The following is a 59,302-nucleotide window of genomic DNA, read 5'->3' on the forward strand; positions in this document are numbered from 1 at the left end:
CTTGCTGCACCCTGTCCTCAAGCCTCACCCCAGGCTGACTGGCAAGGGAGACCAGCCAAGGAGCTGGAAAGAGAGCCCTAGAGTCCTGGAAGCCTTGTGACTTTGGACCAGTGCAGCCACACACATGAACACACCTGCATACGCATGCATGCACATGTATGCATATGTGTGTGCATAGTGTGCATGCATATGCACAATGCAAACACATGCATAATATACACAATATATATACACACTACATACTATGTGTAAATGGGGACACACAAATACAGGTATACACACATTCCACTCATAGAAACACACACCCTACACAAACACACATATGTAACAAACATATGTACATTCACATGCATACACACACTCGACACATGCTACACACAGCCCCATTTCCTCGATAGAGCTGACAGCATGTGCCGTGGCCCAGCGTCCCTGAGCCTCAGGCCCACCTGGGGCCGGGGTCCAGAGCAGCAAACAGGAAGGATGCTCAGCAGGTGCTTCTGGGCCCCAGAGCGTGGGGGAGGCCGTGTTTACTGTCTACACCTAGCGAGTGTGCGCTGAAAACATCCGCTTCCTGCTCCTTGGGGAGTCGGGGGAGACCCAGCTGCAGCAGGAAAGGCTGACACAGACCCCACTGCCCCAGCTGCATGGGGGTGGGGGGCAGGAAGGGCCGATGCCGCCGCCCTGGAGAGCAGCCCAAGTGCCTCTCCACCAGAAACCAAAACCACTGTCCCTACTCACACGCAGGGCCCAGAGAGGTCAGGGGCCCGCTCAGAGTCACACAGCTGCTGCTCTGACACCACAGGACATGCACAAGATTTGTAGGAAGGAGCAAGAAGGAGTCCAAGTACCTGGTGATTCGGGGCTGGCCCTGTGGTCCTCAGGGAGCCGTGTGTATGTCCTCGGAAAAGATGGGGTGAACTCCATGAAGATCCTCCAAGCTCCGAGTTCCTGAGGCCCCGAGGACAGAAGCTTCCCAGAGATGACAAATCTGAACATCCTCACCCCCAACTGTGACCATGACCAAGGCCATCATTTGTGATACGGGAGCCACGGCCAGGCTCACCACGCCTCCCAAACAACCGGGCTCCCATGCATCCTGGAGGAGGCTCCCAGGAACACCGGGCAAAGTCCTTCACACGCCACCAAACGTGCAGCCCGCACACAGCAATGGAGCCTGCGTGCCAGCGCTTTCCCCTGCAAGAGGCAAGGCCTGGTGCTTCTGGGGCAGGTAAGCAGCAGGGCTCAGAGCCGGGGTGCCTGGCCTTATCTCACATCCAGAGTTACAGCCCTGATGCGGGCCCCTTGTCTGGTCAGAGGTTGCCTCACCGTGGAGGGCAGGGGCCACAAGTGTCCATGACACACTGACTGGTCAGAGCCCCTGGAGACTCAGCAGAGGGGCTGCCTCCGGCTTCCAGGAGGCACAGGCTCTTCGCTCCAGCCTCGCCTCTTGCTGGCGCCGCATAAAACAATTTTTTAAAACGATGACAAGCCGGTGCAAATTCAAAGAAAGGAAATCGCCATCTGCAAATGGAGGCTGGGCCACGATAGCGCCACGTGTGAAAGGCTGCTGGCGAGACAATGGCTTTAGCTATTCCTCGGGTTTAAAAGATGTAGCAACGCAAATTCTATAGCATCTCCGTCTGCTGCCAATTTTAACGTTAATTTTTGTACTAAAGCTTTAATCTCTGCACGTCCTCAGAGAGCTTATCTGGGATCCTGGGGTGAGTTTTTAAAAAGCGGATAACATGGTAAACAATGAAAAATGTGACTTTTAAGAAACCGAGCGATGATGAAAAATGTAGGAAGCAAGCATGTTTTCCCCAGCTCAACAAAGGTCCAGAAAAGGACGTGGTCACCCTAATATGTCCGGAGACCAGACACTCAGAGGAGAAACTGGAGGAGAGGCCACCTGTTTAACCACTGGACACCCCACCTCAGCCCCGTCCACAGCCACTGTGCCCTGCAGGCCTGGCTGGGCATCGTGTACACTCCAGGCTTCAATTGAGTGTCCCCATGTGAGCTTCATCATAGAAGAGACCCAGGAAGCTAAAGGGGATCCCTAATAACCCCCTACATTCTGGCCCAGCTCCCTACCCCACAATCTGGATGGTGCCAATTACACATCCTCTGCATAGATGCCCGAAAGTGGCCCATCTGGGTCAAAGTTCACGCACGCAGAAAGTGGAGTGGCGGGTGAAAGTCATACACTCCCGGGCCATGGCATCCATGAGGGGGCATTGTCATGAACACCCGCAGCAGATTTCTGCCATCACAGAAGCTGGCTGGGGCAGGTGGCTGCACACGGGGACAGCGGAAACTCCTTGGAGACATTCTCTGACAGGGGATCATATGGGTCCTAATTCTGAGCCCAGGTCTGCTTAACCGCAACCATCTCCTTCTGCCCTCAGCCCTCACGCCTGCAGGACCCTGTGCAGTGGGAAGATTTGATGCAGAGCAAGGCCACGTGAAGACATGGGACCAGAAGGATGGGATGATGGAGGGCCAGCCGGGAGGTGGGGGCGCCAGACAGGACCCCACCTCCACCCCCCACTCTGAAGTCTGCGATAGGGACAAAGCTGTGGCCCCAGTCTCCAGGCAGTCCCTTCACCCACCGTGATTTCCCAGAACCACCCCTTGCAACAATGGTCCGCTGGGTGTGGGGCGGAAGGGCCACCTCCAGTGCCATCCTCCAGGGGCATGTGGCACGTTACCGTGTAAACGGGGCTCAGAGGGCAGGGACACCTCACTGTGTGGTGGGCGCTCCAGCAGGACTGACCTGAGCAGACACTGATAGTAACCCGGATCTAGAGCGCCCTGGCTCACAGCGGGGCTGTGCTCAGCGGCCCCGACCTCAGGGGCCCAGGCTCCCCTGGCTCACGGAGCACGCACGGGAGCGGGGCGCCTGCCTCCACAGCCAAAGCAGGACGCATCCCCCCTCTTGAAGGACAGATTTTACACCAAGTGGAAATTAATTGATTCTGCCTCAGCGACTTTCCCAATTTGCGAGAATCCTACCACTGACAGACCAGCTGATGGGGAGTGTTCCCTTTATTATCAGACAGTTAGCCGCAGACTTCAAAGGCTCCTCGAAGGCAAATTTAATTACATCCTCCCCAACAAGACATCCCAAACACCCGTACTTAGCTTTTGTGTGTGTATTTATACGAAGCACAATGCCCACGTCCTGTGACATTAGTATTTCTCTTCACATCATGGAAAATATGAGTACTTGGCAACTGGTTGGAGCAAATTATAATGAACCCAGCCGGGGCCCTTTGTTCAGGGGTCCTTCAAAGGGGGTGCCTGCCTGGCCCTCTGAAAGCCGTGGGACGACTGGGGTTCATTGGAGAACACTCTACCCCAAGTTGGTCTTGCAAATTATTTCTGCCCTATGCAGAGAGCCTTTTTATTTTCCTCACGCATCCAGTGACTTTGAATCTTGCATAATGCGTACTCACGCGCACGCGGGGACGGATTACCGTGGCGCTAGGATGAAATGACGCTCACGATAACGAGCGATGGAAAATGGAATGGCCGAGGTTTTGTGTCTGTCCCTGGAGCCCGGTGGTGCCATGTCCCCCCAGGGGAAAGAAGCGTCCCTCGGGACTGCCAGGGCTCGGCCTGCACCTGCAGAAACCGGGCTGTGCCGCCCTCCAAACGCCCGGCCTGGGTTGGGCTGCCTTTGGCCTCGGTGACGCCCATTCCTGCCTTGTCTCCCGGGCGGGGAAAGGGAGGCATGGTAAGTATTTCAGAGGTCAGCCAAGGCTAAGGTGATGACCAGACCACACAGGTGTCTGCTGCTACCCTGTGGGTCTGGCTTCCACAGGCCAACGCCAAGGCACACCTCTCCCCGCTCCCCCAAGACTCTGGGCTCTGTGAGGAAGGGAGAGCCAGCCTCTCTCCCACCGGTCACTGATCATACTGGGGATCGGCACCGTATGGGCAGCCCCAGAGACTCACCACGCCTGCGGAGATCCGCACCCACGCTTCTCACTAGTGGCCAACGCCATCAATGCAAAGACATGCCAGTCCCGAGCTCCTGGCTTCCATTCTTAAGGAGCATGGGAACGCCTCTCATGGAGCACATTGAGAGAGAGTGCCAAAGAGGTGGACGGGCCAGGCACCTGCCCAGGGGGTCCAGTTGAAAGGGACGCCAGAACAACGTTGAGATCACAGTGCCCTCAAGTGGACATCTGAGAGCACTGCTCTTTGTTAATTTCCAGATTAGGAACTTGGAAAGTTCTTACTAAACAAAGATGGCGGTGTGTCATTTGATGAGTAAGTATATTTATTATTAGAAATAAGCTATTCACCTTCTCTAATAAGTAAGTGATGTCCAGATGTTTACAGAATGTCTGCATTTAGCCTGTGTGGGGTGCACCCACGTCTCACCTGTCCCTGCCTTCATACCTGTTCTGCGTGTGCGCACAGGAATGTCTCCTCCTGGGACCCTGGGACATCTGGGAGGTGGCAGGTATAGGCAGAGGAGGGAGGGAAGGTGACCAAGAATGATACGGGACTCCTTGAACAAGCAATTCTTTTAGAACTATTCTATACAAGACACAGGTGTCTCTCAACCTCATGATGGCGTGTGTGTGAGCCATGAGAACCAATGGCGTTGGCCCAGGGAAAGGCCACAGGGAGAGGCTGTGGAAGGGAAGGTTTCAGCCAACTGCTCAGCTGCTGCCGTCCGAGCCCCGCCCTCGCCTGTCTGATCGGAACACCTGTCCTGCTGCATGTTTCATGTGGTCATGCGCCAGTGACATCTTCCATCGGATGGCTGTCACCGGCCAGGGGCTGCCCGGGAGGAGCATGACCTTGGTTTGAAAGACGGATCCCCCTGTGGCTTCTGCCGGCTGTTCCCTTTGCGACTGGAGGACACATTCTTTCCCAAAGGAAGATCCAGCTGAGCGCCACAGCGGCCTCGGGGTTCTTGACCTCACAGCAGTATTAGCATGAGCTGACCAGCTGGGCCACGACCCATTACACCACAACAAATAGCCTTTCATGCTTAGCTTCGTTCACCTATATCTGCTAGATGCCTGAAAGTGGCCCATCTGGGTCAAAGTTCATGCACGCACAAAGTGGAGTTGGGGGTGAAAGTCATACACTATCGGGCCATGGCCTCCAGAGGGGGGTTGTCATGAACACTAGCAGCAGAGAATGCCTGTCAATCATTTCTGCCATCACGAAGCTGGCTGAGGCAGGTGGCTGGCTGCACACGGGGACAGCGGGACCTCCTTGGAGACATTCTCTGGATCACCGAAGTCTCAGATGCCCTCATTCCCAATGCTGCCGGTGGTTCTACTGCCTCCAGGACCTCTTTTCAATGGGCACAGCAGACCAGCCATGATGTTCGTTTTGCTGTGTGTCTAAAAGGCCAGGATCTGCAGGCATGAGAGGGAAGGAGGAGGGACAAGGAATGTCCTGGTGGAATGAACCTGTCTGAGAAGCAGCTCCCTGGAAGGTTGCAAAAGGGAGCTGGCACGTGTGCACGCCTCAAGCCTGCTCCTGACAGTCACAGAGGACAGCCCTGCCCCGTCAGCCCATCATGCTGTGGGATGCTGAGCTGGATTGCTGGCAAACATCCAAGTTTATGGAAATGAGGCAATGGGTGGAGAGAGGGGGACTGGGCTTTTCGTCAGGATCATGAAGTTTCATTGAAGCAAGGCAAATCGGAGATCCACTATACAACGCGGGGCCTGTGGTCAGCAAGACACTAATGAACACATGTGTCAAGAGGGTGGATCTCATGTTGTTCTTGCAACAATAAAATATTTTTTAAATTCTCACCAAGAATATCTTTTCCACTGACTTTTAGAGAGAATAAAAGGGAGGGGGGTTGGGAGGGAGAGAGAGAGACATAAATGTGAGAAAGACACATCAATTGGTTGCCTCCTGCATGTGCCACCCTTGACCCTCAACCTTTGGGTGCTTGGGCCAATGCTCTAACCTCTTAGCAACATAGGCCAAGGCTAAAATACAGTTTTTAAAATGAGGTGATGGTAAAGAGAACATTTCAACTACAAGAGCTAGAAAGGTACCATCTTGAGAATTCACTGTGAGGCTTAAAAATACAATCTACTAATGGCATTTTAAAGGGAAGTCCCTCAAACAATTGGAGAGTGCTATACAGGGCAGCTAGCTCAAGGGGCAGAGACCGGCAGTGACTGGCCCCTGCCTGTACCCCCTACCATCCCCAGGATGGGACTGCACACCCAGGATAGAGAGGAGATGCTTGATGGAGCTCTATGGGGCTCTTCTCCTGCTAGAAGCTGAAGAGGCAAACCCTAGCCCTGAGAATCCAGAAATAGACAAATCCATCTAGAGCCATCCTCCTGAGGCCTGACCCCCTAGGGACTGCATAGCACATGCATCATTGGAAGAAGACAACACCCAACTCTGAGGACAAACACTGCTGACAGTCAAGGGAAAATGGATGCAAGCACGCTCCCCTGCCCTCCTAAAGACACTCCACTTTATTCCAGGCTGTGGGTTGTGATGGTGGAGAGAAAGAGCTGCAGTGAAGAGAAAGAGCTGCAATGCAAAGTTATTTAGGAGGAGAGAATGTAAGCTACTTTAACCCTTGTGACAATTTACACCCAGTAATATTAGCGAATGAAGACTTCAAACACAAATTCTTAAAAATACATTTTTATCAGTTTCAGAGAGGAAGGGAGAGGGAGGGAGAGAAACATCAATGATGAGAGAGAGTCATTGATCAGCTGCCTCCTGCATGTCCCACACTGGGAATTGAGCCTGCAACCTGGGCATGTGCCCTGACCTCCTGGTTCATAGGTTGACACTCAACCACTGAGCCACGCTGGTTGAGCCAAACACCAGATGTTTTAGAAGGCGTAATGCTAACCAGACAGGCTTAATATTCAAATGATTTGCAGGAAATGAAAGAGAGTAGAAAATTTGACATCTATCCCTTCTCCTCTCCTCGTCAGAACAAGGGATCTGACATGCCTTCCCTGAAGCTAAATAAATCTGCAATGCCAGTGATTCTCTTTCTGTCTTGGCCAATTATGTTACAATATGACTGCTATGCTCACCTTACCAAACCATCTCACTGCCATCTCCAGGCCCATGCGTGTGCACATGTACACACACACACACACACACACACACACACACACACAGGCACGCACACATGCATCTCAGCTGACAGATATAATTTGGAAACATTACATCCTAATGACGCCCACTGACTGTGGGAGGAAGAGCTGGGCCCCTTGAATAGCCTGCGCTTTTCAAAGCCTTCCTCCTGGTTGCCGTGGTGAAGCCTCTGGAATGGAGAGTGTCTTGGTGATGAGGGGAAGCCAAACCAGGAGAATGGAGGAGAAATGCGTATATTGGGGCCAATAAATCCTCTTGAAGGTTGGTTTCTTAGAGACAAGCTGAGGACACCACCATGCTTTCGCCCAGGTGTCCTGCTGGCATTATTAGGTCAATAAACTCTGCTCAGATTCTAAGGGCCAAATGGCCTCTCCCTGCACATCACCCGGGAGCCCAGAGTGGGTTTCCGTGAAGGGGAGGGGTGCCGGCAGCTGAAACCGATGCAGTGGGTGTTACGTGGCCACCTCCAGAATGCCCCCGGGCAGTGGGAGGTCAATGAAATGTCCTCAGACCCTTCCTGCCCCCGCAGACCTCCTCTCTGCCTGCGGTCCCTGGAACTTGGGAGAGGACAGAGCTCACAAGGCGGGGAGATGGGCCACTGCACACAGATGCCTTTTAGCAGGGAAGAGTTCACAGGGGACCACAGCAGAGTGCCAAGTGTTTATGCAGCCAGGAAACCGACCACCAGGGAGGGGAGGGAGAAGAAAGGAGGGGTAGAGCATCAGGGTGGCCTGAAGGAAAAAGAATGAAGGATTCAGATGGGTCTGGAAGCACCTGCATGAGCACCGGTGCACTTGAGGGCTCCTGGCAGAATCTGGTGTCTGCAGGATGGTCACCTGCAGCTCTGGGCACCTGCAGGGGGCACACTGCTGCCTCCCTGAACATGGCCTCCTTGTGGGGTGTGCCCTTAAACCTCCTGAGGATCCTGCAGACATGCACACTCTTCATCAGTCGGTTGGTCAGTCAGGGTTGGGCCTGAGATTCCACATTTCTGACAAGCCCTCAGACAATGCTGTGCAGCTGGACCTGAAAACACTATCAGAAATACAGTAGCTCAGGCTCCAGCCCAGACCTACCGAATCAGAATCTGCAGCTCATTTCACCCACAGGCAATTCTCGAGCACATAAAATTTCACAAGTTCTGTTCTAGGCACCACTGATGCTCTGGCAATCAGAGAGAGGGCGAAGGCATTGCATCTGTCCACAGCTGGACCCTCTTCATTGCTGAGCAGCATCCCACGGCATGGACATACCACAATTTGTTCACCACTTCCCTGTTGAAGGACGTTTGGGTTCTTTTCAGTCAGGGGTTGTTACAAGTGAGCTACTGGGAATATTCGCATACAGGTTTCTGTGGACCTATTTTCATTTTTCTGGGATAAATATCCAGAGTAAACTGTCTGGGTCCACAGATGGAGCCCATTTACTGTTATAAGAAACTAGTGGCCTGGTGCATGGATTTGTGCACATTGAAAGGAAATCTGGTGTCAGTGAACCAGATTCTGGGCGAACAGGGCCCCAGCAGCAACCTAACCTACTGGCTGGAGCATCTGCTCCTAGTGGCCATTGCGCATTATAGCTACCAGTTGAACAGTCAAATGGTCAAATGGGCTTTTATATATATAGATTGCAAAACTGTTTTCCAGAATGGCGGCACTATCTTACATTCTCAGCAGCAGTGGGGTTCTCTGCATCCTCATCAGCATTTGGTGGTGTCAGTATTTCTTTCTTTCTTTCTTTTAGGATTAATTTTTTTAATTTCTTTATTGTTTAAGGTATTACATATGTGTCCTTATTCCCCCATTACCACCCACCTCCCATTCATGCCCCCACCCCCCTGTTATCTATGTCCATTGATTAGGCTTATGTGCATGCATATAAGTCCTTTGGTTGATCTCTCTCCCTTACCCCCACCCTTCCCTACTTTACCTCTGAGGTTTGATATTCTGATTGATGTTTCTCTGTCTCTGGATCTATTTTTGTTCATCAGTTTATGTTGGTCATTATATTCCACAAATGAGTGAGATCATGTGATATTTACCTTTCTCTGCCTGGCTTATTTCACTTAGCATAATGCTCTCCATCTCCATTCATGTTGTTGCAAATGGTAAGAACTCCTTTTTTTAATATATTTTATTAATTTTTTACAGAAAGGAAGAGAGAGGGATAGAGAGTAAGAAACATTGATGAGAGAGAATCATCGATCAGCTGCCTCTTGCACTCCCCTACTGGGGATGTGCCCACAACCAAGGTATATGCCCTTGACCGGAATCAAACCCAGGACCTTTCAGTCCACAGGCCGACACTCTGTCCACTGAGCCAAACCGGTTTTGGCAGAACTTCTTTTTTTAACGCAGAGTATTTCTTATTTTAACCAGTCTGATGAATGTGCAGTGGTTTCTCAATGCCACTTGAATTTGCATTTTTCTAATGGTTCATGATGTTGAACATATTTTTATGTGGTTATTCACCATCTGTGTCTCCTCTTTGGTGAAAAAGCTGTTCCTATCTTTTGCCCACTTTCCCTTTTTTCTTTTTTCTTTTTTTTTTTTTTCTTTTTTAACTGAATTTAATTCGCTAAAAAATTCAGTGCTGCTTCCAGAGAAATAGTCAGTCTGTATATCTGCCAGGGAGAGAGGAATTCACCAACATCTGTGAAATGATCTACAGAAATAGCCACAAAAATCAGCTAAACTTATTGAACAATGATTGCCAACACAGCATCCAAACACAGCAGCCAAAGCCTCCACTGTTTACCAGATCTCTGAAGGCTGTGGACGAATACTAGTATTTGTCTATATTGCTCTTCAGCGGGTTAATATCTGTATGTCTTTGGAGGGGTTGGTGTGTTCACTTCATGGCTGTGTGTCCTAGAGGCTGCATTAGGATGGCGTCCTAGTCCTAATGACCAGTGCTGACTCCAGTACCTAGTGCTGCGAGCCACACAGTGCTTCTATTTGGGTAGAAATGGACACTAAGGAACTGCGGGCTTACAGTTTCCAACCGAAGTAATTTCTGTTCAGCAAGACACCTGGGTGTTTGAGAAAGTGCCCTGAGTGAGTTGCTTTGTTCCAGAGAAGTCCCAGCTCTGGGAAGAGGCACTTGTGTGGCCCCTCTGAGCAGGGGGGAGGGGTCCACAGGGAAGGGAAGGCAGTGGACACCCGTATCCCCAGCAGCATTATTCACAGTGGCCCAGAGGAGAGGCAATCCAATTGATGAACAAAATGTACTGCACCCATACAGTGGAATATATTCATCTTTAAAAAGGAAGGAAATTCTGACACCTGCTACCACACGCATGAACCTTGAGGACATGATGCTGAGTGAAACTAGCCAGCCATGAAAGGACAGAGACTGTATGATCCCACAAACTAGCCAGCCATGAAAGGACAGAGACTGTATGATCCCTAAAGTAGGCAGAGTGAGAGACAGAAAGTATAAGGGTGGGGGCAGGGAGTTAGGGTTTGACAGGGAAGGAGTGACAGTTTGGGAAGATGAAAGAGTTCTGGGGATGACTGTGGGTGATGGTTGCACACCAATGTCAATGTATTTGCAGCTGCTGAGCTGAACACTGAAAGGTGGTTTAAATGGCACATTGTATGTTACGTATATTTCTCTCTTTTAAATATATTTTTTACTGATTTTTTACAGAGAGAGAGAGAGAGAGAGAGAGAGAGAGAGAGAGAGAGAGAGAGAGAGAGAGAGAGGCATAGAGAGTTAGAAACATCGATGAGAGAGAATCATCGATCAGCTGCCACTTGTACACCCCCTACTGAGGATGTGCCCGCAACCAAGGTACATGCCCTTGACCGGAATCGAACCTGGGACCTTTCAGTCCGCAAGCCGACGCTCTATCCACTGAGCCAAACTGGTTTCAGCTATTTCTCTCATTTTTAATGGTTCTTTTACTTTCAGACATGCTTTGACATGGTCTTGCAGGTCTCTGCTCAGAAGCAGCCCTGCCTTCACCCCCAAACCTTCAGGAAAGAGCAAACCTGGCAACTGGTTCTTGTGACCTTGTGCGTAGACTGTTTTGTTTGCCAGCAGCTCAGTTGGGTGCCCCCAGCTATGCTACTGGCCATGGGCCAGCAGTGCTCTCATATCAATCACAAGAAAGTGCCAGGTTCCTCCCATTTTATGGATGAGACAACTGAGTCACCTGAATTACTGCAATAACCTCATGTCTCCCAGATTCTCTCTTCTCCTCTGCAGCCCACCCTGAGCTCAGCAACTAAGCCATGTGAGTCACCTCTCTGCTTCAGACCCTCCATACCTTCTCATCCCCCTGGCAGGAAAGCCAAGGTACTTACGATGACCAGTGAGCCCTCCATGACCTGCCCCACTCTCTCCCTGGCTCACGGCTCTCAGTGGTAGCATGGCTATCCCCCAGGCACACCTGGTGTGCTCTCTGCTCAGGGGCCTTTGCACCTGCTGTTCCGTTAGCCGAGGATGCTCCTCCCTGATATCTGCATGGCCCTCTCCTGCCCTTCTCTCAGTGTTTGCTCACCTTGCCTTTGACCTGCTGTGTCAAAAGCATTGTCTAAGTGTATGACCAGTTGTCTGGTTGCCTTGTCAATCACATGATAATGCCTCAGGAGCTGGGATTGCGTGGTGTTACAGTCTTCACTCTCCACCTTCTTATAGTGCTGGGCACAGAGAAGGCACTGAGCAGATTGTTCAATGTGATAATGCTCTGTTTTGCCCTGACCTCCACCCTTGAGTGGTCCCAAATTCTGGGATAGTAGACTACCCTCAGGCATGTGGTCCAGGTCCCTGCAACTCCAGGTCATCCGGCAAGGTACCAGGAGAGTGACCTTCCCCCCCTTTTCCTCCCAGGCACACCGCCCTTCCTCAACAAAGGTGGTGGGTGGCTGGTAGAGGGAGGCAATGGCCCATGACCCTCTGGGCCCGTCAGTCTAAGGGAGGCTAGGTTCTCAAACACATGCTGCTCTTACATGTCTGTATGAATCCAGCGCCCCCTCCTGTCTGTATTCCCTCTTCTGATTCCTCCCAACTCCCCCTGGGCAGTCTGGACCACCCCGGAGGTGGCCTGCCCGCCTCACTTCTAAGATGACTTTGTCTGAAGATGGGAAATGCTTGGTGCTGTGAGCTTCAGATTCACTCTACACACAGAGGCCTCCGCAGCCTTCCGCACTGTGCTCCGCAGGCCCCTGCCTGCTCCGTGCTCGCTGTCCCCGCAGGCTGACAAGCTCCCTCCCAAAGGTCAGCCTCCCGAAGAGCCATGAAGCAGTCAGGGGGGTGGATGAGAAGCGCCAAGGGAAGAGGAGCCACCTGGGAACCTCTGGGCCCTCGGGACCCTCCGGGGAAGCCACGGAGAATTCCGATTGCTGATTTGCGGATCCTTCCCTTCCGCCCTCCTCCCCTCTCACCACCAGCGGAGAGGGAGCTTCAAGCCAGAATACATTTGAATGACAAAATAATTTATGCTTAATTAGGGTGCTGGATTTAAAATTAGACGTTTAAATGCATAATCACATACACGTTGAATCCCGTTGTTTTGCCATCATTAGTCACCCCTTAGAGATGTCTGTGACCCCGGAGCCTTCTCTTTGTCCCAGGCTCCCCTTCCTTGCCTTCCTATAAATTACGCCAAATTAATCTTTCTAAAACACCACCCTGATCATTTCACACGTTTCCTCTAAAAAAAAAAAAATTGGACAGTGGCTCATCAACATCCAATTCCTGGCATGTTGGACCCTGCATGCTAGCCCATGCCCCCTTCCCGGGGCACCTACTGGCCTGGTGGTACCTCCTGTGGCACTTATGCACCTGCTGGTCCCTCCTCATCCTTTTGCTCACTCTCTTCTCTCTGTCTGAGGGGGAACCTTTCTACCAACCCAAATTCTGCCCATTCCTTAAGACTCCATTCGAAAGCACCGCCCATGAATTCTCTGGTTACCATAATGGTCATCTCCCCACCCCCTCCACCACGTCTGTCCTGGCTGATCAACTTCTGATTGTGCATCCTTAGCTCCTTCGCCCTGGAACCAGAATCCTTGATCTACTGGCCCTCCCAGCCTACACTAGGGGCTTCCTAAGACGATCCTGTGGATTTAGGGTAACCAAAAGATAGGCCAGGTCTCTCCTTCAACCTTTGTGAATGATCCCAGAATAGCAGGCAGGCGATAGGCTTGAAGCAGGCAGCTTCCTCTAGGTGGGTGATCAGAGCTCTCAGGCTCTCACCGCCACACACCAGTCTTCTCTTTGCTCCTAATCAGCTCCCTGTCCCATGACCCACACAGGTCTTTCTCATTTTCACTCCCACGTTCAAGCTCTCCACCCAGTCTCTCCCCCCATCTCTCAGCAAAGGGCTTTGATGTTGTTTCACCCAAACAAAAGACTGCATCGGACCTCCTCCACCACCACGCTGGGCCTGGGACAAGCCACCCTCCATCCTGAGGGCACTGGCCCTTCTCCTCCCTCCAGCACCAGGCAGGGTCCTGCTCTCCGGCCCTTCTGCTCCAGGTCCATTCCCCTCTCTGTAGTCCTTTCAATATCTCTCTGTACCTGTTTACCTCCTAAAATAGGCATGTGCTCAACTCTGCGGCCCAGATATCCGGTTAAACACAACTTCTGGGTGTATCTGTGAGGGAGTTTCCAGGTGAGATTAGCGTTTGACCAGAAACCCATCTCCCTCTCCCCCACCCCCAAACCCCAATTGTGTGTGGCCTCATCCAGACCACTGAGAACCTGAAAGGGATGGGAAGGCCCAGGAGGGGGAATTCATCTCTCTGCCTGGTTGGTGAAGCTGGGACATCAGCTTTCTTTCCTCTCTGACTGAAACTTACACCATCCCTTCTCCTGATTCCCAGACCTTTGGACTCAGACAGAAATTACACCACCAGCTCTCGGGGGCCTCCACGTGTGGACAGCCGATGGTGGGACCTCAGCCTCCACAGTCACGTGAGCCGTCCCCAAATAATCACTCTAGAGGGCCAGGGAGCTTCTTCATGTGTCCAGTGGCACCTGGCTAGGGTGGCCTCAAGCTTCCATCTCACAAAATAGCCTGTGTTGCCAGCGGGCCTTCCCTGCTGGGCGGCAGAGGTCTTCCTCCTGGGCGGGGTTAGGAGGCCCCATTAGCATCTTGCCTCTCTTGTGTTTTGCTGACCAACCCCCTGCTCATTGACTCTTTCTTGTACCTATAGATTCATTCAGTCATTTTAGAGCTGAGTCTTGCTGACCTGAAAGCCATTCTCCTCTTGTTTACTTCTTTCTATAAACTGTCTGTGAACTATATCTATTATGTGTTCTCCATGCTCATTGTAGAAAAAAATATCATGCAGGTAAACGAACAGAATAAAATAAAACCCTTCATACATTTTTTTTTTTTTACAAATATTGGCTCACAACATGCAGTTTTAAAACCAGATTTTCACTAAACAATAAACCAAAAACAAATTTCCGGGCCGTTAAAAGTCTGTCATCACAGATGTGTACGGCTGTGCGGAATCCCTGAATCAACGTCCCATCATTTATTAGGCCAATTCCCTCTGCAGGGTATTTGGGCTGTTTCCAGTTTGTGGGGGTTCTGCAAGCAGCCCCTGCCAAAGAAGGACCCCTCCCTCTGCAGGCCGGGCTGGTGAGCCTCCAGATGACGTTTTCAGCTTCAGCAATGTGAAGACCCCAGTCCGCTGCGATCCACTTCTCAGCCACCTTCTCTGGGTGGGATTCCCACACCCACTCCACGCTTCTGACCAGGGTCGCTTTGTACAATACCTTCCCAGGAAGTCCTGTCTTTTACACACTCCTCAAAATTCTCTAAACTACTCTCACATGTGCATTATTCCTGAGGAAAAAAAATAGCTTTCTCACTCTGTTTAAATTAACTGTTAGGAAAAGCAGGAATCATTGTCTGCCCACTCCTTCCCAGAGCAGAGACTTGAAGAGTATAAAGGAGGCACGGCCTTGATGGAAGATGGTTGATGCGGGCTGGCTCTGAGTTCTGCAAGCCCGGATCCCACCCGTGGGAGCTTCTCTGACCGGTGCCTGGGAGTCTCCCCCCTCACTCTGCCACACGCTTTCTCCTCCACTTATTTCAGGTGCATGTGTCATCCGGCAGCCATCCTACAGTTGTTGAATATGTAGGTGCAGAGTCTCACTATAATAAATTATGGTGCCAGGAACAAGAAAGTGTCTTTTTCAGCATGATTACAAAATAATTATTTTATTGTAGAACACTGAGAAAATGCAGATTTTTTAAATACTCACTTAGAGATAACCACTGTTACTGTTTGGAATCCATCCTTCCAACCTTTCTCTAATTATAATTATATACAAACTGTACAAAAAATTAAACCAAGCTACACTCTCTGCCTCCAGAAATGTTATGCCCACCAGGAATGTAGCTCTGTTATGTACTTTGCCATCAACAAGGCAGAGTTTCTCTCTTCTTCTTTTATTGAATTCCCTGAAAGTTGGTGTGACTTTATTTCCCAGGATTCGCTCCTATACACCTTGTCCAGTTCTCTAACTTTGCTGGGATATAGGGAAACTATTCATTTTGCTCAATTAGGAGGGCAGTAGGCTAGCTTACTGGACATTTTTGTAAATTCCAGCTAATATCTTTCCATTGATTCACTCGGATTTCATACAAGTATCATTTGTGGATAATGGTTGGTTAATCATTTTGATTTTTAAAGTTATTTATTGTTCTTATTTCTTGTCCTGACTTTGTACTGGCTAAAACTCCTCAAAATGTGTAGGACACTCTTAGAGGTCCTCTTGGCCTTGTGCTTCCAAAGACACAACCTTGTTCTATGTGCTGCGCCCAGCCTCCCTCTAATTCACCTCTTTCTCCTTGGAAGACCTTACTGGGCCCTCTGGGAAGGGCTTGCATAGCTTAGCCCCTTCTGGATTCTTCTGGGGTCTGCCTGTCTGAGGAGAAGGTCATCTTGGTTTCTCTGCATCTTGGGAAGGGTAGTCCTGGTGGCGAGGTGGGGAAGGAGGCTCAGGGCTGCAATGATGTGTGTGGTGCCTGATTCAGGGGTTGAGGGCAAGCTCCTCTGGCTTCTGATCTGAAGACACCTTCTTCGTTTGCCTTGTCAGTGATGAAGCTGACACTCTGAGCCCCTCTGTCTGATGCCTCCTCTCAACTGATTCCAAAATGAAACAGAGCAGAAGTGATCGTAGTTAGCTGGACTGCATTGTCCTTGACCACAGTAAACATCTTTGTCTCGGCATTAAATCTGAGGTTGGTTGTTGCCTTTAGAAAGACAGTCTCTCTCATATGAGAGCCTCTTTTAGAGAAGGTGCTCTCCGGGGCATGCCCGTGGGCCCTACAGGGCTCACCGACTTCCACACCAGTCTGACCTCGTGGGCAGCAAACTACGCGACATTAAAAATTCCACAAAATACTCATGCTCCTGGATGGGGATCTGTGCTATCAATCCTCTACCTAAACACATATTTGAACATAACCTGACATAAGTCACAATCCATATGTCAGTGAGACTATGTGAACTACGGGACCCTCCGATGATTGCTGAAAAATTAAAGCAGAAGGTGAAGTGACCTCTGTCTGACCCAGAGAAAGCTGGGATCTGCCTGCCATTGATTGCTTAAATGTATTCCGCACCTTCCAAGGGCAGTTGCAGGAGGAGAAAGTCAAATATAAGATTTCTAAGAAGTGAAGGGAGAAATATTGGTGCAGGGTTCCTTCCCCTCAAGGATGGAGGTGGGGTGGGCAGTGGGGGGAGCGGGGGTCCCATGAGCTAATCAAACAAGAAAAGATAAAGAAATAGAGATTAGACGATTTCACACTGGAATAAAGAAATTCATGTTGCCTTAAATATAATTTGTGTTAGTTACATTTCAATTCCTAATTTATACATAGCAGGGTTGATGCAGAATTGCATTATAACAAAATTAGCCGGAATAATTAGCATAGCGTATGTGCCTCTGATTAAACACCCAGCAGATCGCTTGGTAATTAAGATCAGCAAGCACCACCGTCTCAGGCTTTGTCATCTTATTATCTGCCTCACAAGTGCTTCCTCTTCGCCTCCCTTCTGATTTGAAGTTGAGGAGCAATCTCTAACCATCCTCGCTTTATTTCTTTAAATTACCTTGCCCAAACTCCGACCCTTTTCCTGTGGCCACTGCTCTCCCTCTTAGTATCTATACCAATGTGCTGGTGTCAAATTTCTCTCTCACGTAAGGCATTCGATGCTGCAAAGCATTTGTGCTTGGAAACAGGGGTTCAAAACTTTCAACACCCATCATTCTTTGGCCGAAGAGAGAACCAGGGGCCAACCACACTCACAGCCTAACGCCTGAGCTGAAGACTGAGCCAGCGGGTTCCTATCTCTTTTCCAGGCCAAGCCGGCGGCCAGTGGTTCCAGGAATGTGGCCATCTGGGTTGTTTTCCATCCCGGTGACACTGGATGGCAGTCCCTCAGGGGCCCGGCTGCCTGCTCACCGATGACCTCAGGCCGTGGCCATGGCTCCTCCACTCGGGGACTCTGGGGCTGGCTGCTAGCCCTGCACCATCAGGGAGACAATCATGGAAGGCCCGAGTCCAGTAACCAAAGCTTGGAAAACTCAAAGGATCAACTCACATTCTCAGCACAGGCTGAGCCAGTTCTGCGGCCTCTCTCTGAAGCCAGGACATGTCCATAATTTTAATGGCAGCTAGCCCTGGGCTCCTATCAATGCCTGTTCTTTTAAGGACACAGTGTAATCTGCAATGCTCTATCCGCCAGGAATACCTGCAGCTGCACTCACAGTTAAGTGCCTGGACATTGTTTGCAGGATAAAAACAAGAAGTCCCGTGGCTGGCAGCCCAGAACCGGGACAAAAGTTCAGAAATGTCATCGAGGAGCCATTTCTCCTCCTCTTTCTGTCCCCCTTCCCTCAGGTAGTGATCCCCATCTCAAGCGTGTCACCTCATCACTGTGCGAGGGCTGCCCCAGCTCCACACACCATGCCCAGCCCAAGGGAAGAAGGAAGGGGAAAGGGGTGCCAGCCATTACATCCCTTTCCATCAAGAAAGCAGAGAACTCCCACAGGCACCAGAGCAGGCCACGCCCACTCTCACTGGCCAGAACTGGGTTGCAAAGGAGACTAGGATTGACTGATACTACCGACATATGTACATCAATATGATTCATCACAGGGGCCAGGCATGTTGTCACAGCAAGGAAGGCCCAGGCTCTGTGAGGCAGGAGGAAGGAGAACAGACATTGAAAGGAGCCCAGGGCTAGCTCCTCAAATGCAGGTGCCAGACATGTTGCAAAAAGTGTCAATATTTGGACCAAAACCTGCACGGAGGCACCTGGGAGCTGGGAGGAGGAGGGGAGTATTAAAGAAAGAGAAAGCCTTATTTTAAGGAATGAGCTCATGTAACTGTGGAGACTGGCAAGTCCAAAATCTGTGGGGTAGCCAGCAGGCTAGAGACCCAGGGAAAGTTGCAGAACAAGTCCAAAGGCCCTCTTGCTTGGGAGACATCAGTCCTTATCCTATTCAAACCTTCTACTGATTGAGTGAGGCCCACCCACATTGTGGGATGTAATCTGCTTTACTCTAAGTCCACCAACTTAAGCATTAATTCCATCCCAAAGAAACATCTTGCAGAAACATCCAGGATAATGTTTGACCAAATATTTGGGCACTGCGGCCCACCCAGGTTGACACAAAATTAACCATCACAAGGGGAGATGAGAGAATGTGAGAAAAGGAAGAGGTGGTAGTACAGGGGTGCACAGTGGAGGAGTCTCTATAAAAGCTACATGAGGAATAGAAACGTTTTTAAGGACACAAATTTGCAACTAGTAGATAAGTCCTGGGGAGCTAATGCACAATGTAGTGACCATAGACAACAATATCCTATATAATAAAAGCCTAATATGCTAAGTGTCCCCGGTCATCCATTCAACCAATCCAAGCATAATATGCTAATGATATGCTAAGGCCACTCAACCACTCGCTATGCTGTGCACTGACCACCAGGGGGCAGACGCTCCAACTGGTAGGTTAGCTTGCTGCTGGGGTCCAGCCAATGGGGACTAAGCGAGATGGGCCAGACCAGACATGCCCTGGACCTTTCCTACAGTCCCTTCCCAGCTGGCCAACCTCCTGCAGCTCCCCCACCCTAATCATGCACTGGTGGGGGCCTAAGGGGACCCTATCTCCCCCCTCCCCCAGTGCACAAATTTTGAGCACCAGGCCTCTTAGTTGTATTATAAACACCAATCTTACTGAGAGACTGGATCCTAATTATTCCCACCACAAAAAAAGAAACAATAGCCATGTGAGGTGGCAGAGGAGCTAGCTAGCACTGCATGGTGATCATATTGCAACATGTAAATGTATCAAATCAACATTACTGGAAGGAGGAGGGGAGTATTACACACAATGTTGTATAGCAAATATATTTCAATTCAAAAAAGAATCTAAAAATGTATTAATTTCTTGAAAGCTATACGGCGCAGCCTGGGCCCCTCAGGTCACCACAAAATACAGGGAAGTGCTGGGGCAGCTGGGCTCTGTGCCCCAGTTAATGTGGGGGTCCAGGACCACCAGACAGAGAGGTCATGAGAAAAAAAGTCCCCACTGCCCACGGAATGCTCAGAAGTCAACATGAGGGGCGTTGTACACAGTGGTGGAATTGGGTACTTTAAGCCAAGTTACCAGCCCGGAGGGGGGTGGAGACATCCGCCAACATATAGGTTACTCTTTCTTGTTCACTTATGTGGTGCTTTTGTCTTCTTGACACTAGCCAGTCAGTCTCTGAATTTGGAAGCCAAAGATTCCCCTCCGTTCTCCCCAGTTCAAAACGTGTCCAGTTTATAGTCAGGCCGGCTCTCCTTTCAGATGAAGTGAGGGAGCCGTCAGGGGGACATCCCGAAGTGTCCCTTCCACAGAAGGAGGCTCCTAGCTCAGTCTTCAGAGTGTCAGGTAGAGTCTCTCTCTCTTGATCAAAGAAGTAAGGGTTCAACAGCACCGGTGGGAACTTTCGTCTCAAATATGTCCCCTCTTCTTCCCCACCCCCTCACCCACACGTCCACTGCCCATCTCCAGAATAATCTCTCCTGGGGCCTCGGGGAGATGAATTCTGCCTCCCGGTGAAGGAGGGGGAGGGAAGGCTGTAACGAAAGCCTACTTCTTCTATTTATAGCGTCCCCACACCACAGCTGCTAACTCTGGGCTCGGCTGAGGAGCAAAGAAGCCTGGTCAACACGCAGGCGACCTTGCAATGTCCAGCTCCAACTGCCTCCCCGACCACCCGCTCAGCTCAGACCTAGTGAGGAGGCTGAAGTCCGCGCTGGACGCCAGGGATGAGGAGACGGTGAGCGCCGTGATCTGCACCCAGGTCAGGCACGTGGACGCCGTGATAGAACTGGCCAACGACGACTGGATGAAAGACCCGGCGGTCCAGCTGCCCCCCGGGGTGCTCCTAGGTAACCAATCTCCTGTGCTTGAAACTGTAACCCTCATGTGTGCGTGTGACGCAGGCGGGCCATTTCTGGAGCTGGGAGGGAGGATGGTTGAAAAAGCAAATGATAGTTCTTGGCTGTGGGATTCTTACATCCCTACACGCACATGTGCTGCGTAGACTGTGGATATCCACGTGTAACATAGGCAACCGTTAAGAGCCCAGTGCAACACGTTTAAAAAGAGAAAGGTGAACCCAACGCACCACCATCCTAAAACAGTGCCTGTCTTCATTGCTGGTCCATTTGCAAGTCAATGGCCCCGGCTTGGAACCAGGTCGGAGGTATAATTTTGTGTTCTGCTCCGTAGAGTTACTAGACCTAAAGTATTTTCCATGGTGCTTCATAGTGGTCTTAATTCAATCACCTATTGAGGTGATTCATCACAAAATACTTAAACCAAATGCCTACAAGAGGGGAACCTCTCTGTACATTGTTGCTACTATCAATAATGCTGTAATTAGCATCTTTATTAGCATTCCTGGGGCCTTTGTCTTATTTGGGTGATATTATATATTAGAATGCTAGTAAATTCCTGAGAGCCGTATTACTGCCACAAGGATATAAAAGCTCCCAAATTGTGTTCTGAAAGGATTTCTATTCGCTCTGACCATACGTGCCTATGTCTCACCACGCCCTGGGCATTGCCGCTGATGCACGCTGGTATTTAACCTCAGTTTAATGCGTGCATCCTGGTCGTTCTCCGTGCCTGCTCGCCACCCTTTCTCTGCTGCTCAGGACAGTCTTGTCCACGTGGCTTGTCTGTTCAGGTCCTTGGGCAATAGCTCCCATTTCTTTGTATCCTTTTTGTCATTTTTGACAGACTTCTTCATGGAACATATAGATACATAAAATCGCTTTGTCCTGCTTGCTGAAAATCTTTTCCCTGACCTGGGAGTTACTTCTAGTTGTATTGTGCTGTTTCCTAGCTAGTCCGCTGTGCCCTCTGCTCACCTAGGCCAGAACCTACCCTGTCTGTCCAGACCCGCACACAGGGCCACCTCCCTGGAAGGCCACACCTGCTGCCCCAGCCAGCAGACTCACCTCCTCCCTCACCGGAGCTTAATGCTCTCCGTCTCTTAGTGACAGGAGCTCACGGCCTTGCTGGCTAATTTTTTAAACCCACTGAATATTTCACACCCAAGTTCAGCCTCTGAAGGGCAAAGATCCTTGTCGGACCCTGTTGGTATCCAGCCCCCTGCACAGAGTCTTTGTCCTAAGAGGGAGCTCAGACTCTGAGTGTCCCGCCTGGCATGGACAGGCCAGTTCCTTTTGATCATTTGGCTGAGTGGGCACAGACCACCTTTCCACAGGCGCTTCTGGGCTTGGTCTTTCTGCAAAGAACTATCTAGGTCTCCTTTCTGCTGATGCCAAGCCTCCACTATTTAATACCTTTTATCAGGGACAGTTGCGTTATTTGTCCTTGCCTCTCTTCTGTACCTATCAGTGCAGCAACCACTGAGAATGAGCGGAGGGAGCAGGGGCAGCCGGGGGAGGGGTGGTGAGACCCTTTGTGCCCCCAAATGCATCAACGGTACAATTTGGTAACCGGTGTAATCAAACTATTTAAGGAACAACTGATTACTAATTGCTATTATGAAAGATGTCAGCATTCCATGATTTTGCTGCTAACACGGTATATACAAGTCAAGATGCTACTTGAATTCTTGCTGGAAATGGAAAGCCAGGGGCATTCTGTTGTGTTTGGGCAATGGTAGTGAGCATCTGGAGACAAGTTAAAAAAATGCTAATTGGATTTTTATTCAGAGATCTCACCCAGCAGTGTGGGTGGGTGGGGCATGAACATGTGTGAACACATGACAGGCACATGTTTGTATGCCAAGACCAGGTCATTTTTGGAATTCCATTTCTCATTCAACCTTTGCCCCAGAGGCTTGACGCTAAGCAGCCCTGACATTAGAGCCACGGCCATTGCTCCTGGCCTATTCGTGGGGAGAATCTCCTCCCAGGGCAGACCAACAGTTAGATGTCAGGTACATGAGCACAGCTCCTGCCTTAGCGGACTCCTTGGCACCAATGACAAGAGCATGCGCAGTGAGTGGCTCTGAGACATGAATTGTAATGGGAATGGCAAGAGAATAGCAGTAAAGTGACCTGGTTCTTGCCTTGATTCTACTACCACTGCCTGCATGGTCTTGAACCTGCCAGTCCATCTCTCTGAACCTAATTTTCTCATTGAAACAAATGGGCCAGCCCTGGCCAGTAGCCCAGAGGTTAGAGCATTTGTCTGCCCATCAAAGGGTTGAGGGTACAATTCCCAGTCAAGGGCACATACTTGGGTTGCAGGTTCCATCCCAGCCCGGGGTTGGGTGTGTACAGGAGGCAACCAATTGATGTCTCTATCCCATCCATATTTTTCTCTCTATTGCCCCCCTTCCTTTCTCCCACTCATTCTAAAAATCATTGGAGGCCTAGTGGGTTTGGTTCAGTGGTTAGGGCATTGGCCTGCACACTGAAGGGTCATAGGTCTGATTCTAGTCAAGGGCATATACTTCGGTTGCAGGCTCAATGCCCAGGCCCGGTCAGGGCACATGCAGGAGGCAACCAATCAATGTGTCTCTCTCACATGGATGTTTCTCTCTGTCTCTCCCCCTCCCTTCCACTCTCTCAAAAAATCAATGGGAAAAAAGTATCCTCAGGTGAGGATTAACAATAACAACAAAAACTCAATGGGGAAAAAAAAATATCCTTGAATGAAGATTAACAACAAAGAAAAAGAAAAAGTGGGCCATCTCTCAGGGTCTTTACAAATCAGACTAGCTAGGGTTCCAGGTCCAATAACTTGAGTATGTGGAGGAGTGGACAAACGTCCGCTGCTCTCACAGGTGTGGTGCATCCTAACAGGCTGTGTGGACTGGCCCCGCCTTCAAGGGGAGGCCAGTTGGGCAGGGAAGGAACTGCCTAGAAGGCTGGGGGAGATTGCTTTATGAGCTCCAATGCTCCAGATCTGTGGTTGGCAAACTGCGGCTCGCGAGCCACAGTTTGCCATTCTGTTGACTAATGAGTTTGCCAACCACTGCTCCAGAGAAGCAACAGTGTGGCCCAGGGCCAGCCCTGTACTTGTTGTTAGGCAGAATACGTCCCCAAAGCAGAGCATGTGCGAACTGGAAGGAGCCCTAAGTGGAGGCAGAGTAAGGAGTCACTGTGCAGGGAGGACTTGTAGTCAACGTGCGTTTCCCAAGGGGCTAGGTGAGGCTCAGAGAGGTTGCATTACACCCTGTGGTCCCACAGCCGACAGGAGGTAGAGTCCAGTGATGCCTGTAGTGCATCCTATGGCTGGGTTTTACAAATGGGACATTGAGGCTCACATCTGTTCCCTGACTGGTCAACAGCCAGTCAGGGGCAGCATGTTACCCAGGTGTGTTCCTGAGTTGTAGTCCAGGGCTCTTGAAGCCCACCCCCTGGAGACATGATGCAGGAGGATCCATGAAGAAATGTCCACCGTGAAGCTGTGTACAACCCTTTGGTTTTACATTATACATAAACACACGCACATACACATACACACGTGTGGGGGCACATACATACATGCACATGTGTGTGCGCGCGTGCTGGCACACGCACACAACATATCAATAACATGAGTCCCTGACTTTAAATGAGTGTCAAGAAAAACAAGAGTGTGAGTGGGGTGCTCAGATGCAGAATAAAAGCAGAAATGGGGAGCAGGAGGCCACCGACAACAGGGGAAGATAGAAAGCTCTCAGCCATCTCGCCTGCACACCCTGAGCAAGGAACGTGGGGGCAGGGAGACCCTGCTCCAAGCAAAATGAAATTAAACCTTTCTAAGTACTTATAAATCAGCACCTAATGACAGTATCCCGCCACCAGCCAGAGCATTGCTCTTATTACTTTGATTCACAAGCCAGGAAAAGATCTGGAATTATGCACAAATTATTGTCCCATCTTCTTAATTAACACTGATTGCAAAATTCTTGCTAAAGTCCTTGCTAACAGACTCAATTATGCGCTGCCTGAATTGATTCACCCAGATCAAGTGGAATTTATTAGAAATACACTCTCCTACAATAACATCAGATTATCTTTGAATATAGTTAAATTATTTAGGAATAAAATGATTCCAGCAGCAGCCCTTGCTTTACGTATAGAAAAATATCTCCCGCCACCTAGAATGAAGACACTGCTTTTCTTTCTACCAAACACCCTGGGCTCTTTTTTTTCCCCAGAAGCAGGCTGAATCGCTGTCTTGAGATGAGATGCCTGCCTTAGAGCTAATGGTCCAGCTTCAAAGCAGATGAGCAGGAAGAAAAATCCTGCACGGTTAAGTCTCTGCTCTCTCAAATCTGAACCCTCGCTGACTATGGAACACAGTGGCACTGCAATTAGACCAAATCAGGGTATTTTCAGAATCAAAACTGAGAAACAAGCTAATAAAGAAATAATGTATGTGCTGATGACATACTTCTGTTAGCTACACTGCCAAGCTCGGTGGCGAGGTTTGAAAGGACAAAAAGGAATGAGGGTGCAGTGGAGAGGCTGTCTCGCTTCCAGGGTGGCGGTGGCTCCTGCAGCCACATGCTCTGCTTGGGATAAACACTCTGGGTGAACTGGGAATGGCAAACACACTTCCTACAGCCTGGTTCTACCTCCCAATCCCATCACCTAACCTCTTCTAATACCCAGTCCAGCCACTGAATACTGAACAGGGACTGGGTGTGTCCTATTCATCATACCCTAGCACACAGTAGGTCTATAATAAATATTAATAGACCAGACAGGAAATGGAGGACACCAAAAATCTCCTAGGTTAACCCTTCAAAGATGAGTGTGATTTTAACAGCCTGCGATCGAAAGAGGCTCCCGCTAAAGGCAGCAGAGTGAACAGATGTGGGGCATGCACCTTGCACAAGGAAGGGGGCATCCCTGGGAATGGGGTGCAAATCAGAGGAGAAAGAGGAAAAGCCAGGCCAGTAATAGGGACTGTATTGTGTGAGGCTACAAATTCTAGACATAGGTGGCTACTCTTGTTGGAGTGTCAAAGAGGAGCCATTCAGCAATAAAATGAAATCGTCTAATTTGGAGGGGGGGGGGAAACTTTCACATACTTGGGAAGGATAGAGGTGGAGAGACTGGTGTCAGGAGACACGGTTAGCTGTCCTCACTAATTGTCTCTACGGCAATGCAGTGGTACCACCTCTCTTGAACCTAGGGCTGGCTTTGTTCTCTTCAACAATGGGCTTAGCAGCAGATTGAAGATGACAGAAGAAAGAGTCAGAGAATCTGAAAACAGATCAACAGTAAATACACAATCTGAAGAACAGAAACTAAGATGTTAAAAATAAAGTGAATGGGACTGCGGGCAAGAGAGCAGGTCTGGCTTACTCAACCGGAGTTTGAGAAAGAAAATGGAGCAGAAAAAAAATCTTAGAGAAATAATTACCAAACATTTCCCAAACTGGATGAAAGATATAAACGTACAGATTCCAGAAGTTCAGCACACTGGAGTCAGAGGCGACAGGAGAGAAGGGGTCAAACACGTGCCTGGGTACCTGGCTGCTCTGCTGACTGTGATCTTCCTGTCACTCTCACATCTTACCTGCTTCCTCATCATCACACCCATCCCTCTCCGGAGCAGTGATTCATCCCTCGTGCTGGCTAATGATTGCCCTGTGTGTCTCCCCTCCTTAAAGGTGAGGATTTCTGCTCTATCTACTCAGGTTTCTATGCATGAACAATGCCCTGTATATGTAAACTCAAGAGAGGATATTCCCCCTCTGTAGAGAAATTTACCCTTCTGCTAGCAAACTACATGAACCTCCATATCACCAAACTCTTCCAAAACTTGCTTTTTAAAAAATATTTTTTATTGATTTTTTACAGAGAGGGAGAGGGATAGAGAGTTAGAAACATCAGTGAGAGAGAAACATCAATCAGCTGACTCCTGCACACTCCCCACTGGGGATGTACCTGCAACCAAGGTACATGCCCTTGACGGAATCGAACCTGAGACCTTGAATCCTCAGGCCAAAGCTCTATCCACTGAGCCAAACTGATTAGGGCTAAAACTTGTTTTTTAAAAAAAATCTTTTGCCATTTCTTAGGGAAAGATCTCTTGTTATTTTAACTTGCATTTTAAATTAGTAAAATTACAAGCTGTGCATACGTTTAATCGTCATTTATACTTATTATCATGTGTATTTTCTACTTTGTAATGCAAGTCCCAGGTTTTCCTATTTTGCCAACAGAAAGATAAGTAGAATGGTCTCGGAATCCACCAGATGACACTGGCCTCACGCAGCTCCATGCAGAGCCTCCACACAGCTGGGAGGCCCCGCCAGGAGCCCACCCTCCTTCGCAGCAGGATTAGGAAATGTCTCGTTTCTAGAAGGGGCGTAAAGAGTGGTAGGTCAGAGCCATCAGGCCAACGCAACTTGAAGAGAGATTTTGCTCCCTGCGTGAGACTCATAAAAAACAATCAGTCTGAACATGCAATTTGTCTCAAGAGGTAGGAGCTGCAATTTCATCGTGTAATTAAATCCCCATGGCAGTTGCAAAGAAACTCCGTGCCCGTTGTCAGGGAAAGCGTCAATGATGTGCTTTCCAGTCTGTCCCCCCACCCCCACTCCAGGAAGTGTCCTCCCAGGGCTGTGTACTGTGGCATGTGCCGAGGCTCAGCCGTTCTGTCTCACCCTGGCTGCAGGGACCTGCAGGCACAGGGCACCTTTGTTTCTGAGCTTCCAATGCACCCTCTGGGCTTCCCTCAAAAGGCAGCACTTGACCTTCGGAGAGGGTGGCATCCACAATGAGACGGGGCTTTGTTGTTTTGCAGGAAAATACGTTCGAGGGGTGTTTTCCCCCCCTGTGTTGTCTTCTGGCACACGATGGAAATGAGATTTCTTAATAATACGAAATCAGTGCAGACAATTTAGGTCATTATTAATAGAGGCGCTTGATCTGAGGAAGTAAATGTTTTAATGCTGAGTTCAATGAGCTGTGCTGTGCTAATGTTGTGATTCAGAAAGAGGTGGAGGTACCTGAACATTTTTAATATCTCTGTGTATGGGGAAAACTCAGTCCTACCTGTCCAACTTACTTTTATTATTATTATTATTATTATTATTATTATTATTATTATTAAAAAGCTGGAGGGAGCTCAGCCGGCATGGTTCAGTGATTGAGCATCAACCTATGAACCTGCAGGTCATGGTTAGATTCCCAGTTAAGGCATATGCCTGGGTTGGGGCTCAATCCCCAGGGTGTGGCATGCAGGAGGCAGCTGATCAATGATTCTCTCTCATTATTGATGTTTCTCTCTCTCTCTCTCTTCCTCTCTCTTTCTCTCTGAAATAAATAATAATATTAAAAAAAATTTAAAGCTGGAGGGAGCAGGAATGAAGGAGGGGTGGCCATTAGAAATTAAATCGGGAGAGTGAGAATGGAAGGTGTACAAATACATGCTCTATAAGAGCTAGGGCCCCTGTGCCGGGTGCTAGAGCTGTGAGAATCCGTGGGTCCGATGGGATTTAGCACGTGACCTTCTATAGAAACAGTTCGTGTAGGAAGCACACAGATGGCCAGCACAACAACGTACATTGGCCTATTGGAGAAGATACACAGGGGTCGCCTCCTGCCCTCGCTTGTCCATCCATTGGACACCTGGCGCATTTGCCCGATGGCCTAGGAAAGAGCCCGCACAATCGCCTGTCCCCAAGAACACAAGGAAACGGGAGCGGCCTGCAGCCTGGGTCTCACGGGGTGAACCCGGGGAAAGTTTTCTTCGTGAAGAAAAAGCCTGAGCCTGCCCCGTCTTCCGGGCTCAGCTGGATTATTCCACAGGGCCGGGCAGAGCTCATCCCAAACACCTCTGAGGAAAAGAAAACCACCCGCCCATTCACTGGCAGGATGCAAAGACCTGGATGTTGCGTGAGGACAATCATTACCCCTGGAACACGACCATTTGCAAATCTCATATCATCTCAAGGTGGATTTTGCTCTCTTCATCCCATTAAATCCAGATGCAAAAACTCCTTCTCCTTAGCTACCTACAGCACAAACCTCCGTATGGGGAACCAGTGTTTACGTCTCTTACAGACAAAATATTATGCTTATTATTTAAGTCCCAAAAATATTCTTTATGGTATTATATTCCAGCTGCCTGGACTACCCGGCTGGCTGTTAGAGGTTTAGTTCGTTCCCTGGGCTGCCAGATGAAAGCTGGCTGTTCTCTCCAGCTGGGATTTTTGTCTTCTCCGCTCACTCCACCCTCTGCAACAAAAGGCCCAGCAGTTACATGTCTTTTGTACTCCGACGTGGCCCAGCTAAACAAACGAGGTTCTTTCATCCTCCATCCAATTGGCACCATTTGAGAGTTTATCTAAAGAACTGAAAGTATTCAACATTCTGATTTAGAGAAAATCATATTCACCGGAATCCCTCTCTTTCAAGAAGGGCGCTGTGTTTGTTCAGAAGCATTTCCGTGACCAGCTCCGGGGAGGAGTAGCGACACCGGCAGGGCCTGAGGATGCACAAGCCACCCTGAAAGGGCCAGAGGGGAGGTTTCCATGGTTGCACCAAGGAGAAAGCAGAGGCGGAGGAGATGATATGCTGTGCACACCATGGTAGACCTTCACGTCTTCAGTAGAGTTGCCAGACTCACTCAGTGATGCGTCAGTGGGCCAGCTTGAAAGCATATAAACCAACCAAGAAAAATTAAACGAGCTAATGGTGTGCCCGGCGTGGGGGCAAGCAGATGTGGGTCCAGGGACACATGAGGAAGCAATCCCGGCTCTCGGGGTTCCAGGCAGGGCTCTAGGCCTTGCAAAGCCGGGGGTCCTGCCGACTGAGGAAACTTAAAACGACACCAGCAACTGTGCCGGTATGCTTTAAACGTTTTAAAATAGAATCAAATAATTTGCTGCACTGATGCCACTTAAATTTGGGTATGAACATCAACATGTCCACAGCACAACTCACCTCTGAGCTTAGAAACAAGGAAAGGAATCCTCAAGTGCCAGAAGCAGGGGAGCCCCCTGCAGCGAGTGGCAGCTTCAGCCACTTGATTCACAAGGACAGCAGGATCCCAAGGGCCTGGGGATTTAGCGTTGGTTTGGGGCTTTGATGTAAACAGCCCATTGCTCTGGCCTGTTGAGCACTTTAGGGGTCCTGACCGTGTCGTGCTCCACGTCACCCCCCAGTGGGAGACCCGCCCTCCCATGTATTCACTCAGGTCTTCGATAAGCTTGCTGTGCAGGCTCGGGCTGAAATCAGACTCTGCCCCTCCCTGTGTGCCATGGTCCTCAGCCGTGTTGCATGCCAGAAGCATCTGGGGAGTTTCTACCAGTCCTGCTGCTCAGGCTACTCCCTCCTGCCCGTCACACCAACCTTCACACCAACCCGTCACCAACTCATCACACTAACCCATCACACTAACCTGTCACACTAACCCATCACACCAACCAGTCACACCAAACCGTCACACCAACCCATCACACTAAGCCATCACACCAACCCGGCACACCGGAATCACTCAGGTTGGGATCTGGGTGATTGCATTTTATAGTCAAGGTGTGAACCAGCATTCCAAGGGTGCCATGGGTATTGTTTCTCCAGGGTGAGTTTTTTAGCAAGTGTTTCCTGAAGAAAGACCCATATTTTTTCCATCTTTTCTGAAAGGTTTTCGTGACAATTTCCATTGCAGATTGAACTGTGCATGGCTTTGCCTACCTCCCCCTGCATATCTATGAAGTGAGCTCATCACAAAAGAAAACTCTCTGAGTCCACCCTGAATTATTCCTAGTGGCCCCCAGGGCTCCAAGTGCCCCACTCCCATTTCTAAATGCCCCAACCCATTTTTTTCCTACTCCGTTTAGGGATCTTGCCCAGGACTGATGCCAATTTAAACTTAGAGAATTCGAGTTCTCTTCCTATTTGAAATGTAGAGCTCTGGTCTTCTGCCCCTTCTTCTATTTTATCAAAGATTTCAACACTTGCTCAGCAACCTCATACACAAATTTGTTCTTGGAAGAAGTTGAGTTTATTTGGACTGAAGTAAGCAGAGAAGATAACACTTAAGTTGTATCTTGAAGGCTAGGCACTGACTCTGACTAAGCGTAGAAGGATGAGGATGAGAAAAATTAGATTAAAATGGCTTGACACCAGCAAAGTATGGATGGGCAGGACTGGTTTGCAGCAGGCAAGGAGAGCAGCCAAAAGCTCTGGGTCAGGGGACAGTGTTATCCACCCATGACTAAAGGACCTCGCTCAGCTGGTGGAAGGGAAGGCTGAAGAACTCCTGTGTTTGGGATCCTCTGGTCACTCTTTTATCCTGTGTGATCCTTGAGGGCAGGAATATAGTTTTTTTGTTTTGTTTTGTGTGTGTTTTTTATCTCAGAATCCTAACAACAACACTTAGCACATAATAGTCCATAAATGCTTATTGAACAAACGGGTGAATGAATGGATTGGTTTTCTGAACAAATGGATGGATAGATGGGTTGGCTTTCAGATATTTGTGGAGGGTGTTTTTGTTGTGTGGTTTTTAGTTTTTTTATGTTTTGTGTTTTAATGTATAGTCATATGTATAGCTATGCTTGTTCTTAATTTTTTTAAAAAAAAGAACAGACACCTCTGCCTTGCTCCCAAAGTAATCCACACATCCTTCTTGTGAGACCAACTCTGTCTCCCGTGAGCGGTTCTAAAAGCTTTCACAAAGAACCGCGTGTCTTGGGACTACTACTCCCTGCCCACTGAACTCGAGCTTGGGCATTTAGGGTGCTGTTGACAAATACCGTGCTTGGAAAGCTAAATTTAACATAGCATGAAGGTGGAGTGGCTCCTATCCCTGGACTCACCCCAGTGTCCCAGCCCTTCTAAACATAGCCCGTGACAAAGGGCACCAGGGACAAAAGGCTTCTCCGGTGCGAAGTGAAGTACAGCTCCCGTTGGACCAGGTATAGCTGTGTATGGATGAGTCCTTCAGAAACGGATCTGATTACAGTCTGAGGAAAAGACCATGGGAAAATGGTGCTGCTTAAAGAAAGGAAATTCCGAAAAATTAGCATTGCTGCTGAAGTGAACAGAGCAAGGGCAGGATGTGTAAGTGAAGGGACAGTAAGTGCAGGGCACAGTGACTAGGGAAGTGGCCCCCAGTGTTTCTGCTCATTGTTTTCTGTACCCACCTGCCTCTTACACGCAGTGAGGCTGTGCATGCCTTGCAAACATGGTCTGCATGCTCTTTGCCACTGCATGTCCCACTGCACACAGCAGGGAGTTAGGCACACAGTGGACCCTGGTAAAGTTCCCTGCTGTTCCCATCGACACTGATGCTGTCTTCACTGCTGCTGACGGAGACAAGGAGATAAACTTCAGTTTAGACCTCACAGGGGTGGGGTGGGGAGGTACTGTCAGAGCAGGGGCTGTGGGAGGCAGATGCTTTCCTGCCAGCCCGCACCACCTCCCAGCTGAGGGAGTCCAGGAGCAGCCCGGGCCTCCTCTCCTTCACCTGGTCCATTCGGGTGCACATAGTCCCCCAAGGGCTGGGTGGCAATTCAATCAAGAATGCCAGCTGCTTGAATGCTTGATAAATGTTTATTTTTTTGTCCTATGCCTCCCCACCCTGAACACTTGCATGCTCAAATGTTGGAGTTTCAACGAGACATTAATGCTACCCGTGGCCTGAATCTGCCCTCCTTTCTTTTCCCTCCTTAGTCTCCCAGCCCTAAGATCTGTGTCTTCCTATGGCGCACCTGCCTGGCAGGAAACTAGGGAGCGTGTACAGTGAAGGGACGTGAGCCGTCAGTGGGGAAAGGGCAGCCAGGAGAGCTGGTACTGCCGCAGCCTTGGTGCAGGCTAGAGTGCGGTGGGCAGTGCTCAGGGCCGCTGCAGTCTTGCTTCCGGCCCAGCTGCCTGTCTTCCCGGCAGCTGGACCAGCAGCCCCACACTTCTACCTTCTCTCGTGTGAGGACTTCCTGGTGGCCAGGGCCAGGGGGATGGGGGTGCACCAAGCAGGGTCCCAGTGGCTGGCCCCTTGGTACAGCATCCCAGCTTGAGTCCAAGGAGAGCCCTGCATGGAGGCGCGGACGTTTAGAAGGACATGCCCGTGGGGAGAAGCCTGCATCCGGGTTCCTCCTGCTGCAGAACAGGGACCCAGGTGGGAGTCATAGGAAGCTGATTCAGGTTTTCTGATCCCAAGAACCACCCCAGAACCCTGTTCTCTTAAAGACCAGATGCTCAGCACCATTTCCTAGGATCTGGATAAGGAAGCTGGCCCTCATCTAGAGCTAAGCTAAATGCCCACCACGGCCCCTTCCCATAGGTTCACGGGAAGACCTGGGCATCAGGGCAGGTGAATGGAGCTGCTGGGGGAGGGGGAGGAAGGCTGAGAACTCCGCAGGCCCTGGAGAATGGAGCACCCACTTCCTGGCCCCTCAGTAAGTAGGTTTCCTGCTGCAGAGAAATGAGTCGAGTCCAGAACCGGGGGCTGGCCCTGCAGGAATGTAGCTCATTGTCATCAAGGACTATACCCATCCTCCAGGCTCCAAATCAGACACAGTCTTCGCTGGGAAAGCAGTCCAAACCCGTGCTGGCCACGTCCCCTGGGCCTCAGGCCACCGTCATCCGCCACAGGACACAGGCCCCCACACCATCCCATGGAGCATGCAACAACCTCCAGGCTGGGCGTGGGGCCGCGGGGCGGCCGGGACTCTGCAGGAAGGTAATTATGAGTGGCCTTTCAAAACTGCGCAGCATGGGTCCCAGGAAGGAGGTGGCCTGTGAAAGGGTCTCCTCCGCAGCTCATTACAGACACGGTATCGATTCTTCCATCGTTACCAGAAGGCATTCCTGCCATGTGAAATCCTGTCCCTTGAAGTGTATTCGCCAGGGACTGCTTCCTCCATTTCCACGAGCACTCCTGGCTGCTAACAACCTTCCACGGGCCTTTTGAAAGCCCAAAGTTTTCAGAGAAGTAAAATGTATGGCGCCGCTCCATTCATCCTGCAAGAGAAAGCAATCTATACACACGCACACACGCGCACACACAAAACCCTAAAAAGCGCAGAGAAACAAACCAGAATTGTGCCGAATGTGGCCGACCACATCAAAGTGCGCTTCTGAAACTCGCCACTTCCAAGGGGGCTAAACTTTCCGAGTCCTTTTCTTGAGCAACGTGGGTGCTGTGGGTCAGTTTTGTTTTGTCTGCCGCCTTCTCCTCTTAATGATACAGGGTACGTAAGGGGCTGGGTGAGAGAGAGCTGGATTCCAGAAAAATCCGCAGCTCACTTGCCTCCTTTAAGCTACCCTCAATCAGAGCCTGGAAAATGTGAATTCCTCACTTACATTGTCCCACAATGACTGGCCCACATGGGTCGGTGGTTGAGTGTCAACCTATGAACCAGGTCAGGGCACATGCCCAGGTTGCCCGCTCAATCCCCAGTAGGGGGCGTGCAGGAGGCAGCCGATAGAGGATTTTCTCTAATCATTGATGTTTCTATCTCTCCCTCTCCCTTCATTTCTGAAATCAATAAAAAAAAATATGTATTTTTTTTAAATTGTCCCACTGACCACCCTGTTTGGTCATCTATAACTCTTCCAGTCACCCCCATTGTTTCTCTGCTCTATTTGTGTGTGTGTGTGTGTGTGTGTGTGTGTGTGTACTCTCCTCCACCCCTGTTCCTACACTTCTGTTTTCCCTTGGTATTGTAAGAATGTCTTGGAGATGTCTCTGTGACAGATGCCAGTAATGTCATAACTCTGCCCACCTTATAGGTATCTCTCTGCCCTTCTCTGGGTTTGTCCTTTCCCCTCAGTCTCCCTAGCCACTCCACCTCTCCCTCATCTGTGTGTCTGCCTGGATCTCATGGCTTTCTCTGTCCCAGCCCCCTACGACTTTGTATACCCCCCACACGCCCTCTCAAGAGATGGTTTCACCCTATTTCAGCCTAATGGACAGAGCCTCCACCGGTGTTCCCCACTCACCTTACCTCTCCCCGCCCCTCCTCCAGGTCTCTGGACTCTGGAGTACACGCGTGAGCTCACCACGCCCCTGTGCATCGCCGCAGCCCGAGGCCATGCGGCCTGCGTGGGCCACCTGCTGGGTCGCGGCGCCGACCCCAACGCCACCCCCGGAGGCCGCGGGCCCCTGCACGAGGCCTGCCTGGGGGGCCACACGGCCTGCGCCCGGCTGCTGCTGCAGCACCGCGCCCACCCCGACCTGCTCAGCGCCGAGGGCCTGGCTCCCCTGCACCTCTGCCGCACGGCCGCCTCGCTGGGGTGAGTGACGGGGCCACCCAGCACCCAGCACCCACCACCCGCCACCCACTAGGCCGCCGGGGCTCCTGCTCCCGTCTCCAGCCACGCCCCTCCACCCACGTCCCGCCCCCGGAACCCAGGGCCCCGCCCCGCCCCACTCCCGGGACCTTGGAGCCTCTGGGCGTGGACAGGGACCCCTGACACCTCCCGCGCCCTGTCCCCACCCAAGCCCCGAACCTTGCACGGCCCCTCACTGACCATCAGAACCCATAGCGGCCACACCGCCCGCTCCTCCCCAGACCCCACCCCGGACCCGGACTCCCAGACTCCCCGACCCGCCCCGCCCCCGCCCCCACTCCTGGCCCCTGGACCCCGCTCGGCCCCGCCCCCGCGCACGCGGGTGTCATTAGCCCTGATTGCGAGCGCGAGGGGGGGGCGCCACGCCGGGTTAATGAGCGGGGTGATCACGGCCCTCCGACGCGGCGCTGGAGAATGCTAAAAGGCCACTGGCGGGGTTGGGAGCTGAAAAATTAGAGTTTTTAATGATAATTTTATGCAGAATAATTGTCACAGTGTGACATCAATGGCTAGCTCCTCGGGCGGGCGGGGCTTCTCGGTTCCTCTAGGAAGCAGAGCTGGGGCCTGGCGTTTTTCGGGGAGCAGCGGACCCCAGCCCACCTACCCGCCCAGGGGTTGGGGTTCGGGAGGTTCTGCAGCCGCCACTGCGTGCAGCCCCTCAGTTTGTCCTTGCAGAGTCTGTGCCCACGGGGTCCAGGAGGCCCGGGAGAGAGAAGCTGCGAGCCACCCTGTCATTGCGCGGGATTTATGTTCGGTTTCTCGGCTTGCAGTGCGTCATCTTGACATTTCTTTTAGTCAAAATGTTCCAGCCCCTGCCCTGGGGGTTGTCATTTCTTGGCCTTCTGCCTCTGTGGTGAGGATTAAATAAAATCACCGGATGAAGTGCAGGCGGGCACTCCTACTGGGCTCTGGGTCACAAGGCCCCACCTGCTAATGTCACCTGAGTTCAGAACGGAGACTCAGCAAGACAGCAGGCCACCAGGGGCCCTGAGAGGGACTGGAGGAAGCAGTGTTCTTCCCATGTATTTTTTAGGAACTGCTTAATGGAGGGGTAACTGCATACCATAAGCTGCCCGTGTTTAAAGTGTACAATTCGATAAATTTAGACAGACATCTGTGTGTTCGAGAAACCATCCCTATGATCAAGAATGACCACACCCGTCACGGTCAAAAGGTTCCCTTGCCCCGTTGTTATGTCCCAGCCCCCCTCCCCCATTATCCCGCTGATCTGCTTTTTGTCACCAGAGGTCAGTCTGAATTTGCTGGAATCCTATATAAGTGGATTGTACCCTTTTTTGGTCTGGCTTCATTCACTCATCATAGTTACTCTGAGATTCATCATATTGTTGTGTGTGTCCATAACTCACTCCTCGTCGCTGCTGAGTGGTCTTCCATGGCGTGTTTCTCCATTGAGTGCTGAAAGGCACGGAATTGTTTCCAGCTTCAGGCTGTTACAAATAAAGCTGGCCATGACCATCTGTGTGCCAGGCTTTGTATGGGTATTTGCTTTCATTTTTTTCCCGGGGAAGTACCTAGGCTTAGAATGGCGGGGTCATGTGATGTGATTGAGAGATAACCTTTCATAAGCCTGCCAAGCGAGTTTCCAAAGTGGCCGTGCCATCGTGCGGGCCCACCGGCAGTGTCCGAGGCCTTGTTGCTGCACGCCCTCACGGAACTTGGTAGGGTCGCTCTTTAACTGCAGACACGCCCTAGGTGTGTGGTTGTGTGTGGCATTTCCCTAATGACGACGGATGCTGGGCGTCTTTGCATGTGCTTCTTGGCCACATATATGTCTTCTTTGGCGACCACGTGCCTTTTCAAGTCTTATGCCCATTTTATTTATTTATTTATTCATATTCATTCATTCATTCATTCATTTATATATTTTTACTCTTACCCAAGGATACGTTTTTCCCATTGATTTTTAGAGAGGGTGAAAGGGAGGAAAGTGGAGGGTGGGGGAAGAAAGAGACAGAGAGAGACAGAGAGAGGCACTGATGTGAGAGAGACACATCAATTGATTGCCTCCTGCAGGTGCCCCCACTGGGGTTGGGATCAAACCTGCAACCCAGGCATGTGCCTTTGACCAGGAGCCAAACCCATAACCCTTCCATGCTCTGGCTGGTGTTCTAACCACTTAGATCACTGGCCAGGGCTCTTGTACCCATCTTAAAAAGTGAGTTGTTTGTTTTATTCTTAAATGTTGAGATTTCTTTACATTCCCTGGATGCAAGTCAGGCATGCAATTTATAAATATGACCTGTCCATCTCTGGATTCCATTTTCTTCTCTTAAAAGTGTCTTTTAAAGAACAGAAGTTTTTAATGTTGGTGAGATCCATCTTATCAATTTTTTTTTTCTTTTAGGATTTGTGTAGGGCTATCTTATCTAGAAAAACCTTTGCATGGCCACAAAGATTTCCTTCTATGTTTTCCTCAGTAAATTTATAATTTTGTGTTTTACATTTAAGTCTATCAGCCAATTTGAGTTAATTTCTGAATACGGTGTGAGGTATAGATTGATGGATTGAAGGTTTTTGGGGTTTTTTGTTTTGCATGTGGATATCCAATTGTGCCAGCACCATTTGTCAAAAAGCCTTTCCTTTCTCCACTAAATTGACTTTGCACCTTTGTTGAAAATCAACTGACTATGTATGTGTGAGTTTATTTCTGGTCTCTTGTCAAGTACACACAAGATAGGGCAAGGTCTGACCAATTCAACAGATAAAGTCCCGAGGTTTGATCCAGACATTTATCTCTTACATAAATGGTGAAAAGAAGAATAGCCAAAGGTGTCAGTTCCTCACGGTCCTCATCCCACACACCACAAAGGACCACACCTAAACAAAGGGGACCAGTTGGTGATAATCTGAGTCGTAGTGACCCCGTTGCTAAGCAGCCAAATCTAGACTTCAGCTGAGCGGTTTTATAGTCTGCAGCTGTATTCTGAGGGGGGCGAGGCAGGAAGTCTCAAACCTCATGAGAACCCAGGAGGCGATGAGAAACTGTCTCCCGAACGCCTCCCAGGAGGCACAGGGAAGCCAGTGGTCCTCGGCCCCTGAGCAGCTCCTTGCCAGCCTCCTGCCCAGGAGGATCATGGGTGTTCTGCCGGGACACAGATCAGCAGTGGTTCAAGCCTTTGTATGTGTGGCCCATGTGGATACAGGCCAGCTCACCAGGGCTCCATGGCAGCGCATTCCTCCCTCGTCTCTTCTATTTTACCGACGACGACGACGTATTTGTCTGTTGTGACACCAGTACCACATGGTGTTGGCTATTGGCTCGGTAAGAAATCTTGATGTCAGTTCAGTTCATGGCACTGAACCAATGTTTAGTTCTTAATTTTGACAAATGTACCATATTCTAAGAGGTTAACTTTAGGGGAAGCTGGGTGAAGGGTATTTGGGAACTGTTCGTATTAGCTTTGGAACGCTTCTGTAAATCTAAAATAGTTTAAAAATAAAAAGAGTTTTAAAAATCAAGTTGGGCCGAAACCAGTTTTGCTCAGTGGATAGAGTGTCTGCCTGCGGACTGAAAGGTCCTAGGTTCGATTCCCGTCAAATGCATGTACCTTGGTTGTGGGCACATCCCCAGTGGGGGGGTGTGCAAGAGGCAGCTGATCAGTGTTTCTCTCTCATAGATGTTTCTAACTTTCTATCCCTCTCCCTTTCTCTCTGTAAAGAATCAATAAAATATTTTTAAAATTTTTTTTTAAATCAAGTTGGCTTCATGCCTGGAACTCCAACTCCCACTTAAATCGTATTGGGGAAATATGGCTTTTTATTAAGAAATGAGAATGCAACATAGACTCAGCATTTGTAGCGTGAATCCTGACAATGTCCCTAAAGCAGGTCAATTCATTTAGGCATCGTAAGGGCAGAGGCTTACGCAGACCATGACAGCTCCTCAGCTCATATACTATGCAACAGAGGCTAATTTTCTAGCTTCTGCTGGATTTTCAAAAATCACACAGGTCTGGGACATTGTTTAATAAGGACCTTTGAAGTGTCTTTGCATTAAAATGGGGCTCTGTGAAATCTCTTTTGTCTTCCTCCTCCTCCCCCTCTTTCTTCTTTTTCTGCTCATTTTCTCTTCTGTGTCTGTGGTCTCTCTCTGTGAATCTATCCATTTAATTTGACAGCCTTGGCTCATTTAAATCCTGGTTATTGGGGAAAAGTTTAAGGTAAGTGGCGAACACACCAGAAGATCAGGCAGAACTAGGCACCGCGGAATCCTTCCATCTCACTGATTAGAATGGAAATGCTGCCAGATTCCATGGGCCACGCCTCCAACGATACCTCCAATACTTTGAAGAACAAAACGTTAATAGATGTCAGAAAGGGCTTGAGGTTTTGACCAGCGCTTTTTAGCTTTCAGAGTCCCCCCAAAGTCTGAGTCCGGGGAGGTCTGGCTGCACATAGTATAAACATTATCACCTTGACAGGAAAGAGAGAGCTACTTTCTCTAGAATCTTTTTATACAAGGTAGATTGTAGGTCATCCTTAATTTTTTCTTTTACCTTTCAGTAGAGAGGGGGTCATTGACCTACATACAGAGCCATTTCATTCTCTTACTCTTGATGACAATGGTCTCCACACCTCGGGGCCCGGCTCTGCTCCGGCCCCTTTCAGCCGGCAATTCACCATAGGTGCAGGACTTTCAAACCTTTGAGTCTCTGAGTTCCTGGGACTTAAAAAAAAAAATTGTCTGTGCTCCCTTCCAACCAGCAAGCTTCTGAATTCAGAATTCAACGTACAAAAAGGGAGATTGGAGCTTTAATCTAGGAACCTTTTGAAGAGATTTTTTTCCAGAAAGAAAAAAGTTCCAGTAAAGTTACTCCTCACCTTAGTAGCCGGCATGCCGGCCTCGCCCTATTTATTACCCGGCTCCTCTCCTTGACCCTAGTTCACATTCGGAGATGATTAAAATGAGGAAAGAATTAGCAGAGCGCCCATTCTTGTTCTCGCCTAACGTTGTCTTGATTTAAGCCAAAGTGAGGAGAGCTTGCTTCCTACATGAACAGATGAGTATGAAGCATACTTTTTTTTTTTTTTTCCCCAGCTGTGTCAATTCAACTGAATGAAAAATAATACATAAGCCGCTATTGGGCCTGTGAAAACAGCTATCCTGGGGGAGAAGAGGAGTCATTGAAGAAAATCATGGGGCAATTCTTTTCTAGTTCAGACCTGGCAGGCTGAGCTCTGGGCAGAGAGAAAGGAAGTATAGCTTTTCCTTCACAAGAAAGTCAAGGAAGGAGCAGGTCCGGGGGAAGGAACTACTCAGAGTCCCCAGCATCTCCCTGATAGCAGGAAGTGTACCTGACTGAGGTGCCAGGCTCATGGGACTTAATAAATAACTCAAAAAGCAGTTCACACAGATAAATACGTAAAGAAATAAAATAAAAAGAAAGAAAAAGCAGTTCATTCTTCCACAGGGGAATGGTTGAATTATTATTCAAGTAGAGGAGAGAAAACATGGCCTGGTACAGTGGGAGCTTGAGGCATCGTATGGAATACTAAAAAACGAGGTGTAGAGAGGGGCTGTCCATTAGATGTTGTGATATTTGTGTGTTTGTTTGGTTTTTGTGGTTTTTTAAAAAATATATTTTATTGATTTTTTTTTTTTTTTTTTTTACAGAGAGGAAGAGAGAGGGATAGAGAGTTAGAAACATTGATGAGAGAGAATCATCCATCAGCTGCCTCCTGCACACCCCCCACTGGGGATGTGCCCGCAATCAAGGTACTACATGCCCCTGACCGGAACCAAACCCGGGACCTTTCAGTCCACAGACCGACACTCTATCCACTGAGCCAAACCGGTTTCGGCTGTTCATGCTATGATATTTGTACTTCACACATTCCTGAGCACCTGCAAGGGTCTTACTTGCTGCACTCCTCCCAGCAGGCCAATAAGGCGTGGTTAGCCAAGTCTACAGATTAGAAAACTGAGGTTCATGTAGGGCCCCTATTTTCAAGGTGGCACACCATGAAAGTAGTCAGAGCCAGGCTCAAAGCCCAGTGTCGTTGGAGAGATCAGTTCTGAAAGATGGCCTCTCCTTTGTGAACCTAAGTTTTTCCGAAAGCTGTGTATAGTCAGGAAGTAGCTCTGCCCAGCCCTAATCACAGCCTTCCAAACACTGCCTATCACTGTCTTTGCCCCTTCTCCAGCCCCTCTTAGCGTCTCAAGCAGATTGCTCAGCTTTCTGGTCACTTGCCAAGTCCCATTTGAACTCCTACTACTCAGGTCAGGTATTAAAAGAAATATTACAGGCCAAATCAAACCTTCACCCTCTAGGCAAAAGCCTGACCAGACAAAAGTCAGGAAACAGACAAATGGCCAATAAGCAGATAAGAAGGTGCTCAACATCATTATTCATGAGAGAAATGCAAATTAAAACCACAAAGAAATATTCACTATTTCACACCGGTTAGCATGACCAAAGTCAGAAAGAATGACAGTGATAGAGCCCTCCCACCTTGTTGCTGGAACTATACAATATCATCACTTTGGCAGATTCTTTTAAAGTTAAATATACACCTACCAGCAATTTCACTTCTAGAGATTTACCAAGGGAAACATATGTCCATAGACTTATTCAAAAATGCTACAGTAGCTTTATTCATAATAGCCAAAAAAAAAAAAAAAAATGGAAATACCCAAATGTCCACCAATATCAATAGGAGAATGAATGTTAAAATTGTGGTATATCCACGCCCTAGCCAGTTTGGCTCAGTGGATAGAGTGTCAGCCTGCAAACTGAAAGGTACCAGGTTCGATTCCAGTCAAGGGCACATGCCTGGGTTGTGGGCTTGATCCCCAGTGGGGAACTTGCAGGAGGCAGCCGATCTATGTTTCTCTCTCATCATGGATGTTTCTATCTTTCTCTCCCTCTTCCTTCCTTTCTGAAATCAATAAAAATGTATTTAAATTGTGGCATATTCATATAATTAAGTATACTCAGAAATAAAAAATACTGGGTTACTCATGTATGCAACCATATGAATGAATGTCAGACATAATGTTAAGTGAAAGAGGCCTGATAAAAAGAGTAGAAAGTTCTAGAAAAGACAAAACTAAAATAAACCACTGTGAGAGAAATCAGAACCTGCGGTGGTGACTGACTGGTAACAAACACAAGGAACTTCTTGGAGAGATGGAAATACAGTACCTCTTGGTTGGGATGTAGGTTACAGAGGTGCATTCCTTTGTAGAAATTCACACAACTATACTCTTAAGACCTATGCATATATCTGCATGCAAATTATACCTCCCTTAAAAAAATATGTAAATACAAACACATATTTCTCTGGTCCAATTCAAATCTCCCCCCACTACACCCCCACCCCTATCACTTTTCCTGAGATTCTTCTCTCCACTGGCCCTGATGTTTCCAGTTTTCCTCTTGATCCACTATATTGGTACCAGAGGAGGAAAGGTCACCCATTTCTGTTTCTAGAAGCTTCCAGAAAGTCGCATGCTACTTCATGGGCAAGTAGGGCAAACAGAGGAGCTGACTTCTCAACATATTCCCTAAAGCATTTCTCAGTTCACCAAAATGCAGGGTTCCATTTACAATCTGGGAACAATTTGCCCAAAATATCACCATCCACAACCATGTGACACTTCAGAAAAAAAAGAAAAAAGAAAAAAATTTAAATGGCAGCCACTGCCCCAGGGCAACGGTCAGGATAGAAACACCAGCAAGTTTCTCTGTCAACCTCCCCTCTTCACGGAAACATTAGTTTGCTCACAACAGCCATTTCAGTTGTACACATTAATGCTTGGTCACCTCAGAGCTTAGCTTCCGGGGGAAGGGGAGTGGTTAAAGGGAAAGAGAAGAAAATACAGAAAGAAAGGAGTGGGTGACAGGTCCCCAAAGGAGAGGCTCGGCAGAAGGTCCAGGGAAATAAAGCAGAGCTGCTGCTCCATCAAAGTCAGGGCGGTGGCTTCCAGCCTTCACGAGGCACCAGCTGGTGACTGCACAGGAGGGAGCCTTCTTGCCACGGCTTCGTTAGAAAACAGGCTGTGTCTTCCTCCCAAGTCTCTCCCCCAACGTCCCCTGCTCCCACAGGCTGGCACTTGCCCAGCACCAGGCAGATGCTCTGCCCGCATTCACAACCCGGCCTTGGGCTCCAGCCGCCCTGGCACGGGACAGTGTCTCCAGCCCGCCTGCCTCCAGGTCAACTCCGAGGGGGGCAGTAGCAGCCGAGATGATTGAACAGGACTGGTTCCTGGCACCCGTCGCTCTCACTGGGTATGAGGTCTACGAGTGGGAGGGGTTCAGGCAGCAGTCACATGAGGACAGTGCAGGGCAGTCCGCTGGTCCAAGGACTCCAGCAACTTGGTGGAGCTACTGCTCGGGAGACAGACGCCTGACAGACCTCACAAGCGCTTTGGGCGCTGTCTGCTTCCCTCGCACAAATGAAATGACTTCTCTGAATCTAGGATGTAGCCTTGTTTTCAATAGTTCTGTGTCACGGTTGGAAACTGCTCTCTCCGTAGATCTCTTGGTGGTTGTTAGACCATGTTGTTGTCTGGTGGTCGCTGGGTTTCACCCCAAGAAGATTGCTGGCTGGAGGGCCACCGTCATCTCCCTAACCTTAAGGTCACTGATCAAACCTCAAAAACTGAATCCTCCCAGAAAACTGGGGAGAATGAGATCTGTCGGGCAGGGTTGCCAGCAGGACTGGGCAAGAAGTGGTGACTGTTGCCTGCCCCACAGCACCAGGTCCAGGGTCTTCACTGTCCTGTCAGCGAGTCTGTCCAGAAATTTGTGGATGACTCAGAGAAGAAACACTTCTCCCTGCCTTGAAAGGCTATTGTTGTATGGAGCACAGATGATGTTCTCGAATGAATGAATGAATGAATGAATGAATGCATGAATGAATAGATGTTTAGAGATGACATGGAAAATGCCTAGCACAGTGGCTGGCTCAGAGAAGATGCTTCACCAGTAATATCGGTGGAAAGAGGCAGCAGGTGGCAAACAAAGCCATCGAGACCTCTGCTTTGCCATGTCCTAGCTATTTGACTTCATGTAAGTCCCTTTCTCAATTTCCCCACCTGTAGATTCTACCTACAATGCAGATTTGTTGCAAGAACTAAAGATAACATTAAAAATTTTAAAAATAACAAGATCAAGTAGCATGGACGCAGTGAGCTCCCAGCTCAGGACCAGCGTCTGAGGAATGCCACTTTTGAGGGCTTTGTGTGAATAGAGTGATGGATGAAGGGAGGACGGATGAAGGAGAGGCTGTTTCATGGGATGCAGGGAGTGGGGAGGGCGGTGGGGAAGGGTCGGGGACAAGGGGAACAGTAGAAAAAACCAAGTCAGGGCATTCACATGAACCTTCCGCACCTGGTGGGTGACAGGGAAGCTGGTGCTTCAGGAAGATGCTGGAAGGTGGATGGGAGCCGTGTGTGGGGTGTGAGCTCAGAGTCCTACTTCCCCTGTCAGAAATAAGTTAAAATGACATTAATTCAACAGCCCTTGATGGGCTCATCCCTATTAACTCCTGCCTTTGGCTCAAGCCACTTCTTCTGAGTACTGTCAACCTCATATCCCTGAAATAGCCTGTCACCTCGGTCATGGTCAAAGATGAGGATGAGGAATTGTTCTGACATCCTCTGATGGGAATCTACCCTTGGATTCTGACTGTGACTGTCCTACAGTGGCTCCAGGCCGCCCTGGCTTGCCTGTCCATCAGGGTAGCAGGAAATCTAACCAAATCTCCCCTAGAAGGACAGGGCTCGGGCGCAGCTGGGGCACCCGCAGTCCTGCGTGGGCCAGGGTGGTGTTTCCCCGCTGGGCCACTGCATCTCCCACTGCAGACACTGACACATACAAGGTCAGGTCCAGGAGTTCTGAGATGCTATTGTCTCCCTGCTTATCACCGAGTACCTCCCCGCACCCCTGCCCTCTCCTCTGGGCTCGCCTCCTCATGGGCATTGCCGTACATCCTTTCCAAAATCGCTGCTTGTGCCTGGGCAGATCAATGGAAAATTTGAGAGCATTCCGGGCCCCTGGAAAGCTAAGCTAACATTCTCGGAATCCATACGCTGTTGCTGTGGCCGGTGGGGGACCGTTTTATTATTAATAACCTCTGTCGTGCCTCTTTCAAACTGTAACTCTGATTCCTTTTTGAAAAATTTGAAAATACAGGCAGGCAAAAAGGCAATAAAAAAGCACCCATCCGCCAAAGGTAAACACACACCAGCCTGTATATTTCTGGGCTTGCTTTCTGTGCGTATGCATATCTGGTGTGGTTTTTAATAGGACCGCTCAGTGCTGTTGTGTAGCCTGATCTTCTCACATAACTATTGCAAATAGCTTTCCGTGTCATTAAGCAGGCTCCCACACCTTCGCCTTTAATGACTGCCCAGTGTGTGCCAGCAGAGGTGTGCCCCAGTCAATTGGTTGTGTTGTTTTTTCCTCGTGCCTGTGGCCTGCAACTCACATCATTAACTGCTGGAAGAAAGTGCCAAGGTTTCGCCAATTAGGAGCTCTTCATTAAAAATGGAACAGACATCCGCAGCCCGCCAGGGGGTGGGCCACTGTCCTTGCTCTTCTGAAAGGTATCCCCGTTGCACACTGCAAGCTGGTCCGTCCGCCAGACAGGCTGTGGGTGTGGAAGAGAGGACCACTTGTATTTCCCTATGGGTGTCTCTGGAGAGGCGGGGCCGCTTTAAAAATAAAAAAAAATAAAAAAAGGCAGAAGCGAACGTTTTGTAATTGTTTCCGAGCGCACACGGGCTCGGTGGCGAGAATGAGACGGAACCCTTGATTTGTAACCGCCTGCTGCACGGGTTGAAATGCCTCCCATAGAGGCAAGGAGGAAGCCAGTCTGAAGTACCATGATGCTGAAATTTGCATTCTCTCTTAGCGTATATTGTCCCAAAGGACATTTCACATCAAATTGTACTTGTTTATAAAGATCTCCCACCCAACACAGACCACTTCTCAAGATACTGCTGATATGGAAGCTAAAGATATGCAGACAGAGACTGAAGACCACTGAGCGTCCCTGGGTGGAAATATAAGCAGATTTAAAGGCAGCCGCTTGCAGCCTGGAAGCCCTCCACGATGATCTTGTTCAGAGCTCAGGGAGGCGAGTAACAGAAAAACCAGCAGTAACTGGCTACTCATTAAGGAAATGCATTTGTTCGAGCTTTTCGGGAAAACCGAGAGCAGGCTGCCTGCCCTGGGCACCGAGAAGCAGAGGTAAATAGCCCCCCACTGATACACTCAAGGAGCTAATGATCTAAGAACATTTGAAACATGGTACCATAGGCGCTGCGCCCAGGCACTTAAGTACAGGGCATATGACCACACAGAGCTGTGACCCTCTGCTGGTGGCACTAGGTGACAGGAGCCCAAGAGGCAGAGGCCCATAGGAGCTGGTCTCTCGGCATCCCGTATCCTGGGGACAGGGACCAGGCTCTCTCCAGCAGGCACGTGTCATCTGATTCCCACAGGAAAGGATCTTTCCAGCTAGTATGGAGCTTGTGAGATTGGGGCAGAGGACAAATTAGAAGACTGTCATTACCACTCAGGCAAGAAATGATTTGGGTGTCCACAAACAGTGACCATGGAGAGGAAGGAAGAAACAGCGATTACAGGTGATGAAGTCAACAGGCTTCTGACCATGACTGTCCTACAGTGGCTCCAGGCCAACTGAAAGGGGGGAGGGGGGAAAGGTAGGACAGAAAAAAAAAAGGCAACGGACAAGACCCCCAGGAAGCAGAAGAGGACTGCACCTGGGCAAGGTGACGGGAGGGACTCCCTTCCCTGGGGCGTGGAGAAGGTGAGAGCAATCGCTGCAGGAGGTCACGAGGGAGGAGAGGAGCCACAGCACCGGAAACGTGGCGGTGACGGCTGCAAGGCTGCTGTGGGCAGGATGAGGAGCTGGCTGTCGGCACTGGACAATGTGAATCGAAAGCCCCTGAGGCCCATCTGAGACCGGAGGCCGGTTCACGATGGTGTTTTCCTGGCAGCACTCAGTGGCCAAAGGGGATGAGAGGGTGGATGACACATGGACTCCAGGCTGGATGTGGCTGTCTGCCATGGGGAAAGCCATGTCCCCTGTACGAGGGAACCTCGGATGCCAAGAAGACAGTGTCTGGAGTGCTGCCCAGGGAAGGCACGAAGGCAGGAAGGGCAGAGAGAATGAGAGGTCAAGGACTCGAGTCTCAATAGAGCAGAGATGAGAAGGGCACCACCAGGCGTGGGTGACAACAGGGACCAGAGGCTGTGGTCTGCAGGCGGCATGCTGAGTGTCAGCCTCCAGAGGGGAAGCTAACACATTGATGGCAATGCCCAGGAGCTGACCCTCTGGGGGAGCAGGTCACTGAAGTGGGGCTGGTGTTTTGGGGGTGCCCACAAAGGACAAGGGCCAGCAGGACGGAGGAGGGGCTGTGTGACTCTCCTCCCACATTCTGGCTTGGGAGGACTGTTTCCACCAGAGTCTGGGGCAGGAGGCCTAGCAGCCTGCACCTCAGCTTAGGTTGAGGGGTTTAGAGTTCTCCCAGGTGTGGATGGCCCTGAGGAAGCTGCTGTCCTGGGAGAGGCCTCACTCAGTGCCTGGAGGAGGGGGCAGTCTTGGGTTCCAGTTGGTGGACCTGGAGGCCCACCTTTGGGGGAGACCCATGTCTCCCAAGGGAGCTATATGCCCAGGAGGCCAATGGGGAATCTGGTACAGCTAAAATTGGGTACAGCTAAAATCTAGCCTATTCAGCAGAGTCTGGTTGAAACAAAGGCCATCCCACAGTTAGGCACGGCTATGTATTCACTATGCATCCAGCCCTGTGCCGTTCTTTGTCCGCGCTGGAGGTCTGGAAGGAGTTTTCCGATGGGAGGAAGGCTCACCCTGTCCACTTGTCACCAAAGCTGAGAGGTTTCAGAAGAGGTTCTGAGAAAGAACCTGGCGGTCTAAGGGACGCTCCTCAGCTGCCACGTGTGACAAAGAGCCCAGGTAAGTAGGACCTCAGCACTGTCATCTGAACCACATCGCCTCCCAAAGTAGCAGCAGGCAGTTAAGAATTACTCCCAAGTCTTACACTCTGCCTTGGACTCGTGAAGTCTCCTAGCCAGGTCCACCTGTGGGCCTGGTGTTCTCCGTGTTTTGCCATATCTCGTTTTTATATACATTTATTTGATTTCAGAGAGAAAGAGATACAAACATCAATGATAAGAGAGAATCATTGACCGGCTGCCTCTTGCACGCCCCCTATTGGGAATGAGCCCATAATCCCGGCATGTGCCCCAACCTGGAATAGAACTGTGATCTCCTGGTTCCTAAGCCCAGGCTCAACCGCTGAGCCACGCCAGCCACGTTTTCTTTTTCATTTTGTTCTGTTTTGTTTTGTTTTGGGGGGGTTGTTTTGTTTGTTTCCCTAGCTCAGTTTATACTCCTGCAGCCTGAGCACAGATCTGAAGTTATGTCCTTTCTCTGGGGCTATCCTTCCTCTTCCCAGTGCCCACTGTCCCCCCGGGGTGTCCGGAGCCCCCTAAACAGCAGCCAGGGAGTGGCGGGTCCGTGGCAAGGTGTGCGGGTCGGGTGTCCGGCCCTGCCCACCCGGTGACCCCTCTCGGCCTCCCCGCAGGTGCGCACAGGCGCTGCTGGAGCACGGCGCCTCGGTCCATCGCGTGGGCGGCGCGGGCCTGGACACGCCGCTGCACGTGGCGGCGCAGCGCGGCCTGGACGAGCACGCGCGCCTCTACCTGGGCCGCGGGGCGCGCGTGGACGCGAGGAACGGCCGCGGCGAGACGGCGCTGAGCGCGGCGTGCGGCGCGGAGGCGCGGGGGCCCGAGGAGCAGGAGCGCGGCCTGCGCGTGTGCGCGCTGCTGCTGCGGCGCGGGGCGGCGGCGGACGCGCGCGACGAGGACGAGCGCAGCCCCTTGCACAAGGCCTGCGGCCACGCGCGCCCCGGCCTGGCGCTGCTCCTGCTGCAGCATGGCGCCGACGCCGCCGCGCTGGACTACGGAGGCGCCTCGCCCCTGGCCCGCGTGCTGCAGGCGGCCGCCCTCGCGCCCCAGGCCGAGCACCAGCGCACCGTGCAGGCGCTGCTCAACCACGGCGCCCCCACCCTGTGGCCCGACGCCTTCCCCAAGGTAAGAGTGGCCGAGCACCTCCCATTACCCCAAGCCTTGCATGCAGCGCTTCTCAAACTTCCAGGGACCCAGAACCCCCCTGAGGACTTGGGAGGCGGCAGATTCTGACTCCGTAGGTTTGGGTGGGAGAGCCTCCGTTCCTAAGTTCCAGGTAAGAAGGCCCAGGCTGCTGGTCTTGGGGCCACATTTTGAGGAGCCAGGGCCCGGAAGCTTCCGGGCACAAGGAAAGAAAGAGGTTGGTGTGTGGACAAGCATGCCTGCGTGTGTCCTTTCAAAGCACTCACCTGGGGACTCCACACACTTATTTCCATGACGCAGTCATGCCCTAAGTTATTTTGGCAGACGAATGAAAATCGATTTCTTAGGGCATCTGGTATTTGATCTGAAATGAAATCCCCAACCTTGTTAATGAGATAAGTTACACGTTTGCAGATTCCCTCATTTTTGTCCTCACGCGTTCCTGTGAGATGCCAGGCAGGTGTTTCTCCCTCTCCCTGGGTTTCAGCCAGGTGAGGGGACTTACCCAGTCAGGGCTGTGGAGACCTTGCCCCCGCTTTGCAGGCTTTCCTCTGAGCAGTTTGTCACCTCCCCCATGTGTCAGATCTAGCTTGAAATAATCAAGAGGAAGAATAGAGAGTTCTCACCAGAGAAAATACCCAAAAGATGGGAAATAGTCCCAAAAGAAAAGTTCCCAAAATATTGGTTGGAGTAAGAGATTGTCTTTCCCAAAAGACTTCACTGAAGGGAAGTCATTCCATTAGATGTAAAAGTGGGTGTGCTTAATTTTAAAAGGTTCCCTCTTCTCCACGCTCACCAATCAGAGGCAAGAGACATGCCTGACAAGTTTTGAATGGGTGAAAGGCTGTCATCCAAAAAAAACAGTGTTCTAGATGGTCTGAAATAGTGGGCTTCACACATTTCTCTCAAACGCTAACTTTGCACCATAGATGCATGCAGAGTCAAGTGTGTCTGTAAAATCACAGGTGAAAAGTGGGAAATCCCTCCAAACAGCTCCCTGAGCGTTTCCTTGACAAACATTATGAGCAGTGTCTTGTACTAACCCTCACATCGTCTTTGAGCAGTTCTCAGGTGGCACTCCACTGATACAGTGGCTCCAGGGTAGTGGGCTCTTGAAAGAGAGGGAATGCCAGCAGCTTTATATTCCTAATTTGCATGTTAACACGTCCCAACCATCAACCCCTAACATGGAAACAAGACCCACCCACTGCCCCTCCAGGGCACACGGTGTTTGCCTTAAACCAAGATGCACACAGCCAACTGTCATCATAGGAAATTGTATAAAGAATGAAAAAGAAACAGGCTTTACGTGATGGGCCACCAGTGAAAAAATAGCTGAGGCAAATCATTTTTGTTGTTGTTGTTGTTAATCCTCACCTGAGGATATTTTGCCATTGATTTTTAGGGAGAGGAGAAGAGAGAGGGAAAGACAGAGAGAAACATTGATCGGTTGCTTTCTGCATGAGCCCAGAGCAGGGCCCCGGCCAGGGAGGAGCCTGCAACCAAAGCATGTTCCCTTGACCGGAATGGGAACCAGGACCCTTTAATCCACAGGCTGATGCTTTATCCACTGAGCCAAACTGGCTAGGGCTGAGGCATATGATTTTAAAGAAAAGAAAAAAATCAGTATATTCAGCAGTGACTACAAATAACCCTTTGTTGGCCTTGCAGTCATTCTATTTGATTGATTCTTTACCCGGGTTTCCAAGTCTCAGGTGCAACCCCATGGGCACCTTCCCTGGAGATAAGACCTCTAACACCTGAACTCTGGCTCCAGGACTGTGGGAATTACCCAGCCTTGACCTTGACATGCAGGGCAAGGACAGTGCCTCTCCCTCTGGGTCTCCAGGAGCCCTATCCTGGGTCAGCCACACAGGAACAGAGATTGGTCAGTGGAGGTACAAGTTGGGTTTAGGTTTGGGGAGGGAGGAGTCCTGTAGTGGGGGTCAAAAGGCCATGAGAAGTGTTCAGCTCCTAGAAATGAGACTGACTCTCCCAGCAATTGTAGAAGGAATTAGAGTTTCCTTGAAAAATATGAATCCTTTGAGGCTTTCACCAAAAAGCATTGCCCACCATTGCTCTCCTTGCACACACACAGAGCTGACCGCTGCACACCTCAATGTTGAGTGAATGAAGGAGATTCCAGCAACTCCAGGGGCGTGCCACTTGCTGTTAATTCCTTGGAACTGGAAATGGGGATCTGAGTTCTTTGTGCCGAGATCGACCTCACCTTTAGGGGGCGCCCATGGCACCCCTGGCTGGGAGCAGGGTGCCGCCCAAATGCATGTTACAGGAGCCTGTGATGTTCTAGCGTGGGCCCAGGACAACCAGGGCACGCACTGGGAATCTGGCTGCGGCATCTTCCTCCACCCAGGCCACCTGCATGTCCCTCCCGGGAAGGAGTCTAATCACCACACGAGACATCAAAGGGACAGGCCAGCTCTGCTCAGCAGCCCTGTGGAGCGCGCTGCAAACACACTGAACCAGGCCACAAAGATACACCGCGGGCGGGACGCCACACCGTGGCGAGGGGTACACAGCGGCGCCGGCAATGTCACAGAGCACGCGGTCCGTGGGCAGCAGCTGGGCTTGAAATAGATGTAAAGAGACACCCACGGAGCTCAGAATTACTGAGGCAAAAGGTTTCACAGCGAGCTCGTGACATAAATCACATTCCCTCATGCCCAGACAAAGGCGCCGTGGCCGCAGCGGGCGGACCGAGCATCCATCGCGCCGAGGACAGTGCTCTGCGGTGAGAATCAAAGTGGTGTCGCCGCTTGGGAAGCGAGCATGTTGACAATGCCAGGCTGACCTCTAGTTAACACCAGTCAGGGATCGGGGCACAAGGGCAGGTGGCAGGCGGTGGCCAGGTTTGAATTCTGGAAGTGGTCCGCACAGGCGGGGCTGGCCTGGGGGAGAGCAGACGGGACGGCAGAGAAACACGCACACAAACGTGCGTCCCAACTTGCTTTGCCCCTGCGCTAGCTGAGCTTGTGGGTTGGTTGCTTGCTATGGAGTAAGGGGCTTTGCTCGAGGTTCTCTCTCCTGCCTCTCACCTGGAGGCCAGATTCATGAGACAGTAACGAAGCCCTGTGTCATCTTTTCACAACGAAGTTCTTCTTTCTTCATCCCAAGTGTTTGAAGAGCAGATTTCGGGCTGGACCCCAGAACAGAATGCTGGCGCTCCGCTCTGGGGTGGGACAGGACCTCCCCAAGTCCCAGAGCTGGGAGGTAGCAGCACCAGCACAGAAACCCATGGCCTGGGACCGCTCTTTCCTGCCTCCTCCATGGGTCATCTGTCCCTCAATACATAAAGGGAGCCCCTCCTCAGAGCACTTTTCAGTGCAGTCAGCTCTCATGCTTAACGCACTCCGGTCCCTCACCCCTGTTCCTCATTTTGTGCTATTTTGTGCCTTGTTACCTACAGGGCAGAGGCCAGCAGCGCCCAGCGGGAATGCGCACACTGGAGGCTGTAAATATTCACACTCATGCTTGCCCACGAGTGGAGGCGGGGGGGGGGGGCGCGCAGGGACAACACCAGCGGTGCACTGTTTCCCCCAAGCCGCAGAGGCCGTGTTTCCCAGGGCACCCCTGGAGCATTTATCTAGGGATTCAACACCCATCTCTATAAGGCATTGCTAAGCCCAGAGCTGGAGTAAGGGTGTGGAGCCAGCCCTCATGGCACTGTCCCTCAGGAAGGTAAGACAACCACACACCCCTGTGTGATGTTGCATTGGTGAGAACAGGTACTGAACAAAGACCCTCCATGCCTTGAAAGTGCCAACTAGGGGGCTTGACCTAGCTTGGGGGGGAGGGGGGGTTCTCCACAGGCTCCCCCAGCACGTGCTGAGTGAGCCCAGACCTGGAGGCTGAAGCCTTCCTATGTGAGGAGAGGAGGAAAGGCCGTTCCAGGCAGAAAGCAGCAGTCCAGGCAGGTGACTGGGGCAGAGGGAGTGCTGCCACACGTGGGGCAGAGGGGACCCAGGGGCTGGGGGGAAACAGCAGGAGGGCTGCCAGCTGAGGCGGGTGCTAGGCAGGGCCTGGTTAAGGGTTTGAGCCTTTGCCTGGAGAACAATGGGAATCAATGCCCTGCTAACGGAGAGGTGACATAATCAAATGAGCTCTCTCTGGGGTAAGGGCTGGTGAAAGCCACAGATTGGGAGCCATCCAGGTGGGGACTGCAGAGAGGGGGGCAGTGGAGGATGTGGATGAGAAGACAGATTCTAGAAACATCTGCAAAGCTCTGGTCTTGCCTCTCACCTCCTGGGCATTGCCCATGTTGAAAATCCAGATAAGTTTTCATGTTTCCTTTTTACACCATTACAGCATTGGGTGAAGTGACCTCACACTGTTCCCAGGACTCATATTTGCAGGGGGCACACCCAGGGGGAGCAGTAGTCAAAACCCAGGACTCCATCTCCTGCCTCCACTGCCCGCACCCTGTCCCCCAGGGAGGGGGGGAGAAGGGAGGAGCAAGCATCAACGGAGTGCCTCTGTGTTTCTTGCTCATTTTATGTCTCCGTCTGCATCTAGAGCAATGTGCCTGTGTGATTTTTTTCCCCTTAATTTTCTTTCCGCCGCCTCATTAGCCGGAGAGGGCGCGCGGACCCTAATGACATGAGCGAGTCGGAGGGATGTGCGGCCCCCTCCGCGGGCGGGCGGCGGTGGCGTCCGGCGGAAAAATAATGAAGGCAGCCAGCTGCCTGGCACACGCGGGGCGCCGCGCCGAGGGCGGGGGCGGGGGGCCCAGCCCCAGAGAGGTGGAACCGAGGAGAGACAGGAAATGAATTCCCGGAGACAGGCAATAAGGCTTTGTCACAGTCTGTGACCCCCAGAGGGGCCGGAGGAGGGGCGCTGCAGGGAGGGAGGGCCGCTCTGGAGGGGGCGGGGCGCGCAGGGTCCCGGTGCTGCAAACAGCCCCTGGGGTGGGTGCGCCGATTGGTTCGCAGGAAGAAGTAAGTGGGCCAGTCGAGGGTCGTTGGACGCCAGGGGAGCCTGAGGAAGACCCGAGGAAGCAGGTATGGCCTGCCTGGAGCTCCATCTGAATGTAACCCGGCTAGATCTGGGGGTCCAGTGCATACCCTCATCTTAATGGCGGGGTTCTCCCTGATAGATGAAATAGAGAGGGAGACCGGGATGCCAGGACACAGGCTTTATTGAAGAGAAGCGTACCACTGCCGGCTGCTTCCAGAGAGAGAGGGGAAGAGAGCGAGGGCCGGGGTTCATGCACTATTTAAGGGGATGGGGTGTAGGGTATTCAACACACGCTGATTGGTGGTTTCATATAAGGCCTATGATTAGGGACCTAGGGACTTAGGAATCGGGGGCATAGAGTATTTGGCAGGTGCTGATTGGTGATTCAGTGCTCAGAAATGTCTGGCTGCAGGTGAAGTTTAGTCCATCAATTGGAGGAAGAGGATCTATCACTCCCAACACAGAAGACAGTGGGTGTCAGAGGATCTGGCCTGCTAGTGGCAGCTGTGTTAGCCAGAAGTGTCAACACGCAAGAGCACATTGGGGTGGGGGCGGGGGCAGGATATGCCGTGGCCCAGACCCTTAATCGTCAAAAAGGATGGAATTACCACAACTGGACTAATCCAATCATTTGGGGGCGTTGGGAAGTCAGCCCCAGTGTTCATGACAAAGGACTGATGTTAAAAGCTATCCATAAAGGAATGAAAACCAGGCTGGACCCAGATTGCTCTGCTGCAGTATTGTCCTAAGACAATGAAATGTCGTTTACAGATTTTTAAAAGAAAAGTTTGGACGCGAGGATTCTGACCTCAGCCAGGATGGCTTTCCTTTTGATGGTGAAAGAAAGACACTTGTAGATATCAAGACTTAAGATAAGGCTTCCTAATGCATTTTTTAAAATAAAAAGCATACTTCTATTTATTTATTCAGCAAATACCGTATTTATTGAGTGACAGGCGGTAGGAGTGGATAATGAGAAAGCAGTACCCCTGCCCTCATGGAGCTTATATTCTAAAGGGAAGATACACCATAAGCACTTCTCCTTCCAAGAATTCATTGTAGGAAGGGGGTAGAATTATTACCTAAGAATGGTTTGGAACAGCAAGAGATAGAATTATGTTCAAGAATGTTCACTGTTTATCATTTCAAATTATGGTAGTTAATTTCACTGAATTCATGATGACCTATTCATAAAATATTTATGGCCACTAACATGATGCTCATTTATCATTTTTGTTCACAATTTTGAGTAGACAAAAATCAAGTTTCAAAATAATATGCAAAGCATTAGCCCATTTTTGTTACATATACTAATGTTTTGTCTAAATACATAAAACCCGAGTATACACAATATAGGTTTTATCTCTGAACAAAAGACATACAAACTTTTTATTTTGTTTCTCTGTATTTTAAAGGAGTTTTAGATGTGAAGGAACCTTGTCAGGCTATAAGGGAGCGGCCATCCCGAGAGGCTTAACTACTGCACCTTTTCCTGTTGGACTCTGTGCAGGGAGCCCAGGGAGCATGGTGCAGCCGGGCTTAGCTGCTGGCTCTATTGTCTGATGGAGGTATTTGCTGCCTGGTCTTGGAAAAATTGCTTGAACTCCATTTTTCTCAATCTGAAAAAATACAAGGAATAGATGTATTACACTTGGTAAATCTCAAGCCTCAAAAGCCGAGAATTATGAGGTTTCTCTCCCCTCTCCAAGATCAAATCTGAATTTGATGGAGCTTCCAAGTCCAACTACTCACAGAGAGCAGTGGAGGAGCAGTGTGTTCCAGCACCCACAGGGACACACCTGCGGAGCCCCAACAGTGGGAGACTCCGGGACAGGTGACCCAGTTCCTTCAACAGGGAGTTCTAAAGCTACATATCAACTAACCTCACTTTTGTTTAGATTCTTATTCGAACAAACAGATTATATTTTAAGAGAATGGTACTGAAGAGAGCGGTGTGAACTTAAACACTGACTATCTGATACTAAGAAAGCCAGCCTTGTTAATTTCTCAGGTGCTATAGTGATTCTGTGCAGATATTTCTTCTAAAGGGGCCTTTAGGAGGCACAGTAAAATATGTGCAGGTGAAATGGCAGAATGCCTGAATCTGCTTTAAGATAAGATGAGGGAGAAGGGCTGAGGGTGGGTGGGGCAGGATTTGCCATGGGATGATGGTGGGTGCTTGGGGGTTTATCATCCTATTGTGTCCAGCTTTGGGTCCATTCAAATTTCTTCGTAACAACAACCCAAAAAAAGTTTATGTTTTAAAAGCAAAGTGTTCCCACCTTCATGATAAAGCTGATGAATTTTGAATTTGCAAATAATAAAGGGGGAGTCCTTTGACAGTGGGGACTTTGAAAATGAAAGGGAAGGGCCAAGTCGAGGGGAAACTCCACAGCAAAGCAATGAAAGGGAAGGGCCAAGTCGAGGGGAAACTCCACAGCAAAGCAATTCTCTTCGCCAGCGTCCTGACATAGTAGAAAGTTGAGGTGAGAAGTTGGGATTACTGTCCTCAGGCCACGCTCTCTCCCAGCAGAGCCTCATGCTGTTCCCTGAGCAGCTCTCCAGAGCCCTCTGTGCGTCCAACTTGCCCCACTCCCCCCTCCCCATGCATGCTCCTGAACCGGGATGCTGAACACTTTGCCCAGATTTGCATGATGGCTGGACAGACCCTTTGTCCAGCGCTGTCTTGTGCTTACCTGTGAACTCGCTGCCCAGTTGTGCCATCACTGTGTGTTCCCGGAGGGACAGGACAGCGGGGTCACACAGACAGTAGGTAGTGAGGTGCGAACACGCCTCCATCTCCCTGCCCTTTCCGCACTTGGACCCCAAGCCCAGTCAACCTGAACGCGGTCTCCCCACTTCCCACAGGTGCTGCAGGCCTGCGCGCCAGCCTCTGCGGTCATCGAGGTGCTTTTCAACGCCTACGCTCAGCTTCGCGTGTCCGAGTCCTGGAGGGAGGCCATTCCTGAGGAGGTGTTTCAGGTGAGGGAGCCACCTGCCTCACAGAACTGCCGTCTGGTTCTGTGCCATGTCAGGCGTTCCACACTCGTCTCCAGATGGGTATAAAGTCTCTGGAGACTGGAGGAGGAAGAGACCTGAGTGCCGCTGCTTCCCTTAGGGTGCTCAGCATTCACAGCAGGAGCTGGAGCAGCCCCACGCTGGCTAGGAGGGCAGGGCTCAGGGACCTGGTGTCCAGGCCAGGGTGGGGGTCCAGCACCTGAGTCCACAGGTCTGGCTCCTGTGTGTCCCCTTTGGCTCACACTGACATGCCGCCTTCCCTTCCAGGCACACCGGCCTTTCTACCAGTCTCTCTTCGCCTTGGCTGGCAGCCCCCGCAGCCTGCTGCACCTCTGCCGCTGTGCCATCCGCAGACGGTTTGGCAAGCAGTGCTTCCACCTCGTGCCTCTGTTACCCTTGCCAGCGACCCTGCAAAGCTACCTCCTTTTGGAGCCAGAGGGTGTTTTGCGCTGAAAACCAGAGCATTTGGACTTGTTCTTGGGCTCCTCTTTGCTTCCGTGGTGGCTGGGCAGGGAAGAGAGCGCCCTGGGTGGGGACCTGCGGACCTGGGGGGACCTCCCTCTGGCCGGTGCACAGACCTGCCTGAGCGTCAGGCCCACCCGGGAATGCAGTAGGAGCCCTTTCTGCCTCTCAGGTGGCTGGTGTGGATGAACACCGTGAATCGCATAGTACTTGTATCAGAGAGTGCCCAGGGTATACCTGTGGCTGCAAGGTTTGTCTCCTGCCCGAAAGGGGTTGGCAGCATGCATGCTGCCACCAGGGCTTCCGACTCTCTGCCTCCTGGACAATGCCCCATCCTCCTGAAGCCCAGCCACCTGCAAAGACTGTCCCCGAAACATGGCAGATATGCATATTGAGGGAGGACATCGGCTCCATGATAAAAGCCCCTTCCCAGGAGCCCACTGGTGCTTCCCAGCACAGGGCTCCCCAGAAGGACGCTGGAGGGGCTGAGCGCCAGACATGTTTATCCCATGCAAGTCTTCTGTCTGACATTCTCTCCAAACCCAACTGATCCAGCTCCAAGGCCTGGTCCAGGAAGCCACAGGCCGATAGAGGTTGCGGTCAGCTCAGCCTTAGCATCTGTAACATGAGAGCTGTTCTGACAGTCTAGGACTGTACTCTCTAGATTTTCTGAATTCTGAGGCTTTGACATCTGGGGCTCTGATGACTCTGGAGAGGCTCTGCCCTCTCTCTACCCTCACCACCACTCCCCCACACCACCACCAGGGTTACCATTCCTAGAGATAAACAACTTGCCAGCCCAGCATGCTTTTCAATTGCAAACCAACCCGGAGTCCACACCCCAGCCCCTCCTTCACTGGGTGCTCCTGCCCCAAGACACCAGCCACCCGAGGACCTGGTACCAGAAAACCCTTCTGCCCCAGAGCCCACTGAAGTTATTCTGAGTACCTAACCCTAACCCTAAGCCTAGCCTGTCTATTATGCCTCGCCTGTTCCTGCTGTGGAAACCACAATAAAGGCTCTTGCCCACACCCCCACTTCTGACCAACTCTGGTGCTTCCCGTATGGCACCCATGGCAAGGCCTGTTCCATCTCTGGGAATGATGACGAATAAATTATCTTTTCAATGGTAATCTCCTGATTGGTTGGCCTCAAGTTTGCTATTAGACACCATCCTATATAATAAAAGGCTAACATGCAAATCAATCAATTGCTATGATGCACACTGCTTATCACAGGAGCTACCCCCTGGTGGTCAGTGTACTCCCACAGCGGGAAGGCTGCTCAGCCAGAAACCCTGAGCCAGCTCATGGCTGGCTAGCACAGCGGTCAGGCCTAAGCCATCAGTCAGACATCCCCTGAGGGCTCCCAGACTGCAAGAGGGTGCAGGTTAGGCTGAGGAACCATCTAATTGCATGAATCTCATGCACTGGGCCTCTAATATTTAATAAGAGGGACTGCTGTGGCCCTCCTCTGCAGTCAGCAGTGGCTCTGTTTTTGTCTAGTCTGAACCAATGCAAGGTATTCCTGAGCAACCTGAGAGGGGGCAGGGCGCCCTGACCCATTGTTGCAGTCTGGAAGGGGCGTTTATACTCACAAATACCGCAGGACAAGGCAAGGTGTTGTGTGCACTATGAGTGAAGCCCACTTGGCAGGGGGAGGGGGATGGTTGGGGGTGAACAGAGGGCAGACACTGAGATGGGCATCATGATGGGGGTAGTCTGGCTGAGCCTTGGCCAATGGTCAAATTTCAACACAGAGGATCTGAAAGGGAGTGTCAGGGCAGCAGAACCCTCAGATGACCCTTTGAGCCAAACAATTCACCTGCCTTAGAAAAGGCTA

General features: G+C 50.6%; 1 protein-coding gene across 1 annotated transcript; it reads left to right on the top strand.

Annotated features, from left to right (window-relative positions):
- Positions 1-20,335: 20,335 nt before the first annotated feature.
- ASB18 (ankyrin repeat and SOCS box containing 18) lies at positions 20,336-58,591 on the top strand (the record flags this gene model as incomplete). Its single annotated transcript, XM_084892151.1, has 5 exons — positions 20,336-20,540; positions 34,556-34,823; positions 48,481-48,988; positions 56,849-56,962; positions 57,266-58,591. The coding sequence occupies 5 exons, from the start codon at positions 20,336-20,338 to the stop codon at positions 57,449-57,451; spliced, it is 1,281 nt and encodes a 426-aa protein (XP_084748277.1). The 3' UTR covers positions 57,452-58,591.
- Positions 58,592-59,302: the final 711 nt, after the last annotated feature.

This window comes from Pipistrellus hanaki (assembly GCF_964339955.1).
Source record: "Pipistrellus hanaki genome assembly, chromosome: 8".
NCBI lineage: Eukaryota > Metazoa > Chordata > Mammalia > Chiroptera > Vespertilionidae > Pipistrellus > Pipistrellus hanaki.